The sequence below is a fragment of the Barbus barbus genome, assembly GCF_936440315.1.
Source record: "Barbus barbus genome assembly, chromosome: 37".
Lineage (NCBI taxonomy): Eukaryota > Metazoa > Chordata > Actinopteri > Cypriniformes > Cyprinidae > Barbus > Barbus barbus.
This window is the reverse complement of record NC_136715.1, coordinates 1389466-1461554: the sequence shown is the minus strand read 5'-3', so window position 1 is coordinate 1461554 and position 72089 is coordinate 1389466. Positions and strand designations below refer to the sequence as shown.

General features: G+C 35.0%; 1 protein-coding gene across 2 annotated transcripts; it reads left to right on the top strand.

The window, feature by feature from the left end:
- Positions 1-40557: 40557 nt before the first annotated feature.
- On the top strand, positions 40558-46463 carry LOC306856693 (interferon regulatory factor 2-binding protein 2-B). Of its 2 annotated transcripts, XR_013783036.1 has the most exons (3): positions 40568-41536; positions 44699-45744; positions 45964-46455. XR_013783036.1 is itself a non-coding variant. In XM_079396093.1 (2 exons), the coding sequence occupies exons 1-2, from the start codon at positions 40774-40776 to the stop codon at positions 45424-45426; spliced, it is 1491 nt and encodes a 496-aa protein (XP_079252219.1). In that variant the 5' UTR covers positions 40558-40773; the 3' UTR covers positions 45427-46463. The 2 variants fall into 2 exon arrangements, 1 of the variants encoding a protein (XP_079252219.1); XM_079396093.1 differs by having other exon boundaries at positions 40558-41536; positions 44699-46463.
- The last annotated feature ends 25626 nt before the right edge of the window (positions 46464-72089 follow it).

Below are 72089 nucleotides of genomic sequence, written 5' to 3'. Positions count from 1 at the left end.
GTTTTAAACTGTAGTTTTGCTTCGTTCACAAAGGGTTTCATGCATCTGTGCGCAGCGGCTTTTATCATCTTCTATTAAAATAAGCCGAGGCCTGTTTAGTTTATCACTCACACAGATGGTGAACTGATTTAATTACACTTCAGTCCTGTCTCATACAGACACGAGAGCCCTGCCGGACCTAAAAATAACCTTGAATCTGAGAGCAGGGGGCCATTTTGATGGACCGCGTGAGTTTCTGTGTTTGTCCGCTCCAGCTGTCCTCCTACAGCAACTAGGCTTTTTGTTTGTTTTTTTTATAGCTAACCTGAAATGTGAACTCTGGGGCCTAAAAATACAAGTCGTCCATCTTAAAATACTGTCCAGGGCCCCGGTTTCACCCCTCCATGGCCTCAGGGTGGGTGAAAGGACAATTGAGACGAGTTACAGTGAGCCATGCGTCCTCCACGCGGTCATTCGACACGACGCACAGATGCATGGAAACACGGTCCGACACACTCGCACTGGAAAAACACCATGGGTTCATAGCCAAGCAACAGTTTAGAAACTTTACATCATCTCATTTAATAACTAGTCTTGTTGTGAAAGACCGTTCATTTCATGCAAATATGCAAACTCAGCACGCTTTGCCAATGTCTGTTGTACATACTTAAAGAAATAGTTCACCCAAAAAATGAAAATTCACCCTCAGGCCATCCCAGATGTGGATGAGTTTGTTTCTTCATCAGATTTGGAGAAATGTAGCATTGCATCAGTGTCTCAGTAATGGATGTGAATGGGTGCCGTCAGAATGAGAGTCCAAACAGCTGATAAAAACATCACAATAATCCACACCACTCCAGTCCATCAGTTAACATCTGGAGAAGACAAAACTGAGACAAATCCAGCATTAAGACCTTTTTAGCTAAAATACGAGTCCATAATCCATAATAACTCTTCCTGCAGTGAAAAAGTCCATCTCCTGTTGTCTCTTGCATCAAAATCCAGCCACTAATTGTTTAGAGCTGTTTTTGACTCTTTTGATCTGTGCAGATTTCTCTCCTGATTCAGACCCGGACACTTTTTCACCGGAGGAAGCGTTATTATGGATTATGGACTTGGATTTTAGACAGAAGCAATGGTTTGGAGTCAAAAACATCCTTACAACTGAAATTTTATTTTGAATTATGCATTGCATTGTTGTGTTTTAAGGTAAAGGAAATGTTTATAGACTTCACAGAGAAAATTACCAGTACATTTTCCATATGTTTTTCTTACTATGTAGACACTTTTGCACTTTGCAGCCTTTTCTGGTAAAGAACGGCCTGCTTTTCCATTGTTTTGTAAACGTGCTAAATGGACATCTTTGACCATTTTCTCATGTCTTACATCTTTTGTAGTGCCATTTCTAGAATAACGTCAAGTTTTCCACAGAGTTCGAGTAGGACTATTAGTAAAATCAGTCGTATTAAATGCCAATTGTGAGGGCATGCAAACCTTGGAATAAATAACACAAAACGTGTGTTTTCCCATTTTTGAACTGTCACTATTGGTATATTATGCAACAAGCATTGTTAAAGTCAACAGATTTTACTAATATAGCTATCAATCTCTGTGTGGAAATAATATAATGATGCTCCCATCTTTCTGAAGTCATTTTATCCTCCTGTAATGTGGCTCCAAATCTCATTTTGACCCTCTTCCACAAAATAGTGGATTGCTCAGTAAATATTCATCCACTGCATTTAATATTTTGCCTTTCGTCACTATTTATGTTTGTCTATCTTGAGAAAAAAATATTAACAATATCTAAAACTTCAGGAAAGTCACTGAAATGTGGTTTGAAATGATCTGTTAGTCAACCTGAGGGTGAGAGAAAACACTTTGTCTCTCCCTTCATTCCCTCTCATCACAAAAGCCCTAAACGACCAACCCTTCACTATCCTCAGTAGAGTTGTGCTTATGAATAATTGTGACGTTGATGCTGAAACGTGTATTTTTTATTTATTTATACCAAGCGCTGCTGCAGCAATTTGCATATGAAAGAGTCTTTGATGTCTTTATCTGAAACACGCGGTGCTTTGAAGCCTCTGACTCGTACAATATGAATATACAACACTGTCGCGTTCTGATTTAAAGCGCCGGAATGAGGCAAAGCTAGTTTTCCGAAGTGAACTGAATCACACCCCCGTCCCTCTTCATCCTCTCTTCACAGGTCTGGATTAAGCTGACGCTTTGCCGATTAACAAATTAATTAACATTGCTGTCATCTGGTTTGCGCTTCTTCGCTTCTTCGCTGAATCAAATCTTGTTTATTAAGATTTTCTAATTTAATCTCCATTGTGAACAGCATTTAATGAGTTTCTGCCACGTTTAACTCGACTTACCCTCTGAAACGTGCTGTGTTTGTATAGAAATGCTTGGTTTCTGGGATGTTGTGAAGCGTGAGCTGAACATCTCCTCTCATGACAGCGAATCAAAGCATCACGCCGGAGGAGGGAATCAGGTTGCCAAGACAACAGCATCCAACCTGCCAAACATTTCAGGAAGGGATCCGAGTATCTGAAGATGGAATAAATCTTTCCTGGGGAATCCGAGTCCATGTTTCTAAAGGGCGTTTGTAGCATGAAACGAAATTTTAATGTCCAGATTTGGTCACAGCATCAGAGATTAATAAATAATGCATGGTATTACGCAACACCATGAAACTACATTTGCATTTGCTGAAGGGTTTGCAAGGCAGCAACAGGATTGTTGGCAAAGTTAATGAAACTTCCTGAAACAAGACAAAAGCTGAAGCAAATCCATCATTAAGATGTTTATAACTCAAATCCGAGTCCATAATCCATAATAACGCTTCCTCCAGTGAAAAGTGTTCTGATCTGAATCAGGAGAGAAATCTGCACAAATCAAGCAGCGTTTACAAGACAAAACAGCTCTAAACAAACGTTTCTTGAATTTGATGTGAGCGACAATAGGAGATGCACAGGAAGCGTTATTATGGACACGATTTTAGTTAAAAACGTCTTAATGCTGGATTTGTCTCAGCTTTTGTCTTCTCCAGATGTTAACTGATGGACTGGAGTGGTGTGGATTATTGTGATGTTTTTATCAGCTGTTTGGACTCTCATTCTGACGGCACCCATTCACTGCAGAGCATCCATTGAAATTGCTTTTTTACAAGCAAGTTTTCTGTTTAAGATAAATAAATATGATTTATAGTAATGGGCACTATAATAAAAATGAGTGTTTTTCCATTTGAAACAGTGTTATCAGCATGCATCATGTAGCAAAGCCCACCAGCATCAGATCAAACGCTCGATTCTGCCTTCAAACAATTAGACAAATCAACATCACTTCCAACGAGGCGTTCACAGCGGGTGCAGGGTTGCCAGGTAACAGCTGGGTGTGTGTGTGTGTGTGTGTGTGTGTGAGAGAGAGAGATTGTGTAAAGGTCAGGACGGTATTTGGGTGTGTGAGGAAAGTCAATCTGCTAAAAACACTCTCAAGGTTATGGAGAGCGAATGAAAGTGTGTTTGTTTTCCAGTATCGCTTCAGTTTTCCATTGACTGCTGATTTCTGTTCATCATGTGAAACTGTATTTGAGAAGTTGATACTATTTCTGGTTTTACTCTGACATTCATTGAAAAAACATCAGTGTTCAAAAACTTTTTTTTCTTTAAAGAAGTCTCTTCTGCTTATCAGGGCTGCATTTGTTTGATCAAGAATACAGTAAAAATTTTAAAATATTATTGTGATGTAAAAAAAAGCTGTTTTTTATGTGAATATCTGTTAAACTGTCATTTAGGTTACACTCTACTTGAAGGGGTGTGCATAAAACTGACATGGCACCTTCATAATCATGACATGACATGGTTTTTTTTATGCATGTTTATGACAACTGTCATTAAGTGTCATTCGCTCAGTTATGTAATCTTTAATGCAAAGATGACATTGTTTGAGATGTCTTTGTTATGGCTAGGGCTAAGGGTAGGGTTAGGTCAAATAATGTCATCTTTGCATTAAAAATTACATAACTGAGCGAATGACACTTGTCATAAGCATGCATAAAACCTCCATATGTCATGTCATGATTATGAAGGTGTCATGTCAGTCTTATGCACACCCCTTCAAGTAAAATGTTACCGTAATTTATTTCTGTGATGTGCAGCTGTATTTTCAGCATCATTACTCCAGTCTTCAGTGTCACATGATCTTCAGAAATCATAATAATATACTGATTTGCTGCTCAAGAAACATTTCTGATTATTATCAATGTTGAACACAGTTGTGCTGCTCAATATGTTTGTGGAAACTGATACATTTTATTTTTCAGGATTCACAAATGAATAGAAAGTTCAAAAGAACAGCATTTATTTTAAGTAGAAATCTTTTGTAACATTATAAATGTATTTACTACTGTCACATTTAATCAATTTAATGCATCCTTGCTGAATAAAAGTATTAATTTCTTTAAAAAAACAATAACACTACTTTGGATGGTAGGTAGAACACCTCGTCCTGAAAGTTGCAAAACATTTTCACTTTTTTCTACACCCGATGACACAATGTAATTTCTCTGTCACTCATAAAGATTAGATCTCATCTCAAATGTCACTCCTTCACCTCCAGCGAAACCCTTGAGAAACCAGCGCTACTCGCTAAACAGCATTTTTGGGCTGAAACACAACAGCTAATGAAGACATTCAAAAGCGTTGCAGAGAACATTTCATCATTATTTTTCTCTGGACAATGTGAACAAGTTCAAATGTCTGTGGCTGACAGACTTATGGGAGAAATCAGTGCAACTTAGATCAGGTCACTGTAATAAACCCTCGTTTAGTCCTTCCTTTATGGATATCTTACAACATCCTGTTTCAGGCCTTTGGAAGAGACGAGAATAGATACGGAGAGCTACAGAATGTTCCAGTCCCTTACAGATAACATTGAGAGCAGGAAACGTTTCTCGTGTGTCGTTCGCTGAAGGAGCTAATAGAAATGTTTTGTATCATCTGTCATGATTCAGAGGAGACGATAAACTCTCTAATATCTCAGTTGTTTCTTTTAGTTAGGAATCTCGTATCGTCTCACCAGTGCTTCAGACTTGGCCCACAGCTGCTAAGATGTCAGTATTAGCTGAATCATTTTTTTATCAATTGTTTGATTTCATTAACTTAAATCGTGATTCTGAGAATTGCGATATGTAAACTCAGAATTTCGAGACATAAACTCAGAATTGTCAGATATAAACTCAGAATTGCGATACATAAACTCAGAATTGCGAGACATAAACTCAGAATTGCGATACATAAACTCAGAATTGCGAGACATAAACTCAGAATTGCGAGACATAAACTCAGAATTGCGATACATAAACTCAGAATTGCGAGACATAAACTCAGAATTGCGATACATAAACTCAGAATTGCGAGACATAAACTCAGAATTGTCAGATATAAACTCAGAATTGCGATACATAAACTCAGAATTGCGAGACATAAACTCAGAATTGCGATACATAAACTCAGAATTGCGAGACATAAACTCAGAATTGTCAGATATAAACTCAGAATTGCGATACATAAACTCAGAATTGCGATACATAAACTCAGAATTTGTGAGACATAAACTCAGAATTTGTGAGACATAAACTCAGAATTTGTGAGATATAAACTCAGAATTGCGATACATAAACTCAGAATTGCGAGACATAAACTCAGAATTGCAAGACATAAACTCAGAATTGCGATACATAAACTCAGAATTGCGATACATAAACTCAGAATTTGTGAGACATAAACTCAGAATTGCGATACATAAACTCAGAATTTGTGAGACATAAACTCAGAATTGCGAGACATAAACTCAGAATTGCGAGACATAAACTCAGAATTGCGATACATAAACTCAGAATTGCGATACATAAACTCAGAATTGCGATACATAAACTCAGAATTGCGAGACATAAACTCAGAATTGCGATACATAAACTCAGAATTGCGATACATAAACTCAGAATTGTGATACATAAACTCAGAATTTGTGAGACATAAACTCAGAATTGTCAGACATAAACTCAGAATTGCGATACATAAACTCAGAATTGCGAGACATAAACTCAGAATTGCGATACATGAACTCAGAATTGCGATACATGAACTCAGAATTGTCAGATATAAACTCAGAATTGCGATACATAAACTCAGAATTTGTGAGACATAAACTCAGAATTGTCAGATATAAACTCAGAATTGCGATACATAAACTCAGAATTGCGAGACATAAACTCAGAATTTGTGAGACATAAACTCAGAATTGTCAGATATAAACTCAGAATTGTCAGATATAAACTCAGAATTGTCAGATATAAACTCAGAATTGTCAGATATAAACTCAGAATTGTCAGATATAAACTCAGAATTGTCAGATATAAACTCAGAATTTGTGAGACATAAACTCAGAATTGCGATACATAAACTCAGAATTGCAAGATATAAACTCAGAATTGTCAGATATAAACTCAGAATTTGTGAGACATAAACTCAGAATTGCGATACATAAACTCAGAATTGCAAGATATAAACTCAGAATTGTCAGATATAAACTCAGAATTTGTGAGACATAAACTCAGAATTGCGATACATAAACTCAGAATTGCGATACATAAACTCAGAATTGTCAGATATAAACTCACACCTTTTCTTGCAATTTTGAAAATAAAACTTGAGAATTGTGAGATTTAAACAGAATTGGTATAAACAAGAAAAAAGTTGCAAGGGGGAAAAAAAAGTCTGCATTGTGAGATTAAAAAGTCACAATTACTTTATTTTTTATTCTGTGTGGAAATGGGCTTCTAGTCTGTGACTTGATTGCAGAGTTTGGTATCTTGGCAAATCTGAGCACAGTTTGAGATGTCATGAGATCTTTTCTTTGTCTTTTCTGCTCTCCATATTCATTTTATGGCTCTAAACTCTTACTGGATGATGATTACTGACTCGTTTGTGTCTGTTTTAATTTATTTACATCTAAGACAGCTAAAACATAAATTAAACTTCTAACTCCCATAAATCTCTAGAGCTCTAAAAGCACGACCCCTGAGCAATAAATAACAGGTCGTTTGTAGATATCAGTGATGATTTTGTTCAGATATCGCTCACATGTCTGTGTGGAGCAGATAAAGCTCGTACACGTTCATAAATCAGGACGCACAGCGAGGCAGAAAGGATGGATCACTTTTGGGAAACCAGAGTATCGGTTTCCAAATTTATCAGCGTGAACTTTGACCTTAATGTGAGTTATTCCTCGCCATGAATGTATGGGTGTTTCTCATTCATGAAAAAGTGCTCTAGAGCCGAATTCCAGCGTTACACACTTAACACACACTCACTAGCTAAGTTCATTAGTGCACTATCAGTGTGCAGCAGTGAATATACACACAGATCATAGGAGAATTATCACATCTTTTATATTTTGGTACATCTGGGACTGTGTTATTTTAGTATCATTGAGATACTATTTTAGGTTAATATGTATTTTGAATTAGTTTTTATTTTTCTGTTTTCATTTCAATTTTGGTGATTTTTTATTTTAAGTTTTAGTTATTTTAGTACATCAAGTTAAATTAAATGAAAATAAAAAAATGTTATATATAATATATATAAATAAACACGGTTGTGATCATAAATTTACATGCTCCTTGCAGAATATGCAAAATGTTAATAATTTTAACAAAATAAGAGGGATCATGAAAATTGCATATTATCTTTTTTTTAGTACTCTCCTGAATAAACTATTTTGCATAAAAGATGTTTATATATTCTCCACAAGACAAAATAATAGCTGAATGACCTTGTTCAAAAGTTTGCATACCCTTGAATCTTAATATTGTGTTGTTTCCTGGTGATCCACGACTGTTTTTCTGTGTTGTGATAGTTGTTCACGAGTCTCTCGTTGGTTCTAAGCAGTTCAACTTCCTGCTGTTCTTCAGAAAAATCCCCCAGCTCCTGCACATTCTTTGGTTTTCCAGCATTTTCTGCATATTTGAACCCTTTCCAACAGTGACTGTATGATTTTGAGATTCATCTTTTCACACTGAGGACAATTGGGAGACTCATACATAACTATTATATAAGGTGAAAACATTTACTGATGCTCAAGAAGGCAACGCAATGCATTAAGAGCTGACTACTTGTCTTTCTAAGGTTTCATAGCTATTGAATGTCTCCTAAATTAAATTAAATCAAATTATCAGTCTTTGAGCATAAGCATAATGAGCATAACTTTTTGATTAGTAATTATGCACAATAAAAATATTTAGGTGATACTTACTTTGTTCTTCACACACTACTTCGAATTGACATTGTCGTCAGACATGACTAATGTCTAGTTAAACTTGTCAAGTGGCAAAATTATTTGTTGTGATGAAAATTCATTTTAATTTATGCATTTGGCAGATGCTTGCAAAACAACTTGCGTTGCATTCAAAATATACAGATTACCATGCATTCCCTAAGAATCAAACCCATGACCCTAGTTTTACCATGTTTTACCATTTGAACTCCAGGAATATAGGTTTAGGATGGATTTTTTTTTGTATATCTATTTAAAGTCTGGGTTTCAGACATTTGTAGTAAAAATAAATCAATGCATCAAGGTAAAAAGTTTCCAAGACCATTTTAATGTGACCTTCGTAGCAAACTTGTGTGTGTGTTGTATGTGTCAAGAATGTGCCAGATAACACTGGCCATGAGCCATAAAGCGTAGCATTCATGCTAATTTCTGTCATCTGTCATCTGGAACAATGCCAAACATGCCAAGAAGACGAGAAAATCTGGGCGTAGTGAAGATGCCTTTGACAACCACATGAGCTGCTTTGGTTTTATCTCCCGTCCAGTGAAAACACACCCATGTCACTTTAAGATCAGTATCACCAGCCAAAGTACATCAAAAGGTCATATTTCTAAATATGAAAAAATGACTTCACATCAGATGTTAGAATTGGCTTGGAGGCCAAAACTAGAATACAAGAAAAAATTACTTAAACCTATAAAAATAAAGGTTGCAAAAGAATTTTCTTCACAGCAATGCCATAGAAGAACCATTTTTGTTTCCCTACAGAACCTCATGAGGATTTTCTTTTTTTTTTTTACCAAAAATACTACTTAATGTCATTGCATTGGACTAAAAGTTACTGACTATACTCACACAGGATATAACCCCCACACCCCCAAAAAACAGGGTAGATTTTGTACTCTATTTTTTATTTTATTTTATTCTTAGGTTTTTTTTTCCTTTAGTGTCATTGATATACTATTATAGATTTTGTTGATATTTTAAATTAAAATTTTTATTTTTATTTTATGGTTTCATTTCATTTTTAGTTAAAGTTTTAGTAATTTTGTTGTGTGTTTTTGTAAAATAAAAATGATAGTTTTTGTAATTTTTTAAACGTCAATATAATTTTTATTAATTTTATATTGCAGTTTTAGATTGTTATTTTAGTACATCTAAATAAACTAAATGTAACTAGCTGAATTTTAAGTTTTTTATATTTTATTTCAGTTAACATTCATTTATTTAAAGTAATAATAAATTTTTTTATGCTTTTAGATCTAGTTTTATTGAACTGTATAATAACCTTGGTTCCCAGTCAAAAATGACCGGCCTTTCAAAAATTGTTTATACATTTGTTGTTATGCTATATTATCACCAAATCTAGGATTCAGTTGTTTTTTTTGTTTTTTTTCGGGGGCTAATTGATCGTAGGCCTCACTGATCTGAGCTTATGTTCCTCAGTTTTTGAGTGAATATTTACAAAATTATCCACAAATAATGCTTTATTCACTCAAAAGCATGAGCTCAGATCAGTGAGGCCTGCGATCACTCCAAAAAGAAACACAAAACCTGTGCTAACTGAAAGAAAACAAGATTGAATCCAAGATTTGGTAATAATATAACATAAAGAGTGATTGACAAGCAACTTTTTAAAGGCCTGACATTTTTAACCAGGAACACTCGAGTGCAACAAGATCCCAAAAAAGTACAAAAAAGATTCAGTTTTCTTGGAAGTTTTTATATCCTGTGTGATTTTCAGCACAAGGGTTAAAAGAACCACATTTTAATCTAAAGAACCTTTTTCTACTATAAAGAACCTTTAGTTATTCCATGGATGTTTAAGGTTCTTCATGGAACCATCGATGCCAATAAAGAACCTTTATTTTTAAGAGTGTAATTGGAGCATATTAACACACAGATAACAGCAGCGGTACCCGAGTGAAAAATAAATATACTTAAATATATTTGACATACATTTATTTCACGCTAAGTATACTACAAATACATTTTCGTATTTATGTACTTAAAACAATGCCCTGCAATTGTACTTTTATTGTACTAAAATGGTATACTTCAAGTGGAACAACTAATTTTGTGTTTAATTGTGCAGAAGTACAATTAAAGATATGCTTTGTATATTTGATTGTGCTGAAGTGGAACTATTGCAAGCATACTTCAGGTACACTTCAAATATTTTGTATTTAAAGACCGATATTATTCAAAGATCATACAATCCTCATCAAAAGTAACATTAAAACAACTTGATATTAAGAAACGGGCATAGTGCTCAAGTAGTACGCCAAATAAAGTTGAATTATAATTTTTATATCAGTAAGTCTTGAGTTATCCGTCAGTAAATATGTTAATAGATTTTAACTCTAGTTAGTATGAGGTAAAGGTGTTTTAAATATATGATGTTTTTACTAAGGTACTGAAGGGGTTAACTGAAGAAAGCACAGTGGCCTTTGAGTGAATGACGTGAGGTGTGGCCCTGAGTTCACCTACAGCATGTGCTGCCAATCTGTGAAGGACACAAAGATTAGCGCTGACCCCAGAAAGGACACGCGAGAGAATCAGACCTCTGCCAAACAATATGAGACTTCACTGAGAACTCGGTCTTATGTTAGGCAGATTTAATTACTTATTTAACTTGTGTTTCCCAACCCAAGAACAGCACTGATCTATCACACACGGTTTGTTTGTTTGTTTTATTCGCTCTCATTGTGATTATGCAACAACACAACTTGTTTTAAACAAAAAAAAACAAAAACAGGAAAGTATACTTTGTCTACTTTTTATGTACTTCTCAGAAATATACTTAAAATGACATTTAAGTATACTTGACTTATACTTAGAAAATATCTTAATTTATTTGAGGGGGCGCTATCACACATTTTCTGTCTAAAATTTCCAAAACACAAGTGAAGAAGAAACCGGAAAACAACAGATGCTTCCACACGTAATCTAACATGATCATCAGAATTAATAAATAGGGACGTAGTAGTATAAAGTATGATGTAAAGTTCACTTAAAGAAAACATACGAGTATACTTGCAGTATAAAATACTAAACGAGTAGTTTACTGAGACAGTAAACTAGTATTTAATTAGTAAACTATCAGTATACCTTTAAGTTCACTTTTAGTATAGTTGCAGTACAAACTAAAAACATAGAGGTAAACTAGTTGTGTACTCAAAGTGTTATACTTAAAGTAGACTTAAAAGTGTACTTTATATACTAGAAAGTGGGCCAATTTAGTCCCAAGGAGTATTGAAGTAGTACACTTACAAGTATACTACTAGTGCACTGATATTTCTTTACTTACTACATAAAGTATACTTAAAAATATTCTTTAACTTTACTTGAGTATAATTAATAAAATAAACTTTAAATATACTTCTATTTGGTAAGGTGTGTGTTAACTAAATGTTCATTTTTCTCAATGCATTTCCCATTTTTGACAGTAGATGGTGACGTAAATTTTCTTACTGGCATAATTAGTGATTTAATAATACTAATAATTAATAATTACAGATTCTTAAACATGAGTAATTTATAGAAGCTTGTCTCCGTCATAGAATAAAAATAATAAGGTAATAATTATGACTTTTTCCTAGTAATTCTGAGGAAAAAATGTAAATAGCAGGATATAAACTCTGAAGTGCAGGATATAGGCCAAAGTCAGGATTGCGAGATACATTTTAATTAACTTCGCAATTAAAAACAGATTTGCGAGATGTAAAGAATTTAGAGAAAAAGTTAAAATTGTGAATGTAAATTCAGAATTCTGAGAAAAAAGTTGCAATTAAAATTGTTGTATTTTTATTCCATGGCAGAATAACAGTTTTGTATTATAGATTTAGTTTTTTGCGTTACAAGCCTTGTAAAACATTAATATAGAAAAAAGTTAATATTTTGTTAATTCCGCTTAAACAATGCTGTATTTTTACTGTTAATTTATACAAATTACACAGTATTTCTACAGTGTCTAAGTTTCTATATTTCAATATGAAAATTTCAATGATGACATTCTCAATCAAATATCCCCCTCTGTTGTTGTTGTTGTTGTTGTTGTTTTTAAACAAATTACACTCTTTTTTTAACATTGCAAGTCTGATTTTTGTCAGGATCATAAAAAACACTTTTTAGGACCAAATGTGCTAATATGAAAGCTTGTTTCTGCCATGGAATAATTTTTTTGTTTGTTTTCTTAAAGGTAGTTTGTACAATTCGGAGGAGAACAAAATCTGAATTGCAAGATATAAACTCAGAATTCTTACTTTTTACTCTGACTTTTTCACATCTTGCAATTAAATTTTTTTTCTCTGAATTTTGAGTTTACATATCGCAATTCAATGTTTTTTTTTTTTTAATTTTTTTTTATATATTTAGCTTTGCTTTGTTTTGTTTCTGCCACAAAATTATAAAAAAAAGGTTGTTGTGACTTTTTATCTCACACTTCTCACTTTTTTTGTCACCATTGTGAGTTTACATCTCACTATTCAGACATTTTTCTCTGAGTTTATATCAGAATTCCAAGAAAAAAAAAATCCTAATTATGAGATTTTTTTTTATTTAATTTAAAGAAGTGGGCTTCCATAAGTATATCTGATTAAGCTGCAAAAACAAATAAACTATAGTGCTGTCAAATGATTAATTGCGATTAATCGCGTCCAAAATAAAAGTATTGTTTACATAATATATGTATGTGTACTGTGTATATTTATTATGTGTGTGTATATATATATATATATATATATATATATATATGTCCAGACTTTACAAAACAAAAGATTTTCTCTTATTAAATATCTTTAATATATTTAATTTATATTTTAACATTGTTTTATTTTGTTTGCTGTTTTCTGATCAGAACAGACCTGAAACCCATTTCTCTCCCTCATGGCCTGGTTTCTGGTGATCAAGGAACAAACTTCATCTTGTAATCTAGTTGTTAGTCGGTTGCTACAGCAGATCGAGTTGTTTGAGCAGCACATGGCTTTTCCATTAGCCTCCTCCATCAGTCCTTTCCTCTCATTTTCCTGTCTGGCACTCGGGACTGATGAACTCGGGACCCGCAGAGACTCTTCTGTCGTCTACATGAAGCTAATTTAGCCTGTGTCTAACACACAGCTGTCCGTCTGTCCCGAGGGATGCCGGGAGAATTCCAGTAATCCAGGAGCGAGACCCACCCACCGTCTCTCACTCACACACACACACACACACACACACACACACACTCTGCAGTGGTGGATCCATTAAAGGATTTATTTCCAGGCGAGGCCAGTCCTGCCGAGATGATCACTCACATCTGTTCACACGCGACGCACTGATTCACTTTGCTTTCCATTACAGTTCAAAGAGAGAGAGAGACAAAGCCAAAAACTAACATCAGAAACTCGAAGCTGAAGAAAAGGTCATAATGAGGGAGACATGATGGTTCTACACTACAAAAAAATGACTTTCTTAGTATTTTTGTCTTGTTTTCTTGTACAAATATCTAAACATTCCTAAATCAAAATACATTTACCTTTTTATTATTAGTAGTAGTAGTATCATCATCATTATTATTATTATATTATTGTGGATACACACAATTTATTGATTTATATTTATTTAATTATTTTTGAATAAAATGTTATTAATTTGAACATTCCTAAAGCCAAATACATTGACCTTATTATTATTTTAACATTATTGTGTGTGCATATATATATATATGTAATGCACACACACACACACACACATACATGCATACATACACTCACACAATTTATTTACATTTATTTAGTTATTTTTTTAATTGTATTAATTTGAACATTCTGTTACAAGTCGGTCAGGTTCACCCCCCAACCAATCACAGCGCACCTCCTCTCCCGAGTACTGATCACCTGCACCTGTTCCTCATCACCTCCCCCACCAAGCTCAGTTTATAAGCACACACATCAGCTACATCCAGTGTCCGATCTCATTAATACGAAGTGGACTCAACCGTTGGTACTATCACCTTGTACAATCGAAGTGACTTACCTGTGGTCCTTTCCTGAATTCTCTTCCTCCAGTTGTGCATTCCATCTGCAGCTCCAACCCCACGCTGAGGTGTGTCAAAATCAATATGAATGTATGAAATAAATGTATTTCGCATAAGGAATGTGTTACGTTTACTGAACAGGACACAGAGGTAAGTATAAAAAAAAAAAACAGGGCAGCAGGATCCATTGCTGAGCAAGTGATGCAATGCTATATTTCTCCAAACCTGATGAAGAAACAAACTCTCAGATCAGTCACATGACTCAGTCTACTAAGTGGATGCTTATGGAATCTCATCAGTTCACAGGCCTGAAAATAGGATGCATTGAAAATAAACGGTTTAATTTGTAGAAGAAAATCTCTGCAATGAATCACTGAGAATCATGGGAAGCAGCCGCAGTGGGAACGCACAGAGAACAGTCTTGATCTGGTTTCCAGGGCTGGAGATGGGTCGGTTCGGTGAGGTCAGAGGGGCTGATGGGTGTGACGCCTGGATATCCATTTCCAAAAATACACGCGTGGAGGGAGTGAACGCTGATGCATGTCAAAGCTCAAACCCAATCAGATGTTAGAAATTGACTTTTTCTTACTTTTTAAGTTCCAGAATTGTAGGTGAGCCTTTATATGTTTGTATTTTAGTAACAGTTTAAAGGGTTAGTTCACCCAAAAATGAAAATTCTGTCATTAATTACTCACCCTCATGTCGTTCCAAACCTGTAAGACCTTCGTTCATCTTCAGAACGCAAATTATGATATTTCTGATGAAATCCGAGAGCTCTCTGACCCTCCATAGACAGCAAGGATACTATCAAGGCTCAGAAACGTAGCAAGGAGATTGTTAAAATAATCCATGTGACATCAGGGGTTGAAGATTCTATAAAAAATTATTTGCATTCCAATTCTGACATCCAAAGGCACAACGATACATTTTATCTCTTATTCTGTGGATTTTTCCCGTTTCACTCCACTTGCTACCGTGTGTTTCTGCCACCACAATGCGCACGCAGCTGCAAGTGACGTAACTCTGACGTCTACATGAAATTGGTCTATAGTTAGGATGAGGAAAAGGACTGGTCGGAACAGGGAGAGGAGTAGTTGGGCCAGGACTGTCTGGTTTGGTTCAGCTAATCAGACATCAAGAGACTACAGGAGACAGTCAGGACTGCTGAGAGGAATATTTGTGCCCCTATGCCCAACCTCCAAGATTTTTACATCTCCAGAGTGAGGAAAAGGGCGAAGATTACACTTTGGACCCCACACACCCTGCCCACTCTCTCTTTGAACTGTTGCCTTCTGGTCAGCGAGAACCAACCACCAGAACAGCCAGACACAAGAACAGTTTCAGCATGAACAATTGTAAAACATTCATAACAATATCACTCTAAAAAAAAAATGGTGCTATATATGTCACAAGGAAGCAGAGACAGGATTCAATAGCGGGTGCTAAACAAACAGTTTATTAGAGAATCTCTGAAGAACAACAATTGCGCGTCCACATCAGTCTAGCCGAGGGCTGAAAAGGCACTGTAGCGCAGGGATGCAATGGGCAGCTCACGGAGGAAGAATCCCAGGAAGCAGACCAAGGAGCCAGAAACACAGAGAGACCAGGAACGCGAGGACAAACATCAAGGACCTGACAAAACAAGGCGAGATTAGCACAGCTAATATAGTGCCGCAAACGAGCCACACCTGGAAATGATTAGCTCATTGCTGTAATCAGACACACCCACTCACACACACACAACAGTACCAAAGCCCAGATGAGACCGTGATCCCATGAACCGTGACAATATAGCACTAAAAGTGGTTCTCAGCTCATAATCATGGGGGAACCACTTTTGGTGCTATATAGCACCATATCTTTGTCAAATGGTGCTATGTAGAACCATAAGAGGTGCCATATTGCATTGTATTTCTTCAACAAAAATGGTGCTAAACAGCACCAACAGTAGTTCTTTGGCTCGTAAAGAACCTTTAAAGGAGCCTAACAGGTTCTTTGTACGGCAGTGGTGCTATATAGCACCTTAATCACCCCAAAGAACCGCTGAAGAACCATACAGGAGCTTAACAGGTTCTGGTAGCGGTGCTATATAGCCCCTCAGTCATGACAAAGAACCGCTGAAGGACCACTGAAGCACCCAGATTTGGTGGTTCCCAAGATTATGAGCCAAGAACCACTTTTAGTGCTATATAGCACCATTTTTTTTTAGAGTGATTGTCTATCATAACTAACACATTTATACAGAGAAAACAGAAAATTGTTCATTTGTGAACTGCACACTTTTAAATAACATATCTGTACATTAATTTAAAATTATAATTTTTTTTAATCACTGACAGCAATTTCATTTTGCCAGTAAAGCCTTTTCTGCTGCAATTCTGTGACGTTTCTTTTACATTCCAAGTACGGATGATCCTTCACTATGCTGTACACATACTATCTCAAATGAATCCACTCACACACACAAACGTTCAAAAATGAATCTCATATTATACGTTCTATACAGGTCGAACTGAGACATGATAAGAAATGCAGTTTTTTTTAATGCCATTAATTGTTAGTATTTTGTCAGTCTATGGTCTATAATTGACTACATGTTCCTGTTGGATAGAAAACCAGTGCTAATGTTATGAATGAATGACTCGATTTTGAATCAGGCTTGCTGTGATTTGATAGAGTTAGTATATGAAGAAAAAGTATATTCAGCATCTTGAAATGTAGAGTTTGTATTTATTTAATAAAATGTGGTTTTGGCCTGAAAATAAGTATTTGGCTGACTGTGTGATGTAGTTGTGTTAAGAGTTTAGAAAAAGTACTTTAAGTATTGGTAAACGCTTGTTAGCGATTGAAAAAAACTGTAATAAAGCTGGACATTCCAGTGCTGTAGCATCATGTGACTGTGATTTTATTATTATTACAAACCTGCCTTCATGTTTTCTAGCCTTCAGCTCATGAGATAAATATTAGAACAGAGCCATGCAGAGGAGGAGTTTCCCAGCGCCACACAATCAGACAGAAAATAGGCCACAGTAAAGCCCTAAAGGAATGAAGCACATCACAGTGTGTGTGTGTGTGTGTGTGCACGATTGCATCAGTAGCAGGTCAGACGCAGGCAGACGGGAGTTTTCCATGAGTCGTCATTCACACAGTTTGGCCGCTGTTTGCTTGTGTCAGCATGTCTGTCGTCTCACAGCACACACATATGAGCGTTTCAAGAATTGCACACGAAATGCAAAATGCCTCACATCTCTTGCAAAATGAAGCACTGCATTCGAAATATCACACACACATCTCAAAAGCAAACACCTTTGCCATAATATTAATTCCTGTTAGATTTGTGAACTGTGTGTTGTGTTTTGCAAAATGTGTTTTATGAAATTGAAAACTGAGTCAAAGGAAGATAATTAGTGTCTGGTTTTGCAGATTTGGTGTGTGTGCTTCTGCTGTTTGAGTGTCAGCTTTCAGAAATTGTGTGACAAGTAAAGATTTTATGTGTAAGCAGTTGAAAAAAAAACTGTAAATGGAGGTCTTTGCTAAATTTAAGCATGTTTTTTCCAATAATATCTCAAAATATACTCAGATTTGCATTTATGGGTGGTATAAAAGCAAATATGTGAACAAAATATGTTTAACTTTAGCAAAAGTATCAGTTTTGATATATTTATGGTAGGAAATTTATGAAATATCTTACATACATGGAAAATGCCAGAGGCCCGACGGGACATCAGCAGATCGGAGTGTGTGTCCAACACTATGACCCGCTGGACTCGTGTGTGTGTGTGTGTGTGTTACTCTCTCTTGGCTCAGTGAGATGCTTCAGCATTGTATCTGCTCCCAAACAGACCCGAGTCTGTGCCAGCGCTGTGCTGTTCTCAGGATTCACCGCTTCGAGCCCGAGTGTGAGTTCCAGCCGGCTCTGAACATACGACACCAAACGGGCCTGAGAGCCACATCAGACGTACAGACGAGGGTCAGCGCGAGTCGAAGCTGTCTGACTGACAGCTGTGAAATTCTCCAGTGCAGACGAATGACCGAGCAGTAACCTTCCTCAAACGTCCGTCCTCAACCTGAGACACGGAAAGAAGGACGAAAAGACTGTTCACATGCTTTACAGGTTAAAGACAAATGGGACATCCAACAATTGCTATTTTTTCAATCTTTTTTTTTCCATCTATTCCACTACTACGTTTTTTTCAGCTGCTAACACAAAAAATCTTTACTTGTCACACAACTTCTGAAAGCTGAGACAGACACACACCAAATCTGCAAAACCATACACTAATGATCTGCCTTTGACTTGACACTTGTTGCAAAACACAACACACAGTTCTCTATGTAGCCCACACAAATCTAACAGGAATTAATATTATGGCAAAGGTGTTTGCTAATGTTTACTGCTGAGATGTGTTTGTGATATTTTGAATGCAGTGCTTCGTTTTGCAAGAGATGTGAGGCATTTTGCATTTTGTGTGCAATTCTTGGATTTGTGTGTAAAGTTTTGAAGAAAGGCAAAGTTTTGAAAATGGATGTAAGCAGTTGAAAAAATATATAATTTAAATATCGCTATCTATTACTATAAGCAGAGCTGTCAGTTGATTAAAAAATAAATTAATCAAATTAATAGCAGTTAATTACCATTATCAGCTGGGAAAGATAGTTAAAAACAAAAAGTGTCTTTGTAAGTCAATATATTGTTTATGTCCATTCAGTCCATTTAATTAATCTGACGTTAATTTTTTGTTGTTGTTTTTTTTTAGGTAAAAATGTCCTTTACAATAAGTCAGCATTTCATACTTATTAATTTTTGTCAGTTTCAATTTTATTTTATTTTTAGGTGATAACTGTAACTTTTGAGTTACAGTTTTTTTTACAAAATTGTGGTTTATATTTTGCTTACTATTCTAAAGTACAGCAAAAACCTTTTGACAGTTTATAAAGATGTTATCCATTTAAACAAAATAATTTAAATAGCAAAGTAATACACTGTAAAAATGATTTTTCTAAGCTGTAAATAATACAATAAAATACTATTTCAGCCTTTCTACTTCAAATTTTCACACTTAAATCAATGTAATTAATTTACTAGCCATTCAACTGTTCTGACACCAAACTGTTTTCATCTAAGAATAATTGAATTGAACAACATATTGATTTGCAACCAGTTTTATTTACACTGTTGCTGATGATTTTGTCGTGTTTAGTAACTTTTATGACTAAAATGTGCATTGTAGTCTGTTATTAATTTTCAGTGTTTTACTGAAAATTATAATAAAAAAATTATATAAATAAATTGAATATAGATAATCTTGACTTTAGCATTTTTAATTCATTATTTCTGAATCAATTCAAAAAGCAGATCATTTAAGGGACATAAGGGCAATTTCAAGCAAACTGAAAAACAAAATATAAGTGAGATTATAGCATGTATTCTCTTCATTGATAAAATGTAATATTTCTGAAGGAAATTGTTAAAAACCAATAGACCAATCACCAATAGAAATGAAATGTACCCTAAAGTGTATAATAACCCATATATCTATATTGTGCGCCAAAAGAGGCAACTTGCAGTTATGATGTACAACTTGCAAAAGAGCTATTTCAACCTGATTAAATGTATTAAAAATAGTTTTGTTGGTAGAGATGTCACAATTCTCAATATAATATCGAACCGTTCGGTACGACATCCACGGCTCAATATGCACTTGTGAACTGTGTTTTTTTTTGGTTTTGCGTTAAAATTCATCTAATATTTGCGGTTTTGAGATGAGGAAACACTTATAAAGTGCATTTTAAAAAGCACCACATGCCAAACATCTTCCCTTGTAATAACTTGCAATGATAAGCCTTTCTAAACCTGTTGTCCAAACAAAAGATAACATTATAACTGGTTTTTACTTCACAACATTAGTCGAGTGTTTGAAATAACTTCCTTTTGTGATCTGATGCGGCTTCTTATCACAGAATGAGGCAGAAAATATATTCTTTACTATAACGCCGAATAGCAACGGCTTACAAATATACCTAATCATTATGAAAATACCCAGATAAACCATATATTGTTGCAGGTGAGTGTTTATTGTCCTTACGTTTCCTCATTCAAAATATTCAACGTTATTTCTTCTTTTTATTCAGTTCACAGCGAGAGTGATGCCCATATTAGGGACTTCCTGGAATGTCATGAGTTCTATTACTTCTGTGATGCATAAATGAATTTTCTGCGCGAGAGCGCCCTCTGGCTACCAGTATGAATGAAACACACATTACATGTGTTTATAGTGCTCAATAATGGCCAATCCATCCTATTTTGGTTAAAAATCTGAAAAAATTATTTTCCCATTATTTCAGATTATTTTTGGGGTTAATTTGTTGCAAAAAACACCTCTGATGTGCCAAGCCATCCGAACCGAATCGAAAACCGTGGTTTAAAAAAACATTGTTGTATTGTTGCATAGGTGTATTCAGTGATGTTAAATAATATTATTGATAAAACCAGGTCATTTATTGTAGATGTTACCCTTTTTTTCACTCTGACTGTAGCCAGAGGTCTTAAGGACGTCTTGAGCTTTTCTTTCTGCTGCCCTTGATGTTGAGCTCAAAACGTCTGTGATAGTGCACCGGATGTTCCCGCTGTAGTGATTACAGAAGCATATCAGCAGATAGAGGACAGACCTGTGTGTGTGTGTGTGTTTGGATGTGATCTGTACTGCTTGTGCCCGTGAATATTGTGTCTGCTGTGAAACACACACACACACAGATCCATAGGTGACGTGCTGGTCATCGGTTTCACTTTGAATGAACAGAATCTGCATTGTGGTGAATGGAAACAAGTCAGGCGGATGAGAGAGGACTGAGAGAGTAAAGCGCACAGAGATCCAGTGAATGCATCACAATAGTGGAGGCTCATGGGAAGTGTCATGACCAGATGAGACGGCTTTCTGTGAGAGACCAGAGCTGTGGCCCAATTCACATACTAAACATCATAAATAGTATCTGAGATTGAGATTAGTGTGTCTGAAATCATAGGAAATTGGAAACAGATTGCTAAAGGTGCTCGGGATTATTTATGGTGGAACCCAATGGCCTTCTTTGTAGCGAAACAAAATGTAACATATAAACATACAAGTAGCTCCTGCAACTGAATAACTCCAAAACAGATTGTTTCAATCATTTATTTAAAATCCACAAATGCTTTGTTTACCAAAACATGCTGAAAACTCATTTTCATGTCAAAATATATGTAGAATATATGCTAAATGTATTATAAAAAGCATGTCTAAATATTTATTTTGTTCTTCAAATGCTAAATAAATATTAGAAAATGTGCTTCAAGGGCCAAGAAAATACTTTTCCAATCTTAAAATACATTTCGGGTGAATGCAAAATGCATTTTTTTAAAGATATTTTTGAAAATATTAATACATTGGCTTTGAATTTTTTTTTTTTTCAGAAATTTCCCAAAAATGTATTACAACTATTTTTTTTTTTATGTTGATTATCTTGGAAGAAAAAATTATATTTGTATTTTTATATTTATATATTGGTCAATATTAATGCCATTTGTTGTATATTTTGAAATGCATTTAAAAATATAATTTAAAAAAATTTATATAACATTTAAAAAGGCCTATATTTAAATAAATGTATATATTTGTATATATTTTTATTTATTTATTTTGCTGTATGGGTTTGACTGAATCCAGATTAATATTTCATTTAAAAAAAATCTGTCTTTATTTTGATATTGCCCATAATCCTTTGCGTAATGGATGAAGTTTTCTTTCAACCATTTCTGAACTGCCACAATATTTTGACTTGAAGTGAATAATACATTTTAAGATTATTTGAGCATCCTAGCTTGTGCAACACTAAAATAAGCTGTATTTCTGTCTGTAAGCGTCTCATCATGTCCCGCCGCTCCTCTACAGATCTGGGTCACTCCGAGCCGCTCTTGCTGTGATAGTTCAGAAAACAAAGCATGAATCTGCAGGGATGCAGGAGACAGCTGGATCACTTTCCACTGAGATAATCACCTCTGAAATATATCACAGAACAAGGTTATAGAGAGCTTTAAAGAAACGGTTCAAAAGCAACAGAAATTCAGTCAGTCATTATTTACTCATGTCGTTTCAAACCTGTATGGTGTGACGTTTCCTGTGTGAAACACAAAAGGAGAAAGTGAATGAATAGTTGAATAATATATTTAATATCCACAATAAAATCTGATAATGTCTCTTTCCTATAAGGCAAAAAATATATTGTTTCTAGACAAAATATATGTGGAAAATATGCTAAATATACATTATAGCTTCAGATTTAAAATAAATTTAGTTTAAACCTTCAAATGCTAAATAAATATTAGAAAACGTGCTTCAAGGGCCAAGAAAATACATCTCCAATCTTAAAATACATTTTGGGTGAAAGCAAAAAGTGTGTGTGTGTGTAATATATATATATATATATATACTAATTTTGATAGCTGTCTTCCATTGGGATTACATATTTACACTAGTATTTTGTGCATCTATATTCCAAGTCTTCATATGATGTTTAATGTGAGCAAAATATGGCCTCCGGTTTGATGCCAAATATCATGTGATATTTGATTTGAGTGTTCTGACAGGATATTCAGTGAGTAGTGATGCATGTCTGTTATATATTTTGTAATGTTGTGGTATGCTGGTTTAGTGTGGTGGACGGGGAATTCAGTGTTTATTTGTTCTGGTTTTCTCAAAGCCTGCTGATCCTCTTCAAACACTTCTGTTCTCAGCAGCTAATTCTCTATTTCTGTCACGCTAAACCTCCTGCTCTCCCGTCAGGCATATTTCAGGTCAGTAACCTATGAAGGCTGTGACGCACCTTTGGGCTGTTTACTCTGTGTGTGTGTGTGTGTGTGTGTGTGTGTGTGTGTGTGTGACGAACTAAGCCACTCCAAAACGCTGAGTCAGTCTGAACTCTCACTGCTTGTGTGGGCGTGTCTGTTTGTGGCTCTGGCTCCGCCCCTTCTGTGATCCGCCCAGTCTGCTCATTGGTTTAACTGTGTGTCACCATTAGCTGGCTCCGCCCCTCCCTGTTTTTAAAGAAACAAAGCCAGAGAGAGATTGTTGCTCTTCAGTCTGAGAGCCTGAAGTATGTCACCTTTCCACAAAAAATCTTTCCACATTTAATGACTCCTCACACAAAAATGTGCACATTGGTTTCCTCATACAAATACTACCGAATTAACTTATGAGACCAAAAAAATGTCTATTTGCATTCATATGTTTATTTATTAAACCAAACTTCTTAAACAGATGAAACACAGTAGTATTTGGACACTGAATCACACACATATATACATATATATATATATACATATACATGTGTGTTGTGTTTAATGTGAGAAAAAAATGTAAACAAAAAAAATTATTTAATGAATGAGTTTCCAAAAAGCATTTTTGTTTGACAGATAAATTATGTGACCAAAACCAAAAATGTATTTGCATATATAGGTTTATTTATTAAACCAAACTTTTTTTTAAATGGATGTAAAACAGCGGTTCCACGCTGTAAAAAATTCTCAAAGTTGTAAATAAAACAAAGATTACTGGAATACGTTTTACAAGAAAATAAAGTTTCACATTTAATTCAATGTGTAACTTGGCGTTTCTTGTAATTATTTCTAAAATTTACTAGCAATTTCTGAGTGAAAATGTTTTAAAGGAAGTTCTATACCAGATATTTTCAATAGTATTTGCACATTTGAATATATATGCCTTTTATATGCATATTATGTTTGAAATATTTTTATATAATATTTAGTTTGATGTGATCTATAGTTTGATGGAAGAATGATATGTTTATTGTTTATTTTAAACATTTGATTCATGCATGTATGCTGTATGGTTTAACAGGAGAGAAAAGCATGCACGGGTCGGCGGGTCACAGCATGTGTGTTTTGCTGAGGTCTTTATGATGGAAGAATTTCATTTGTTCAATCTCTAATTGTTCTTCACAGTGTGAAACTCCCTTGGTCAGCGTGACCCCAGAATAAAGCTGTTCAATACATGTTTTGTGCCGTTTGCAGCTGCGATAATAAATCAACAGCAGCGTCTTTTGATGTGTGGGGTTTGCGCTTCAACATAGCTTAAAATTTACGGTAAAAAAAACGGCAGCTGTGGTTGCCAGAATTTTACTGTAAAAAATACAGTAGCAATATTTCAGGTTTTATGGATTTAACTTAAATTTACATTTAAAAAACATATTTCAATAACTGATATAATATTGAAATACCAACCTGTTAAAGTACTGAAATCTGATTAGTACCTTTGTAATACATGATAACCACCAAAAGCAGATCATGATGGGAAAGTCACATGATGAACCAAAGCCCATCACAAGCAGCTTTTCTACAAGCTGAGGAGGAAAATACTTATATATATATATATATATATATATATATATATATATATATATATATGAACGTAACTATATTAACTAATGAATGTAACTGGTAAGAAAAAACTAAGAAGAAACATAGTCATTTCAACTAAAAAGCATCAAATTTGAAATCTAATGCAGGGAATTCTGGAAATGTTTCTTATACATTCTTTTTCACTTCCAAAAACTGTATATTACCGTAAAATTACATGTAATGTGCAATACAGTTTTTCACCGTATACAGTAGGGGAACTACTACTATTTGCCGTTAACCAAATAATTAGTTTTTACAGTCTTTTACCGTTAAAATCAAGGTCATTTAAAAAAAAAAAACATCACTTATTGGCCTTTCAGACCCATAAATCAGCAGCTCTCATCATGAACTGCATATATGAGACCCAGGACCACAAAACCAGTCATGAGAGTCTATTTTTTGAAACTGAGGTTTATACATTTATACATTGATGTATGGTTTGTTATGATAGGACAATATTTGTCTGAGATACAACTATTTGAAAATCTGGAATCTGAGGGAGCAAAAAAATCTAAATATTGAGAAAATCTCCTTTAAAGTTGTTCAAATGAAGTTCTTAGCAATGCATATTACTAATCAATAATGAAGTTTTGATATATTTACTAAATATCTTCATGGAACATGATCTTAATATCCTAATGATTTTTGGCATAAAAGAGAAATGTATAATTTTGATCCATACAATGTATTGTTGGCTATTGCTACAAATATACCTGTGTTACTCATGACTGCTTCTGTGCTGCAGGGTTATAGATATGGACTCCATTCAGATCGTCAGGAGCTGCGGTTTACCTGGAAACAGATAAGAGTCCATGCGGTTTAATGTTTTACTACGGTACGAGAGAAGTCAGCAAACCTCCTGCTCCGTCCCAATCATGCCTCTTTAATGTCTCAGTAGTTTCTCCAGATAGTGATGGGATTAAAGGAGAGCAGATGGAGAATAAAATCCTCTTGTTAGACATAAGAAAAAGACTTTAGGAGTCTCAAGCGTTGTCTAAAACTGTGCCAAGATACCAGAATCTGCAATCAGAAAGTCACAGATCTCAATAATAACTCAAACATTTCTCATATACTATTCCATATTAATTTATGTATGTAAAAGATTGTCTTGTTTGTGTCTAAAGCTGCTATTTTATTTAATTGATATGCTGTTATAGCTTTTGTTAATATTTTAAATTAGATTTTATTTCCCTCATATTTAATTAGTTACATTTTTTGTCATTTAGTTTTCTGCTTTTGCCACATTTAAAAAATATTTTTAAAAATTGTATTTATTAGTTTATTTATTTTAGTAAATAAATGAAAGTTAAACTAAATGAAAATGAGAAAAGTTGATTTGGCAATTAAATGAATGAAGAAATGTTTTATATATATTTTATTTCAGTTAATGTTTATTTATAAACATCTCGGTTTTAGTTAACCTTGTGTAAAGCAGTGTTGTTGTTTTTGTATCACTGACATACTATTATAGTTTTTTTACAGTTTTTTTACATTTTACAAATTTTAGTTACAATTTTTGGAATTTTGTTGTGTTTTTTTAATCTCTTTTTTTATTAATTTTCATTTATTAGTTTTTAGCTCTAGTTGTTTTATTCAAGTTAAGATAAATTAAAATGTTGCCTTGGCAATTAACTGGAAATGTGTGTCTCTTAATATGTCAAATGTATACTTTAATATTCAATTTTATATATTTTTTTAATAATAGTATATTTTATATTAATAATACGTTTGAATGTAAACATTAAAATTATTTTATTTTATTTTAAATGGTTTTAGTTTTAATTGACCTGGTCTAAAGCAGTGGTTCTCAGTTAGGAGGGCTGTAGGATGACTTAAATTATATTATATTAAAATAATCACATTTACTTAAAATGCTTAAAAAAAAAAAAAACTTCAAATCAAGGTATTGTCACAGACTGGTCAAGGAGGAAGACAGGTGGATAACGTTAACAAAGGAGATTTATTAACAATAACCAAGGTTGGGCTTCCAAGAGAGGTGAGATAACAAAGGAGGCACTGGAAGCAGAATGCACAGATATCACTGAACGTAACCTGGCGATCCCACAGGCTGGGTGAGATCCTGGAAGGATGGGCAGACAGGGAACCGTTGACCAGCATAGAGTAGCTTGCGACCTTGAGACCAGCCGACGAGTGACTGAGGTGAGTGAGCTTTTGAATAGTAGTGGTAAGTGGTTGCAGGTGTTCATGATTAGTACTCTGGTGATTGAGAACGGGTGTAGGAGACTGATTCAGCTGGTGAGGCAGGTGATTCCATGACAGGTATATAGCTGAATATTTGCTTTCGTTTTTTTGTTTTTTGTTTTTTCTCAACAACTTTCATTATTAAATACAGCACTGTTCCTGAAACTTCTTGAATCCCAGAATAATTGTGCTTAAATGATCACACTCCCAGTTTCTGTTAACAGTTAGCAGCTTTGTCAAGTCAAGTCAGCTTTATTTATATAGCGCTTTTAACGATACAGATCGTGTCAAAGCACTTAACAGTATCAAATTGGAGGATAGAGTGTCAGTAATGAATAATAATAAGATTAAACACTCAATTTTCAGTTAAAGGCATTTCATTATTGAGTTCAGAGATGTCATTGTCTAACTCAGTTTAGTTTAAATAGTATCTGTGAAATCAAATTGACGATAATCACTAGAAATGAAGTGTCCCCAACTGAGCAAGCCAGAGGCGACAGCGGCAAGGAACCCAAACTCTCTCTGTGACAGAATGGAGAAAAAACCTTGGGCCTCAGTTCTCCTCTGGCCAGGATATTATTGCTTATTTATTGTTTACTTATTGTTTTGATTAAAATTTTAAATGTCTTATATTTTTATTTTATATTGTTGCAATTTCTAACAATAATAGTATTATGCAGTTAGGTATTTTATTATATTTTTAGTTATTTTTATTGTATTTAAGTCGAGGTCTTCACTGGGGATATGTCCCCGGGGCTCATCCAGGTGTCCGGCCTCTACCGACAGACATCATCTCCCGGCGCCGATCCACCATCTGATCCGGACACGGACTGAGAAACAGAATAAGAAAGAAACAGACAAATATTAGAGTAGATGCCATTCTTCTTACGATGTAACGAGTGCATCATGTGTTATGAGGAGTGTTCCCGGTTCCAGTTGATGTAATTAATGCAGCCTAACAATCCTTTAATGGATTTGAATAATAGAAGTGTATTAGTGTGTTATGTGTAAGCCAGGTCATCAAATACTGTGTTATAATCACTGATCTAAAGCATTTACGAAATGAAGCAGATACGTATAAATCGGCTCTTTGTGCTGATATAATGTTAGGTAAGTGGAACAAGCTCTGCCGATCAACAATTAATCTACCAGCTTCCTTCTTAAAGTAGTAAAACTGCTCATTATGTAGGAATAAATGATCCTTGTTATGAAACACTGGTGAGTGTAAATACTCTAGTTTGGCTTATGTGGCATGAGCGAGTGATTTTATTTCCCCATTTGTGTTTACAGTAAATGTACTACACGTGTTGCGCAACCTGCTGTGTTTACGCACATGTGGTTTCCAGTAAATTGTGCGCGGTTCACAGTAAAGGCTCGGACAGGGCCTCACACACACACACACACACACACACTGACCTGCACAGCTGTAATTAGAGGTTGAGTCATGGGTTGCACAATGCAGGACGTGTAATCATATTACTGCAGCTTATCTGTCTGGCCAAGGGCACCTGGTGTACTCTGATCCCGCTTCAGTGAGTGTCAAACTGATCAGCAGAGAGAGAGAGAACATGTCACAGATACACTCACACAGGACACGCCTGAAAAACAGATAGAGGAAGTGCAGACAAAATCTCTTCTGCTCAGCAGGGCTGCATTTGTTTGATCTGTAAAAATACAGTAAAAATTGTGAAATATTTTTAGAATTCAAAATAGCTGTTTTCTATGCGAAAATCTGTTAAAATGTAATTTATTTCTGTATTTTCAGCATCATTACTCCAGTCTTCAGTGTCACATGATCTTCAGTGTCACATGAAACCACCTGACACACTAACAATCAACACTTTGGGGTCAGTAAGAGTAAAAAGAAATCAATTAAGTAATGCTTTAGTTCATCAAGGATGCATTAAATTGATCAAAGGCGACAGTAAAGACATTTATAATGTTACAGTAGATTTCTATTTCAAATAAATGCTGTTCTTTTGAAATCTCTAATCATCTGTGAATCCTGAAAAATATAATGCATCACAGTTTCCACAAAAATATTGTGCAGCACAACTGTTTTCAACATTGATAATAATCAGAAATGTTTCTCGAGCAGTAAATCAGTATATTAGAATGATTTCTGAAGATCATGTGACACTGAAGACTGGAGTAATGATGCTGAAAATACAGTTATTTTGAATTCTAAAAATATTTCAAATTTGTTTATAATATTTTTGATCAAATAAATGCAGTCTTGGTGAGCAGGAGAGATTCTGAGCTAATGATATCTCTTAATCGTTATGCTGTCCTCAGTGGCGGATGTGATCAGATCATTCATCTCGGGACACAGAGTTTCATAATATTCTTTTTAAATTGATAAGTTGTGGTTTAGCAAGCGGCACATTATAAACCTGACGTTGTATTTTACAAATATTGACGAAGTCACTTATACGTCTGCTAAATGCATGTAAATATAGATGGACGATCATCTCAGAGATAAGGAAGAGCGAATAAAGATAGAAGGCCATTCAAATGATCTGCTTCAGGAAATCCAACGCTTTTTGTTTCAAACAGATCTTCAAGCGTCTCGTTCACTCCAGGCCTTTTCCATCTGCAGTCAACGAGAGGAGCAGATCAAACTCTCGCTGGCATTCTGCGGTCAGGATCCTAATCTGGTCCGGATGACAGACGCAGAGGGAAACCAGTCCAGATACTGATTCATGAGAGACGTGTCCGAGAAGTGTTTCTCAACATGAGGTCTGCTGCCCAAACCGCACCGATAAAAGAGACAAGAACAGCACACAACATGATTTATCTGCATCAAAAACATCAATTAAATGAACAAGAGCAGTCGTTCTCAACCTTTTTGACTCACAACAATACACGAAAGTCCAACAATAGTTTCTGTAAATTAAATTTAAGATTACGACTCTTTAACAAATAATTTTACATACATTTTTCCAGTTGTTCATACTTTTTAATGTATTTATTTATTATTATTGTTAGTATTATTTTAATTTATTTTACGATTTTTAGTCTATTAAATTTTTTGAGTTTGGCATAACTACAGTAAGCAGAAAACTGACCAAAACAATCAGACATGGCTAGTAAATTTCACCAATAATTACAAAGAAACGTAACGAAAATAACATTTTGAAGTAGAAAGACTGAAATAGTATTTTCTTATAAAACATACTCCAATAATCCTTTATTTTGAAAAAAAATAAAGTATTTTTTACATTGTACTGTTTATATTGTTGCGAAAATGATTTTCTGTAAAGCTGCTTTGAAATTGTGTTTTTGTGAAAAGCAATATACAAATAAATGTGTTTATTCTTTATTAACATTTCAATGGAATTTTTAAATGTGTTGAATTTACATGATTTCCATTTATTTTCATATTGTATTCATTTACGTGACTTCCATTATTTTTATTGTTAATTTACATAACTTATATAATTTTTTTTTAATCTTATTAATTTGCATGACTTCCATTTAAAAAAAAAAAAAACATTTTATTAATTCACATAACTCCCATTTATTTTTCATCATATTCAAAATCATATTTTTGAAATGACCTCATATATCAAGCTGCAGAAACCCTTTGTTATCATAGTATATACATATGGATTTTTGAGCTGTTTTAGTGTATTTTAACACTTGTTTTGTCTTATCTTAAATTATTTTGATTGATCTTGAATGAATTAAACCCCTTGTTGAGAACCACTGGTCTAAAACAGCAGTAGACCAAAAAATACTACAGTAACTCACAAGTTTGCAACTTTACTGTTACTAAAACATTACTCTGGGCCTCTTTTGGTCTCGGGTTCCTCATTTAATGTGGGTTTTTCCTGGTGAAAAAAAGGTGAACATGATGCCAGTAAAGTAATCATTCACATCTGGAGCACAAATGCTGAACTTTCAGACTCTGTTCCAGAGGTTTGATCATTAACAGTAACAGTAAAAGTGATGCTTGACTTATTAAACACCACTGATTAACCTAGAAAAACCACATTTCCAAATGAATCACGAGGTGAACCATAGAGAAATTCCCAGCTTGTGGAAGGATAAATGTCAAGTTGTGTTGTCACTAAACCCAGAGAGAGAGCAGAGAAATGGCAGTCTGTCTGGACGTTACATAAGCTGTCATTATGTGCCATTCTCGCTTCAGGGCTCGGTTACATCACTCTGAACTTTGCCGTACTGTTCTCGTGTTATTTTTGGAAGCCGTGTGAAAACTGCTAATGTCGGTTACCTTTGCAGAGCTTAGAGAGGAAAACACCAGGGAAGTGGGGAAAGTAAACAAGAACAAAGACATTCGTCTTCCCATCAGACGCTCCGGGGAAAAGAGGAAAAATGAACGCCGTTCAAGTGAGGATTGTTAATGAGTTTACAGTTTTTCTCCAGGAACAAATGAGTGCATGGAGAAATCCACAGAAACAGACGGACGCTGTAATACGAGCCTGTCGCGTAAACACCGCCGGCCTCGATAATAGATCATGTCATCATGACATCAGTCTCGATCTGTTTTGTGTTTAACCTCGTTTGGCTCCAGATGTGAATCAGAAAACTGAATCATACTGTAGAACAACAGACTACAGCAGACAATAGATGTTTCAGCTCAGAAAATGTGATCTATTTGAGTGCATTCTCAATATAATTTACAGCGACAGCACTCACAAGCCATTCTGCTTTCATATTTGGCAGAAAAAAAAAATGTAAGGCCGGACTTAATTGTAACCATTAGATCAGTGGTTCTCCCAAAGCTGATTAAACAATTAAAAATATTATTAAAAATAAATATAATATTAATACAATGTTTCATAAATATTAATATTTATTAAATTATTAATTAATTGTTATTCATATAATAATTTTAAAAAAATTATTTTTGTTTTATTTTATTTATTTGTCTTGGAAAAACTAAGTATTGGAAACCCTGTATATACATACCATCAAAAGTTTAGAATAATTAAGAGTTAATGTAATATGCAAGTCGGCATATTAGAATGATTTCTGAAGGATCATTTGACACTGAAAACTGGAGAAATTATGATAAATTACAGTTTAAGAGATATTCACATAGCAGCTATTTTGAATTCTAAAATATTTCAAAATTTTTACTGTATATTTGATCAAATAAATGCAGCCTTGGTGAGCAAAAGAGACTTAAATCCTCAAAAAACAATTTTTTTTAGATATTCCAACCTTTTGACTGGTAGTGTCTAATTTTGAGACCTTGAAAGTCATCTAAATTAACAAAATTTTTATAATAACTGCCAAGCTCTAAAATATTTTATCAGGAAGAAAATGTAAGTGAAAAAATATTTTATCCCACAAAGAACTGTAAAAGTCATTGGGCTTTGGAGTCAAATAGTTTGTGAAAGCTGCTGCATTGAAAATTTGGATTGTGCATGATAAGGAACATGCATTAAGAATGTAAGATTTCACGATATTATCATATTTAAAGGATTGTATCTATCCGCCGCTGCTGCTGTTGTTGTTCTCCAGCAGATTCGCCGCAGCTGGAATCTCTGGTGACTCATTGGCTGGGGACGGTTTGGCAGCGGAGTGATGCGATGGATGCTGGCGCTGCGAGAGAAACAGGCCAAAACAGAAAGCAAAAAAACACAAGCGAGAGAGAGAAAAGAAGTGGGAGAGTCTGCGTGCTTGCGGCCATAATGCAGAGACAGAAATGAGGCTTCTGGCGGGACACCAGGTCTCAGAGAACAAAGATGTGTGTGCTTCTAACGCCGGCAACTGGGGCCCGCTTGGCAGCACGCGCGTTTTCCCATCAACCTTTGCCTTGGAAGCACGCCACTCCAGTTTCCAGGCCTGCAAAGAGGATTATGGCGAGATGAGGGAAAGAGAGACAGACTGACATAAAAACACAGAGCGATTCAATCTGCAGCTACACGTCGCGCAAAACTCTTTCCACAAAATGTGCCTCTTTAACCCTCATAATGCATTCAAAATCTGTAGAATATTTTCACATTCCGAGTCCATTTGGACCCAAACAATTGTTATTTTCAACAGTTGTATAATGCAATATTTTTATTGCATAATGCAATATTAATATTATATAATATATAATATTAATATTATATAATATTACATAATGCAAAAATAATAATGCAATATTTTTCAGCTAAAACATTGTCGCTGATCAGTAAGTTGTCATTAATATGAATTCAATGTTTTTAAAGTTATTATGTTATTGCTTTAACACGGTTAAAATGTTTTAATTACACATGAACCACAACAATAAAAAAAAAAATTGTGCAAAATATATACTTTTTTTTCAATATTACTGAGAAATCTTAAATGAATATATTATTGTATGAAATTTATAAGAACATGTAATCTGAGAATAATTAACCCCATTGGAATCAATGGAATTCAGTTAAATTCCTTTGAATTTATAACTCATGATTGCTCAAAAACGGTCCAGATTTATGCAACCTACATATTATATCTAACAAAAATACATAAATATTACTCTAAAAGTTTTCAAACCACATATTAATTTAGTTGCATAAACTTTCACTTTTAGATTTAAAAAAAAAAAAAAAAAAAAAAAAAAAAATGAACTATATTTTTAATGCCGCTCCATGCTGCTTCATCAATAGATGAACATATTTATGTTCAACAACAAAACTGAGTCTGTGAGACATGAAGAAAAGGCTAAATACAGTATATTTCACAAAAGTTTTTGACACTAATATAACTTTATAGATAATTTTATAAAATGTTTTTTGACACCAATGGCACTCCATACATACCCGGGTCAAAAATGACCCGAACACGAAACGTAACTTTTTTTTTATTGGTTATATCTCTTAAAAAAAATAGTTGTAAAAAATCTGAAAAATGTGATGTGTATTTTGAGGGTCTTAAAGCATTTGTGAAGTTCCCTTACTGAAAACTGTGCATTTTATTCTTTTTTTTTTTATGTATCACTTCCGGGTCAAAATGGACCCGAATGCATTATGCAGGTTAAGTAAGTGCATTGGTAGCGCTCCAGCATAAAACTTCCTGTTCTTTTCGAGTCCAGCACACTGATATTTATGGGTTAAACACAGTTGTGGCGTGTTTCTGCGGTGATTACTCTGAGAGAAATATTTATTTCTGTCCCGCCCTTTAACAGCGTCCCATCGAGGTGATGCTGAGATTTACTGCGTGCAACACTCGGCAGCAGGCGTGCAGAAATCTAGCGCATGCATTAAATCAGAGGCTTGTGCATTTAGACAAGAACCAAACGTGGCGACCCTGTGCGTTTTCCTGTCGTATTTCACTGAACGGGAGGTCTGCTCACATGAAAAGGGAATGCGACCAAAACATTGTAAACAGGAAGTGGTTAGTCACACAAGCTATCCAGATAAGGCAGTGGTCTCCATAGCTACGCCTTCCTGTGCAATGAGCCAACCAATCAGAGGCGAGACTCTCACTGAGCAAGAGGTAATGTTCACAACATTACCAGAACATGCAATTACATCACTGATTGGTTTCATATCCATGCACGCGCATTCAGCACACCAACTGGTTTTGAGAAAAGTCATCATGGTTAATAGAAGTGCTCGGCTGGATTAAGTTATTCACATTAAATGCTATTGGTATAATTCACTATTCAGCATGCAGCAAGCACCTTTCCTGTCTATGTGAAGATTAAATTGGGAATGCTTAATTGGAAAATGTGCTATTTAAATATTAAAAAGCTTTAGCACATCAAAGCGTGCTGTACAAAGCTTTTTGTTGAATTATTAAAGGGACGCAGTGTGTGTGAGTAACACAGGATCTGTGAGCGTTCTCTCTCTCGGATGAGATTCATCACATTGCATCACTTCACAATAATCTAACTCTTACTACACTACGCTAAACGGTGAACTAATGTTTCACTAACATTTTATAAAAGTTATAAAAATGTTCTTAAAGTGATGTTTATGGAACGTTTTTAAAACTTTATTATATTTGATATACATGGTCTTAATGTTGGGAGAAAATGTTCTTAGAACAACATTCTCAGTCATTGTTTGTACTTGTTCAACATTCAAAAAAATAAATAAATAATCACATTAGACATTTTAACGTTCTTAGAATACTAAAAATAAATGTTAAATTGTATTCTGGTTAAAAATAACATTAGTAGAATGTTGCAAGAATCTATTAAATAACGTTATAATCACGACAAGAAAACAACGTTTTAACTTTCCTATATACTGGCTGGAAATAAAGTTGAATGTAAAATGTAAGAGTTACCGGTTCGTGGTTGTAGAGAACATAAACAAAAGAGCAGGAGAACAAAGTAGCATCAACTCACATTCATCCGTTTATTTAACATTTAAACTCAGGCAAAGACAAAGGGAGAACTGAGCACTTATAAAAGGAACAAGAACAAAAGAGCAAACGAGATGATTAATACAAAACAGGTGAATGGAATAAACCATGATTAACTAAACTAGGACAGGAAAAAACAAATAAGGGAAAACAGGAACAGGGACAGTAAGAAACATTTTTGCAATCTTTTAATAGCGTTCTAATCACACCAAGACCACATAATTACACCATTCGTACAATATTAAAATAAATGTTCAAATAACATTTTTTGGCATGAAAACATTAGTAAAATGTTGGAGGAAACACTTATGTAACCTTTATATAACGTTCTAATCACGACAAGAAAACTGGGCATTTTAACTTTCCTCGAATATTAAAAATATTTTTAAATATTTTTTGGGGGGAGGGGGGTAGAAAAACAGTAAAATGTTTGAAGAAACATTTTTGTTACCTTTAAATACCGTTCTAATCTCGACAAAAAAACAGGACATTTTAACTTTCCTCGAATATTAAAAATATTTTTAAATATTTTTTGGGGGGAGGGGGGTAGAAAAACAGTAAAATGTTTGAAGAAACATTTTTGTTACCTTTAAATACCGTTCTAATCTCGACAAAAAAACAGGACATTTTAAAATGTTTTGAATATTAAAAATAATCATTCAAATAATGTTATATTATACACATTATATTTTGGGTGAAACTGTTGGAAGAAGTATTTCTGTAACGTTTAATGTTCTAATCACAACAAGAAAACTGGACATTTATATGTTTGAGAAACATTTCAAAACAATGCTCTCACAACTGTAGGTTAATCGAATCCAATATAAGTTTTTGTTTACATAATATATGTGTGTGTACTGTGTATATTCATGATGTATATATAAATACACACACATGCATATATATATTTAAGAAAAATATGTTACGTTTATATATTACATATTTTTATATACAGTATGATATAAATTATATGAATATAAATATATACATATAAATATTTTCAAAATATATGCTGTATGTGTGTGTATTTACATATACATAATAAATATGCACAACGCACACAAATATATTATTATTAACAAAAACAATTAATTGTTTGACAGCACTAGTTTTTAATGAGCTAAATTTGTTATCTGGGTAGATGCTTTGCACACTTCAAGTCAAACATGTTCTGTAATGCATTTGGATCGATCATGTGAACTAGCCGGTTTGATTTAATTAAACAGTTTCTCATTCCAGCACAGTTTTGTCTCAGTTCTCAGATGGCTGAGATCATCCAGACACCTGACCCGTCTCGTTCTCCATATCTAACCGGTCTGGATCTGTCCAATTCTTCCCATGTGACTCAGCTAAGCGAGCCGCATGCTCTCGGTCCTGCTGTCAGAGCGCGTGTGCAATGGATCCGTCTGGCCTACAATTCCAGCAAACCTCAGAAGGGGCTTATTAAATCTGTGGAACGCCGAATTGTTTTCTTGCTCTGCTTTCCTTTTGCTTAAGTAGTTCCTGAAGGGAAAAACACTGGATATTAGATTTGTGATGATTTTAAATATATAGAATTAAATTAACAATTTCAGATACCAAATTACCCAGTGCTGATCTGGACAGTGCTCATTTATATAATAGATTAATATAGAATTCAACCTATGTGTGTGTGTGTGTGTAAATGAACTATTTTACTACAACTTCAAATGTGCCTCATCAGTTCTGAGTGTTTCATAACTTGAAGATGTTTTTGTACTGATGTCATACTTATCATTAATTTGATATGAATAATTTGATCTTTTGGTGTGCATCAGGGTTATGATAGTTAACTAAAACTAAAACCATTTTAAAAACGGTACTTAAAATAAAATTTAACTAAAATGTTAACTGAAATCATCTGTTACTCTTGTATGAAGAGAGCCTTTGACCGCATGATGTGGTTCACAGCAACAGCTTCCAAATGCAAATGGCAAACTTAGAATCAACTCCATACCTGTTACCTGCTTAATTGATGTAGAAATAGTGAAGGAATAGCCCACATCTGTCCATGATACAGCTTTTGAGTCAATTATCCAATTACTAATGGTCCCTTGAAAAAGGGGGGAGGTACATATTAAAGAGCTGTAATTCTTTAACCTTTCCTCCAATTGTGATAAGAATACCCTCAAATTAAATAGTTATTTGTTGTTGTGCAAAATTTGTTTTTAGAGTGTACAAAATATATTATTGTGATGTATTTATCATGTATAACATATATTTACATTTATATTAATTTATTTAGCAGATTCTTTTATCCAAAGTGATTTACACATTAAGAAGAAAACAAGTGTGTATACATAAAATTATTATTTTAAGGTTTTATTTCACCTACATGGGCCTGTGTTCTGTGGCCACTAGTAAACTTCTGTCACTATTAACCCCCATCAAATCCCTGCACTAGTAAACCACACGTCTGCTGCCCGTCTACACGCAATATCCCTGTAAAGTAGATTGCGCAATATGGAGAGGATTCACAAGACTACAGAAATAAAATCAGCCAGCCGTCCAATCAAGGTAACTAGGGGTGAGTTCTTGAGTTTCTCAATACAAGTCCTTAGGTGAGGGATGTTCCAATTCTCCTAAACCAGCTTACCTAAGAGCCTTAGGAGGGGGAGGTTTACCAAGAAAACATGTTGGCATGATGACAAGGGAAAGCCTGCGTAAAGGTCTGACCCCAGAGAAAATGCCAGTAAGCAACATGTGCTCTAATCTCGCACTTTAGTCACTGGAGAGGATTACGTCGAGCAGAAAGTGTTTATACTGCACTTTAAAGCCATACCACTGAACAATGCATTCCATTTGAATGCAGAAACGGCTAACATTGTTCTGCGTGTCATTCACATTCCCTGCTGTTGTTGACTCGTGTGTTTAGGAGGAACTGAATGCATGTTGAAAGTCATGGTGGTGCATTGATAAGTGTAATGTTACACGTTGCATCACCTTTGGCGTAGTTCGAGAAGGAGATTTACATGACCCATGCATTTACATAGTTTTCTTGGTTTTAGACACATTATAGCAGCGCGCTCCCTTTCCTGACCACCTGCTGTAACTTCTGCTGTCAAAACAGAAATGCAAATAAGCAGCAATGATCATGTTTCTGGGCTGCGCCCAACATGCACTCGCTGTCAGCGTGTTTTTGGCTTTGCAGCGACTCGTCCAGCAGAGCATGTTCACGGATCTCTGGCCTGCTGCCAGTTTAGGCTTGGTTTGTTTTTCCACGGATGGGTGAGGTACGTGCCTAACTCTCTTACTTCCTCATGAGTGCCTGCAAAAACAAGTCCCACTCCTGAAGTGCCTCACCCGAGAAAATCAGCTTTGTGTGCTGATGGGAAAGACGCTCAGACAGACGGAGAGAGGGGAAAAACTATGTTGCTGCAATGCTGACATAATTCCCTATTTCACTGTGCAACATAATTTTAATGCTTGCTTTCATTTTGGAAGAGCTGCACCTATGACCTACATGCAGCCAAGCAAGATTATTGGCCAACTCACTTTCGGTCATGCATAAATGCACGAAGAAAACCCCCCTAAAATTTGGAAAGACAGAACCACGTGGTCTTCGCTAAGGGACTTTCCATAATTTTGTCAGCCGTCATGAATCACATGCTCTTGGCAGGCATGAATCAGGCTTTGAGTCTGAACGAAGTCCAGAACGGATGAATAATCTACCAGCGTAGATATTCCAGACACACACGGCTCCCAAGTGCACCACTGATTAAATCAGTAAAAACTCCCTAAGAACTGCTGGGAAGTCAGAAGCTCATTCCAGTGGTTGTTGTTTTGTGCGTTTGAGGTTATGGAAGAGTTAAAGGGATGCAGTGGCGCGTGACGTTGCATTGGCAGGCGCACTGGAATGTGAGGGTTTTAAGATCACATTTAGTAGTGCACTTAAAAATGGTTTTGTGCAACCAGTTACCATTGCATTGGATCTCCAGTTGGGTCATTGCTGCTCTGCAGAACCATATGAACGTATCAACATTTTATATCCAAAATATTAAGACGTATGTTGGGGACACAGGAATATAGGAAACCTGTTTGATCTTTCTGTCAGAGAATGAATTGTGTAATACAATGTGTTTACTTTAATAACTTCTTAATTACATATATTCATTGCTTTTTGATACAGGTATTTTACCGTATTTGGATTGGATTTTTGGTTACCATTGCATTGGATCTATAATTGGGTCATTACTGCTCTGCAGATCCTTATGAACTAAAGTTTTGTGTAACTTGATTAGTTACACAAACTTGGATGCCAGACAGGATAGAAATAAAGAGCTAAAGTTGCTCGCTGAGGGATTGACAGATTACATGAGGAAGGAAGATCATTGTTTTATTTCTTAACCATGTTTTGACATTTTGATCATTTCAAGCATGATATTAGACTGACAAACCAAATAATAACTCAAAATAACGTCATTGCAAATAGGTTAAATGGGACTTTTTTCCCCCCAGTCATCTCAATGGTAAAATGTGTCCCAGTTTACCTGAATTCACCTTTGGTACTGTTGTTTGTTAAGGTTGTTTCCCCACACTTGAGCGTTACTTGAGAATGATTCATTGTTTTATGGATATTATCAAAGACGGAAAGAGATACTGGCAACACAGAAAAGCTATAAAATGAGTCATATTCTGTTTGATCAAAGATTTCCATTTAAAACATGTGAGTTCAACATTTTATCCAAAATATTAACACATGTTGGAAAATTAAACCAAATAGTAGGAAACCCAATTGATCTTTCTGTCAAGAGAGTAAAATATGTGTCCCTGGAGCACAAAAGCAGTCATCAGTAGCATAGGTATATTTGTAGCAATAGACAACAATACATTATGGGTCAAAATTATTGATAGAACTTCATTAGGACAACTTTAAAGGTGATTTTCTCAATATTTCGTTTTTTTTGCACCCTCAAATTCCAAATTTTTAAATAGCAAATAGCACAACGCTTATGTATTAAGCTTTCAGGTGATGCATAAATCCCAATTTCAAAAAATGACCCTTATGGTTGTGTGGTCAAGTGTCACATATGTAATATTATTCGTTTACGTTACTAATTTAACGTTTTAATTACATTCTATTCGGATGAGCCTCTGTCGTCGTCAATACACACTTTTTGATACGTTTCCCCTCTTTTTGTCGATGTTTTGATCGCACACCATCAAACACGCTCTCGTTAATGAGGGAGCGCGGCGCGCATGCGCAAAGCGGGTCTCCGAAGAATCAAGTAAATAGAAGCGGCGCGGTGACGTCACCGCTCCCACACAGAGAGCTCGCGGACGCGTTGTGTAGTGCGCACACTGACATGAACTTCGGAGCGTAACTTCGCCGTTTTTCTTGGTGGGAAACTACGACGAGATTTATCTTTTTTTCTCACCCTCATCAGAACGCGCAACATTTGGAGAATAATCTAGTTGCATATTTTGTCCCCCCGTTTCCAGCAGCATGTCGTCTGCGGCGGTCGCTGCCTCGCGCAGGCAGTCGTGTTATTTGTGCGATCTGCCCCGCATGCCGTGGGCGATGATCTGGGATTTTACCGAGCCCGTTTGCCGCGGATGCGTCAACTACGAAGGAGCGGACCGCATCGAGTTTGTGATCGAAACTGCGCGGCATCTGAAACGCGCGCACGGATTCCAGGAGGGTAGATCACCGGGAACGGTGGGCAAACCGGGGAAGGACATGCAGAGCATGAACCACACGGAACCGGGCTCGCGTCCTCCACAGCCGCTGGATCGCTACCCGCTCGCGTCGGAAAGACCGCCCAGATTGGGTCCGGAGTACCAAGGGGGGCGACAAGCGAACGGGATCCCGGTGCCAAACGGGTTTCCAAAGCCCGACGAGCCTCCGGAGCTGAACCGCCAGAGCCCAAACCCGCGTCGGACCGGCGCCGTGCCTCCTAACCTGCTCCCGCTGGTTAACGGCAGCATCCCGCCGGTGCATGCGCTCAACGGGAGATCCGTGCAGATGGGGATCCCCCCGATTGCGTTAACGGCGGAGCATGTGGGCAAACGCGCGGAAGACATGAAGGACAAACACCGCGCCGACAGCATGAGCGACGCGAGCGACGGACACAAGGACTGGACGCAGAAGGGCAAGACGGTGCGGGAACTGATGACTCTGCAGAGCCTCGACCCCCGGTTTAAGAAGGAGCACGCATCGCTGGCGCACAGGATGGGATACGAGAGCAGCTCCAGTGCCTTAAAAACAGGTACTGAGCAATGCTTTCATCTTAAAGCATGCATGTAGTCTTTTAAATAAAGTGAAGCATCAGATAATACTTATGTGACCCTGGACCACAAAACTAGTCATAAGGTCACCTGAAAGCTGAATAAATAATCTTTCCATTGATGTATGGTTTGTTATGATCGGACAATATTTGTCTGAGATACAACTATTAGAAAATCTGGAATCTGAGGGAGCAAAAAAATCGAAATATTGAGAAAATCACCTTTAAAGTTGTTCAAATGAAGTTCTTAGCAATGCATATTACTAATCAAAAATGAAGTTTTGATATATTTACAGTAGGTAATTTACAAAATATCTTCATGATCTTTACTTAATATAAAATATGGTATTTTATACATAACTAGTCAACATTTACAGTTACTTGGTCAATAAAAATGATACATATTTTATAATATTGTACTGTTTTTAATGTAAATAGACAACGGTTTTATTTAGAGGAACTGATTTATTTAAAAATGTATCACCTGAATGTATTTTAGAATATTTGTGTATAGTTTAGATTCTGAAATCGCCATGAAAATAGCCTTGATGCTGCATGGCGTTAAAAAGTGAATAAATCAAATAAATCAACGTTTAGAGTAGTTTAAAACATCCGAGCATGCCCTTGAACTTTCGATATTGTGTCCACATTCTTATTTCTAATTGTTCAATCTTTAAAATAATGCTGTAAAACGTATTTATATGTGCATTCGGCTTTTAAAACATCAAAATATAATTTTAAACTCTAGATTTTGTGTCGGGAATTCAATCTTTAGAATAATTGTGAGATGTCAAAACATGCTCAGGCGTATTTATTCATGCATTCGCCGTTAAAACAGCAGGGCATGCTTTCAAACTCCAGTTTTTATGTGCACTCTCTTGTTTTTAACTGTGTTCCACCTATAGAACTGTCAAAATATGTTGTAAAGCTCTAGATCTTAGTCTTTTGAAACATCAGAGCATGCTTTTAATCTCCAGATTTTGTCGTATTTTTAAACTGGAATCAGCATTTTGAATAATTTGAGGTGCCAAAACATGCATTTGTGTTTAAATCTGTATAAAACATCTGAGCATGGTGCTAGATCATGCATCTTGATTCCTTTAGTTTAATATTTTGTTCCTGCTTTCTTAAAAGCATGCTTTAAACTCTCTAGGTTATGCATTGGTAATGTTTGGAAGCATAACAGATGCACTTCGCTGCCATTTCATCATCTGGTGGTCGGCGCATGGCACATTTTCTCTGGAGCCAGAAAGTAGTGCCAACAACAGGTCATGCATGAAGCGCTGAACTAGCAAAGGGCTGTTTAGTCAAGTATTGCATCTCTAAAGCCTGCAATACACTTCATTAATTTTGCCCAGATTTTCTGCAGATTTTTGACGCTAGTTGCCGAAAGTCAAAGCCACTCTGCAGATTTGAGTTGACAGATTCCACAGAAAATCTCGTAGTGTATGATGGTCACAGACTCTAATTTTTCAACTTCAAACTTTGATTCCATCCAGTCGGAGGATATCAAACATGTTTCATATTTTCAGCCGATTTTAAAACCGAGTCACGCGTCTCCTAGCAACAAGGCGCACGTTTCTGCGTGATTTTGTTGTGATCGGAACGACTTCACAGTGTGCTCTTGTATCCTAGTTCATGTAGCGTATGATGGCTAGTTTTCCTCTGTCACTATTTACAAAGTCGGTAAGTGTAACATGCCTAGTGTTTTAATAATCTGTTCAGATGTTAAAAGTCATGTAGTGTATTCCAGCACTGAAAGATAAGTCCACTTCCACAATAAAACCATCCAAGATGTTCATGTCTATCTTTCTTCAGTCACAAAGAAATTAAGTTTTTTGAGGAAAACATTCCAGGATTTTCCTCCATATAGTGGACTATAATGGTGGCCAACGATTTCAAGGTCCAAAATGCAGCTTCAAAGGGCTCTACACGATCCCAGCCGAGGAATAAGGGTCTTATCTAGCAAAACGATTGTTTATTTTCTGAAAAATTTCATATTTATCCACCTTTTAACCACAAATGCTCGGCTTGCTCTAGCTCTGCGATGCACATCTTCACACATTACGTAATCCTGTTGGAAAGGTCATGTGCGGTTAGTTCTTCGTTTTTGTTTCCATCTTGCTAGATAAGGCCCTTATTCCTTTGCTGGGATCGTGTAGACCCGTTGACGTTTAGACCCTTAAGAAATTACATTACATTTTGTCATACATTAGTCATGACAAAAAATGTCTGATGTATATTTCTATGAGCGATTATAAGGTTACCTAGCTTAGCTTGTTTAGTAGATTGTTGGAAAGTAAGTCACTACAACTAACACAGCTTTCCTGTAGCTCAAATAGTAGAGCATGGCGCTGGCAACGCCAAGATCATGGGTTCGTTTCCCAGGGAAAGCAAGAGCTGATAAAAATGTAAAAACTGTAACTTGAATGCAATGCATTTTGCTTTGGATAAAAGCATCTGCTAAATGCATAAATGTAACACGGAGATAAGCCTGTGTGTGAACTGATATCAGGCTAATATTGTAGATCTACCGGTGTGTTTGGTTTTGCTCAATATGATGTTAAGTGCAGTGGGTTCTAATTGCTGCGGTTCTAATCCCCTTTATTTATATATCGCTTTTAACAATACAGATTGTGTCAAAGCACTTAACAGTATCAAATTGGAGGATAGAGTGTCAGTAATGAATAATAATAAGATTAAACACTCAATTTTCAGTTAAAGGCATTTCATTATAATTCAGTGATGTCATTGTCTAGCTTAAATAGTATCTGTGAAATCAAGTTGACGATAATCACTAGAAATTAAGTGTCCCCACCTGAGCAAGCCAGAGGGCTAATACGTGTCTAAATACGTGACGTCTTCAGTCCCAGACGAACATAAAATATTATGTGGAGGATGCAAAATAATTATAATATGACCGCGTCTCCATGCCGTGTACACACATCTATCCTTACAAGTACAATTTTAGCTGTATTATTTGTATCCCCTTCAAAAAAATTGCTCTTGAGAAACTTTGTTTATTGTCCACTCCTACTGTTAGATGAAATGTACACCCTTGGATGGGTGTGGGCAAATTATCAGGAAATTTTAACTCTGTGAACTTATCTTTTAAGTCAAGTGTTTATCTCTCTCTCCCTGCAGATCGCGGTAAGCACTCTCGGGGCATTAAAAGGAAACCCTCTCCCGAGCCGGACGGGGAAAGCAGCGCCGCCAAGATGAACGGCGAGAGTCAGCCGTGGTTGCCGTCTCCATCCGAGGTGCTCAAGATGTCCTCGGGATTCGCCGCCGCTCCTCCCTCCACGATCTCCCCGCATTCGCGCACTACACCGCCAGAGGCATCCACCGCCGTGCAGAACGGCCAGTCACCGATTGCCGCGCTCATTTTGGCCGCGGACAACGCCGGTACCGGCTCGCCTAAAGACGCCGGAAACCAGGTGCACTCCACGACCACGTCGGCCGCGGGACGGCGGAACAGCGGAAGCCCACAGTCGCCCTCGGCTGGACAAAGGCGGCTCGCGTTGGGAACGGCAACCGCGCACATCCCAGGCATGGACCCGCAGGCCGGGCATCCACAGAGCATTCCCGATTCCTCGGTGCCGCCCGGAAGCGTGCCGTTGTGCTGCACCCTGTGCCACGAGCGCCTCGAGGACACACATTTCGTCCAGTGCCCGTCGGTGCCGTCACACAAGTTCTGTTTCCCGTGTTCTCGCGAGAGCATCAAACAGCAGGGGGCGACGGGAGAGGTTTACTGCCCGAGTGGTGAGAAATGCCCGCTTGTTGGATCCAACGTACCCTGGGCGTTCATGCAGGGCGAAATAGCCACCATTTTGGCTGGGGACGTAAAGGTTAAAAAGGAGCGGGACCCTTGATTTTTTTTCTTCTTTTTTTGCGCAAAATATCCCCCAGGTTTAAAAAAAAAAGTACTCTTCCATAATGTACTTGTCAAATGATTAATCGTGATTAATCGCATCCAAAATGAAGGTTTTTGTTTACATAATAAATGTGTGTGTACTGTGTATATTTATGTATATATAAATACACACACATACAATGTAAACAAAACGTTTATTTTGGATGCGATTAATCGTGATTAATCATTTGTGACAGCACTATAGTGCTCTATTTTCGCGCACTAATTTTGTACTTAATATACTAAAAATGATTCTTTAGTACTTAAGATCAACTAAGTGTACTCAACTGTGCTATTTTGGGATACACCATGAATAAGAAGTAAAATGTGCTTTTAACATACTATCTCTGTATTTAAAAAATGCATTTACCACTTGAACCCATCTTTCCTACACTAGTGTACTCAAGTGGTGACTAAATACACTTTTTAAATACAGAGATAGTATGTTAAAAGCACATTTTACTTCTTATTCATGGTGTATCCAAAAATAGCACAGTTGAGTACACTTAGTTGATCTTAAGTACTAAAGAATCATTTTTAGTATATTAAGTACAAAATTAGTACATGAAAATAGCGCACTTTAAGTACATTATAGAAGTGTACTTTTTTTTTTTAACCTGGGCCACCAATCGTATTGCATACCATCCAAACGTGAACTAACTGGACATGTACATATTGAACTTAAGGGAACTGTACACTTGGTAAACATGGCTGTATAATTTTTTTGATTTTCCCTTTTTTGAATACATTGTGTTTCTATATTTTTTCCGAAGATAAAACGGTATGTACGCGCTATAACAAACCCCTTTGCCCCATTCAGTGGTTGTTCAGAGCAAACGCTCGGTGTACTAGTAGACCTGGTGGCAGTCCATGTTTAAACACAGAATGTGACTAATACTCTTTAAGCACTTGGCAAGAATTGAAACGCTTTTAGCTGTATTGTATGCACTTGTTTAAAAATTGCCAAATACAATTTCTGACCTTGTAATAACAATCTGACGTGTCTGTGGTTGGCTTATTGTCTGCCCTCGCTGAATCATGCGATGTGGATGATGCAATGACCTCAATGAGTGCGAAAAGGGAACTAAAAAAACACAAGCGGCAGCTCGGGAGATTTTGTCCTGGTGCATGCTGGGAGTTCATCGCCTCGATAACGGTAACTGATATCATGACTGTTTGCACAGCTAAAGTAACCCAAGAATGCATGAATTTGGAAGAGTATCTGTGTTTTTTTCTCCTGTAACATGCAGGCTGTGACTTGTATCACACATTGTTTTCGGCCTCCATGTGGAGTAACCTAACGCTGCGTGCAAGACGACACTCCGCGTCTATTTTTACTCACATGCTGTGCGTTGAGGAGCTCGTAAATCTTTCCTTTGGCCTTTTTTGGTGGATAAAGACCTGCGATGTTAAACATTAGAGCTGCGTTAGGATGACATGCTCTCCAGGCGCAGATGGGGCATTTTAGCATCTGACAAGGCTAGTTCATGCTTCAAAAATACATTTATTGGTAACTTAGTTAACATAAACCAACAACAAAATACATCTAAAGCAATTATTAATCGTGGTTTAATTTAAATTCCGACATTTACTAAGACATTCAACACATTAAGTTGAATTTGTAAATATTATTTGCATGTTATTTAAGAACTACTAAATGCATTTTTATTAACTAACATAATAGCTCATTTTTAGTTAATGCATTAATGGAAACTGGAGCATGACTTGTGCATAATTTCAATGGTAACACTTTACAAAATGCTCTAGTGAGTTAAAATGAGCTTACATTTGTTACAGTATTTGTAAGTTTTTAGTCCTTTCAATAGTATTAACAGAAAACATTCATTTAATAATGTATTAGTAATTGAAATGTGCATGAACTATGATTAATACATGCTTTAGATGTATACTAATACAGTTAACGAATAGAAACACTTGAGCTGGTTATTTCTTAGTCTTGCACTAATCAGCTTTTTTCTGATTTAATGAGAAGAGTCAAACTGAACTGTTCAATTTAATTAATTATTGTAAATTTCAACATTTAACAATACGTTCAACAGATTAAGTTCATATAATTTACATGTTTTTATGAACTAACAATGAACAGGTTGAATGAACATTTAAAAACATGCATAAATATTTTATTGCCCATTATGAGTTAATGCATTAACTAATGGAAACACTCGAGCTTGTTGTTTTCCAGTCTTGCACTAATCGGCTTTTGTTAGATTTAATCAAATTGAACTGTTCAGATGCATTAATTATGGTGCAGGCTTAAGCCGTCGAGCTGTATTATCTGAGGCGCGCTGTAGCATATGCTTAATAAAATGTGGCGGATCACGTGGTCGCTGTGCTGGAATTCCTGAGTCACGCTCGGACGCCCGCCTCCCTCTTCACTGTTCTCACACAGCACTCAAATGAATGGAGATCTGTTCTTGCACAGGTCACATGCATTCCAGTTAACCCTTTCACCACCGCCATGACCTGGAAAACCGATTTGGCTTCTAACTGGAATATTTTCATTGCTTTTTCATTTTTAGCCATTGAATATCTTCAAATTTAAAGTTTTTGTTTCGTGCATGTTTGTTTTTAGCCAATTAAAATGCATTGACAAGCATGCATTGCAAAATACGTCATCTTAACACGCTGACAATAAGCAGGCATTTGTATCCAAATCAAAAGCAAATATTGATCGGATGATTCAGACGGCATTAGCTGCGGTCGCCTGGAGAATTCCAGCCATGCCAGCACATCTTTTCAGCATTTGTCGAAACTCAACACCCCGAGGGGGAAAAGACTCTCGTCAGAGATGAATCGCTCTACTCCCGTTATGCTGTAGCTCTTTCTGTCTTTTGTTTGCGCAGCTGTCCCTCCCTCCCTCAATGGTTAGCGTCAGATGGATGTTTTCAGCCCAGATTTTTGTTATCGTCTTATATAAGATCATTTTGTTATATGCACTCTGTTTTACTTAAAATCCTACATGCATTCAAAAATCTATGCAATGCAAATATGGCGAAATCGCTGGCCTACTGTATGTTGTTTAAGCTCGTCTGACACAAATTGAACCAATGAGCATTATGATGTGTTTTGCAATGTGTGAAATCGAGTTTGCATTGACATAAAAGTTAACAACATAAACACTAAGCCATTTGAAATTCAGGTCGGGATGGTGCATGGGTGCATTTTCAAAACAAAAGCACTTTGGATTTAGTTGTATCGTGAAGTGATTAGAACATCAAACTTAGAAGGTCAATGCAATATCATTTTTTATCTTGCGTATAATTGATTTGATGAATATTTAATCATTTCCAAGCTGCATAGGTTCAGAGCTACTCAAACCTAATAAGAGACTTTTTTTTAGTTTGGAGTGTGTTCAGTTCGCAGTACTTGTGTAGGGTTGGGTTGGTTTGTTTAGACTAAGATGCTTGGTTCCAGATTAACAAGGAACAGTATCTCACAGGAATATAGTGAAGAGTCAGTCTTTGAAGGTAAAAACCCATTTGAGAAATAGACTTTTAACAATATACTCTTTATTGAGTGATGCCATTAAAGAACCATTTTGGTTCCCCAAAGAACCTTTCATGCAACAGTTCATAAAAGAGCCAGTAAATAACTTTTTTATTAATCTGAAGAGCTTTTTTCAACTTTTTGTGCAACGGAAAGGTTTAAGGTTCTTAATAGAACCATTGATGCTAATAAAGAAGCTTTATTTTTTTACAAGCGTAACATATAAACCTTTTAAGAAAGACCTTTTGTTATATAACTACAACTGAAATATTTAGTTTGTATACTTAAAACCATTGACAAAGTTATGAATTTATAAAAAAACAATATTCTCAGAACATCCAGTTTTCAAAATGTTTTTAAAAAGTTTTACTTGGAATGTTTTTGCTGAAGCTCACAAACATTTGTTTCCTTTTACAAACGTTAGTTTTGAATGTTCTCTTAACATTTTGAAACAAGTTGTAAGGTTTAAAAAACATTATAAACATCGGTAACACGGTTATACGGTGCCCTTGTTATTGTTGTTATTATAATAACAATAAATTATGCATAACTACATGCAAGTAATCCTAAAACAAACCCTAATCCTAACCATATAGTAAGGACATGTAGTTAATTAATATCACTCAATACTTAAATGTATAATTACACTGTAACAAGGACACCTTAAAATAAAGTGTAAGCAAAACATCTAACTAAAATGTTTCAGGAAAAAGCTTCCAAGAACAATGTATAAATAACATTTTTAGAATTTTACTAAAAAGTTTTCTTGTTTATATGAACGTTACTAAAACATTAAGGGAACATACATTTTGAAACACGTAGAAACGTAAACCCCCCCCCCAAAAAACATTGGATGTCCAACTAAAAACGTTTCAGAAAAACGTTCCATGAGCAATGTATAAATGTTTTGAGCATGATATTTAAAACATTTCTTGTTTATGCGAACGTTCTATCACAAACATTATGGAAACATTACTTTTGAATGTTTTCGGAACATTTTCAAAGAAGTAGTAACGTTTAAAAAATATTAGATAAACAACGTATGAATAACATTAAATTGCATTCTTTTAACTTTAAAGAAAGAACATTGTCAGAAAGTTCTGAGAGAATTTCTTGCTGGGTTGTGCCATCATTTCTCATTCGATTACATAATTTTCAGTGCTTCATGGAATGAATAGTTCATCCCTTCATAGAAGATGATTTCCAGTCCTCATTTGCATAGAATGTTGTGATTCAACACTAAACTGGTTGGTCTAGTTCATGGCTTAGAACTATTTACTAAAGAATTGTATGTAATCCTTCAGCAAGAGAAAGACTTCCGGAATGAAGCCGGCGCTCACACAATGTCTGCAGAGAGAAGTAGACTGTTGCCACGTCAGCAGTTTTGGCCATTTGGTCTGAGGGTTCCTGATGTGTTACACGAACACGCACACATGCACAGGAGAGCCAAACACCCCAGATCACATTCCTGGGCCCCTGCGCAGGGGGAGCGAACGAGGCGGATATTTCCAGCAGTTGCTCTCACTATAATTAGACCGAATACAGGCGAACCTTCACGGCCATCAATCACACGCACTGCAACACCAAGAAAGGAACTCGTGTCCTGGTGACTGCAGGCCATAAAGGAAAAGCTTTTTATGTCGCACCAAATATAGCGATCACACACGCTCTGAACCTGGGACGTGTCATGAAAGGGCGCATTCGTTGCCTGGTTACCTGCAGGGAGAGCAAACAGCCACGTCACATGCTCATGTTCACTGGCCCAAAACTGCTGCGGAGGATAAATGGAGGGGATGGACCTGCGACAAACAGAAATCGAGTCACTAAATCAGTGCGGACAATAGAAGCAGAATAAATCTGCCTTAAAATCCATAAAATTAGTATTTTTAGTTTGGAGTGCATTCACCTCGTAGTACTTGTGTAGGGTTGGGTTGGCTTGTTTAGACTAAGATGCTTGATTCCAGATTAACAAGGAACAGTATCTCACAGGAATATAGTGAAGAGTCAGTCTTTGAAAGTAAAAACCCATTTGAGAAATAGATTTTTAACAATATACTCTTATTGGGTGATGCCATTAAAGAATCATTTTGGTTCACCAAAATACCAACTGCATAAATTTCACCCTCATTTCCTTTAATAAATCTATTGTACAGTAGGTACAGAAAAGGACCTTAAGGACAAAAATGTCATAATATCAGGGCTATTTAACTATAAAATGATACAGTCTTTGTTAATAGGCTTTCATTCTGTTGGCAAGGCTTCAAAATTACGATAATTCTAAAAAGAATTACCAGATGGTGCCATTATCTCAGGTTCGGCCTATAAAGCATATACTCACATTTTTCCTGTTTTCTGCTTTTGCTGTATTATAGAGCCAGTTGGATAAATAATGCAGCTATAATTGTGTTGGTATGGATGTCAGTGTGGTTTGTATGTGTGTCAACACAAATGTGTGTGTGTGCACCTGTAATGTTTGAGAGACAGAAATTATACTGTACTGCGAATTACAAATCCCACTGCTGTGTTTGCCAGCGGAGCTTTGCTGGAATCTAATGGGAAAAGTGCGGTACTGCACCCAAACAAAATCTTACTAAAAGCTCATTTTTTGAGATATCAACCTCAAATTCGGAACACAACTTGTTTAGATTTATGGCTTAGATTTTCTAGTATTTTTTGTGTTCAACATGTTTTATAAAATATATATTTTATATGAAAAAATTCTCATAAATCATTTTCAAAAACTTAAACCTCTATAACTTTTTTTGGTTTAAATTTTTTACTACTTTTTTAACTTCAACAATAATCTGTCAAAGGGTCTTCTTTAAAATGATACCAAGTCTGTCTCCCAAGCTTCAGATTTTCATGACAGTTTTTGGACATGGATATTTTTGTCCTATGTGTAACTTTTTTTAATTGATGCACAAGGTTTCATGTCTACACTTACGGTTGACTTTCTGTTATTTATATTCCCAGCTAACAAAAATACATTCTAATAAGGTTTTGATTATGTTCCTGATAATGTTATTTTTGAATGTTCTTAAAGTGTTCTAAAAATGTTTTTCTTTCTTCAAAAACATTGAGGGAATGCTCCATATTCTCCATTTTACGAACATTATGGGAACGTTACTTTAAAATGTTTTCTCAATGTTTTGAAGCAAGTAGAAACGTTTAGAAAACATCAGACAACATCCAACTAAAATGTTTCATTAACGATGTATAAATAAAATTTTGAGAACATTACTGAAGGCCAGATAATATTAGTATTTTAAATTAGTTTGTTATATGCTTAAAATATTTACTTTATGTACTTAAAACAGTAGACTTACCATTATTTATATTCCCAGCTAACAAAAATACATTCTAATAGCGTTTTGACAACGCTTCTGATAATTTATGGAAACATTATTTCTGAGTGTTCTAAAAAAAAAATCTTTCTTCAAAGTGAATGTTACTTTATGGGAATGTTACTTTTAAACGTTTTCTCAATGTTTTGTAACGTTTAGGAAACGTTAAAGAATGTTGAACTAAAATGTCTCAGAAAAACGTCTCATGAATGTTGTATAAATAACGTTTTGAGAATATCATTGAAGACCAGATAATATTAGTATTTTAAATCTGTTTAATGTTATGTGCTTAAAATATTTAGATTTTGTACTTAAAACTGTCAACTTGCTGTTATTTATGTTCACAGCTAACAAAAAATGTTTTAATAACATTCCTATTAAGTTATGGAAACAATATTTCTGAATGTTCTTTAGTACAATGTTTTTTATTTAGTTTTTATGCTAACGCCAACAAAAACATTAAAGGAATGTTCCATTTTTTAATTTTTCAAATGTTATGGTAATGTTACTTTTGAATGTTCTCTGAACGTTTTCAAACAAGTAGTAACATTTAGAAAACATTAGACGATGTCCAACTGAAATAAACGTTACTTTTAAACGTTTTGAATGCTCTATGAATGTTTTGAAATGCTAACGTTCACATTAAACGCTTGTTTATGTGAATGTAAGCAGTAACATTAAGAGCAAATTTTTTCATTGTATTAACATTATGGGAACGTTATTTTTGAACGTTCTCTTAACGTTCCGAAACAAGTAACGTTTAAAATAACATCCAACTAAAATGTTTCAGAAAAAAAACATCATGAAATGTTTTGGTATGTTTTGCAATGCAAAAATCTAAATCGAGTTTTTGGTTTATAATTATTCTTCCTTAGTTTAGAAAATGTTAGATTTAAAAAAAAATTGGTGAAATAGCTAACTATCTTGTTTTTTTGTGCAAGCCAGTCTGAAACCCTTAGAGATGGACTGAACTAATGAACGTTATGGAAGTTTTTGGGTTACTGAGAGTTTTTGGATGGTGATATTTTAGGCTTGAATTGAGAATAACCAATCAAACGCCCAGACTGAGCTGAAACATGAAATGGGCCTCCAATAATTCTAGTAGCATAATTAATCAAAGACTTCAGCTCATAAGATATGCTTTATGTAGTTTCGTCTGTACATGTGGCTGACTCGCCTTTTACAAACCCAAACTTTTTTTGTACACCAAGTTCAGAGAGATCGTGTGAAATCTTACCCATGTGATTTTAGCCTGGCGTCTTTTATAACGAAACCCTCCCTTAATTATTCGGCAGTGAAATGACAGTTTTCCTCTGAGTGCTGTGTCTAAAGAGGCCAGTTTTGGGAGGGGGACTGAAATATTATTCCAGAGCGTTTTCAACTCCGGCCTCATTCTCCTGAGCCGTGTGGCAACTTTGAACATGGTGTCCCATTACAGGAAGCCAGATCTCAGAGATTGGCTCTTTGAAGTGGATCTCTCATATCCTTTTTGTTAAGATGCCTTTCAAGGAGACGGCTGTGTTTTGGTGCAGATGGCATTGGACGTCCTGACACCATTTAGAGGGGTTGTTTTCTCTCTCAGATGTGTTAAATGAAAACTTTGCAGTGAAATATTCCAGGGGACAAATTTAGGTTATAGAAACGTTGTGGGAACGCTGTTTTTAAGTGTTACTAAAAAGTTTAAATGTCCAGTTTTTTATTGTGATTATAATGTTATTTAAAAGTTACAAAAACTCTAACTTTGAACTTTTTCACTCCAAATATGGTATTTGAACATTTGTTTAATATTCTAAAAATGTAAAAATTTAGAATGTTAGAATGTTATTTTAAAACTTTCCTTACAACATATACTGACTTTATTTTCACCCAAAATATGACATTATTTGAACTCTTATTTTTAATATTCTAATAGCATTAAATTGTTCAGTTTTATCATAATTGGAACGTTACTAACGTTATAAAAAATAAATCTCAATACTCTAAAAATTTTAAAATGTTTTCCTATCATAATAGAAGTTACAAAACATTCCTTGCAACATTCTACAAACTTTTTCACCCAAAATAAAATCTTATTTGAAATTTTTTTAATATTTGAAGAACTTTTAAAATGTCCAGTTATAACATTATTTAAAGATTATGCTAACATTTCTTACAATGTTGTACTAACGTTATTTGCACCAAAAATATTATTATTTTTTTAAATCTAAGAATGTTTTCTGTCAATATTATGAGAATGTTTATCAAATATTAACGCCGTAAGAACATTCCAGAAACATTACTTTAAGAACGTTTTGTCCTAACATTTATATAACTCTTTATAAATGTTAGTGACAGCTGTGAGAATGTTCCCTGTTAGCTGGGATCCACCCAGCATGGGCCAAAGTCATGAAAGAAGAAGGAGCGGAAAGAAAAGAGGGAGTAAGAGTTTGCTCTGACCTCATTTGTTAATGTGTAGCAGGCCTTTCCGTAGGCTCTGTTTGACAAGAGTTGCACAACACAGAGCTTTGCACTTTGGCTGGCCTGCGGGCCGCTCCGGAGGCGGGTGTGTGGGTGTGGTAAAGCACGGGTAATGTTCGGCCTTGGCAAGAAACTCCCATTGGTCAGCCGTCATCGTCTGTGTGTGTTTCAGTGCTTTGTGCAACAGTTGCTAAGTGCACCGGTGGCCAAAGCGCTCCACTGTTTTTGTACTTAATAGTAATTGTTTCAAGTACAATAGTTTTGGGAGTTTCAGGCTGGAACTGAGAGAGCGAAAATCGAATAAGAAACACCATTGAGAATAATGAGAATTACTCAACCATCTGAACACAAAATAATAATCATATGTCAAAGTGTTAATGTTAAAATCCTCCTAAATTATGATTAATTATGTGTATATAAATACACACATTCATGTATATATTTAAGAAAAATTTTGTTTATATATTAAATATATTTTATATATTATAAATTATATGAATATAAATATATACATGTATATATTTTCTAAAATATACTGTATACTGTATGTGTGTGTCTTAATATATACATAATAAATATACACAGTTCACACACATATATTACATAAACAAAAACTTTTATTTTGGATGCGATTAATTGTTGCCCAGCACTAAAATAAATATATAAATGCTTTTTATTTTTTAAAACAAGAAAAAAATTTAATTATATTTTTTCATAAAATATAAATATATTTTTAATGACATCGGAAAAAACAGGAAATTATATTATGTGTCATAAAATAAATATATTACAAAAACATAAAAACAGGAAATTGTTTTTCACAATATATAAAAAAAGTATATAAATACATAAAACAGAAAAGAAGCAAAACAATAAATTGTTTTTCATAAAATCTAAATATATATATTTTTTAAAACATCAGAACAAAACATTTTATTAAAAACGAGAAATTATATTTTTCATAAAATATAAATATGTAAATATAAAAAAATATATAAATGTATTTTTTTATTTTATATAATACTATAAAAACATTTAAAAAAAACAATACATTTGAAAATATATATATAAATTATATTTTCCATAAAAAAAAAAGCATTTTGGCTAATATAGGCCTGGAAATGTTTTCATGATGTCCAAATATTTCTTCATATCATCACCATCTCAAAATGTTATGAATTAACCAGGATGATTAAGCACATGGTAGTCATAACCAGTGAGGCATGGCTGGCCCCGCCCCTCTCCCCTCATTGGGCAGGGCTTATCTCGCAGTCACTTGACCTTTGGCCCCACAGATCTGTGGGTAAGAAAATAAACACAAGCACACCCGTCACATCTGGAGAGCAGTGCTGATGAACATTGACCACTGGTTAACAAAGATGCCTTCAGGCCATGTGAGTATAGACTGTCAGGAACACAAAGTCCACTGTGTGTGTGTGTTTTGAGGGTCAGAGTAAAGAAAACACTGGATACGTATCGGGATTTGCCAGAAACTACGTTATGAATGGTTAGTGTATTAACTCTGTGCTTGTCATTCAGTCACCATTGAGAAACACATCGGAGCAGTGACAATTACAGAGGGTTTGAGCCCCAGTTAAGTGTAAACAAAGTTGAATTCACTCTGTGTTGAAATATTCTGTTATATAATACATAAGGCATATTTTTCAGTGTCATGAAACAATGTTTCAATGACCACAACATGTGGGCTACAAATGTAACATTCACTATCAAAGGTACAGAAGCTTGTTTCTGCTGTGGCATACAAAAATAATTATATATTAAAAGTAATTGCAACTTTTTTTCTCACAAATATAACTTTTTTCTTGCAAGACTGAATGTATAGCTCACAATTCACACTTTTCTATCGTAATTCGGTGAAGAAAAGTCATAATTGTGAGACAAAGTCTGAATTGCGAGATATAAACTCAGAATTACATTATATATAATGTCTGAATTGTGAAAAATAAATTAAAGTTTATATCTGCAAGATATAACCTCAGAATTGTGATGTACACATAATTGCGAGAATTAAAGTCAGAATTTTGAGATAAACTCAGAATGGCAACATATCAAATCAGAATTGCGAGATATAAAACCAGAATTATGAGATATAAAATCAGAATTGCGAGATATAAAATCAGAATTATGAGATATAAAATCAGAATTGCGAGATATAAAATCAGAATTATGAGATATAAAATCAGAATTATGAGATATAAAATCAGAATTATGAGATATAAAATCAGAATTGCGAGATATAAAATCAGAATTATGAGATATAAAATCAGAATTATGAGATATAAAATCAGAATTATGAGATATAAAATCAGAATTGCGAGATATAAAATCAGAATTATGAGATATAAAATCAGAATTATGAGATATAAAATCAGAATTATGAGATATAAAATCAGAATTGCGAGATATAAAATCAGAATTATGAGATATAAAATCAGAATTATGAGATATAAATTCAGAATCACAAGATATAAAATCAGAATGATGAGATATAATAATAATAATAATAATTATATTTTTATTATATTTATATAATTATTGAATTATAATTATTAATTATTATTATTATTATAATTGAGCTATAACCTCAGAATTGAGAGAATTAAAGTCAGAATTTTGAGATAAACTAATTTTTACATTATATATAATGTCTGAATTGTGAAATATAAATTCTGAATTGAGATATAAACTCAAAATTGCCAGATATAAACTCAGAATTACAATATTTATAATGTCTGAATTGCAAAAAAAAATAACTCAGAATTGTGGGATACTAACTAAAAATGTTGAGATATATAAACTCAGAACTGACTGTTACCATGATTGATATCCAATTTTACAAGTAATTTTATAATATGCATGTTTTGATGGGCTGAAACTGGTGTCTATTATTGCCAAAAAATACAAAGTGCATGAGAAAAAACAGCTGCACGTCTCATTTCAAAGTAACGAGACGAGTCGACCTTAAAGAGCACGGCAGAGCCTCTGTTAGCGAGTAGATGAGTCTGAATAATGAGCAAGCCGTGTTTTAGCTGTGTCCCATTAACCTTCCCATCCATATGAGATCAGAGATGGCGGCGGGAGCGAACACAGATCAGCTGTTGCACGGTTGTTGCACCATCACTTGAGCCGACATGAGATGTTAAAATATGTATAAAGATGATTTCACAGAGCTGCCGGGCAAATCGAACGCTGAGACTCAAAGGGAGGATACACATCACAGCCGAGTGAAGAAATTTCACTAAAAAATCAATGCAGAAAGGCTCTATGAGGCAAAAGAGTGAAATAAACGAAGGCCTTTTGAGTGGAAAACGCTCAGAGATAATAAAATCGCCTTTTTAAAGACATTTTTTCAGCCTCTCAGAAGGAACATCTGATGTGAAGACTGTCTCGGAAACCTTGTGATCTAACCAAAATTGACTGTCTTTGGCTTTTTTTCCAGAGCAGACTCCTTCGTCCTTGTTCCCGGCCTGTTATGACCTGGTTTTCCTCACAACCTTCTGTAATCTTTCTGTCCGCTGTGTGCTGCGTGAGAGAGAGACAGAAAGAAGATGTCAATAAGGTATCATGAAAGCAGCAGACATGAAGAGAAACTACAAAGAGCAAACAAAATACAAATACAAAAAAGGTCTTAAGTCTTAAATTTCACTTGTTCATATCTGTAGAAACTGTTATATCTCGCAATTCTGACTTTTTTCTCAGAATTGCAAGTTTATATATCACAATTCAGACTTTTTTATAAAACAGAATATGGGTGATGTTCTTTCTCTTTTTTACTTCTGATCTGCTTATCAAATTTTAACCAAATCAATGACACACATGTGAAGCTGTTTTTGCACTGATCCCACACTTATTTAATACCAGACATGCTTTTATGTCTTTTGGTTCACACATTCATCAGTTTTCAAATACATGAGAAACAAACTAAGATAAAGTAAGACATTTCATTTCCGTAAACAGCAAAACTAATGTTATGAAACACCTGAGATGCACAGCAATTCTATTCTATGTTCTTACAGTATACAGTAAGTTTTTCTGCAACATGAACAACTTAACCTGTGTTTTGCATTGTGCCTAATGACCCAGCTTAATTATAAGTTCTGTTTTGCCTTTGATAAGTCTGTTTTGTACTTGTGCATTACTCTATTTTTCTTCAATGCTCACATTTGGATTTCCAGGGACTTTTCTGCATCTTCTCTAAAAATCGATGGCAGTATTTGCAGCGTTTCTTTGTTGTTTTGTAGTGCAAACCCATCATGATGCACTTATGCAATTAGTACTTATCTGGCATTTTATATATATATATATGAAGAGCTTATTTGCAAAAACGGATAGCTTTTTTTCAAGAATCATGTTTTTTATTATGCTATCATGTTTTTATTGTGTTAGTTAGCTAGTAGTTTTTAGTAATTTTGTACCTAATTAAAATAACCCAACTGCAGTTTCATTGAAATTAATTGGAATGCACAATGAAAAAACTTGATTTTTGAAAATCGTTAAAAACTGAGTTATCTGTTTTTGCAAATGAACTCTTCATATATATATATACATTATTTTATTGGATATGATATCCAATAAAATAATGTACTTGAAGCATAAACTTAAATCTAATCTACTTTTTTTTCTTCATAGAAATAGCTGAAATAAGACAAAAATTAAAGCTGCCTCAAATAATGCAGTTTGCTTGATTTTGTGTTCTACAGTATGCAGACACATTTCTAGCGTTGAACTGCACTTTTCTCCTGCCCTAGGTAGAGATTAGTATGTTACCAGACACACATTTTCTTCTTCTTCTTCCTTTGCATGATGAATGCCCTCTCGCCCTGCCACCAAGACGCTCTATTTTTAGCCCTGATGTCAAAAAGAGGCCTGCAGGAATCTCTGTGGGCCACGATTCACATGACAGATGAAATCATCACAAAGTACAGTCTCTCTTTCTCACTCCCGTGCTGCGAATAGAGTCTGTGAAATGGAAATGAGTGTTGCTTTTTTTGTCCTCGTGACACGAGAAACTAGGCGCTCATGTGAACGATGGCTCTCAGATGCTGGAACGCCGTCAAATCCACCAAAAAACTGGAGCGCCGATGGAGGGAGGGAGCGAGGAGAGAACAAAAACAACTCAGAGGACCAAAAGATTTCGACAAAGGAGAGGGGGAAAGAGAAGCAGACAGGCCAGTTTTTGTGTGCTAGACAGACATTGTTTAGGGCGAGGAGGATTCGATCAGCTGATAACGTGAGGTGATGATAAAAAGCTCTTCTGGGTTTTTGTACCTGAACAAAGGCACTGGCAAGGGTTCTTCAGTTTGGCACGCTTCAGGAGTCACACACCGGTTGTTTAGTCAGATACAGGATCAGGAGGGGGTTCACCAGAACTACAGACAGGTCTTAACATGGCCGTCCTGCTCTATAACACCAAAAACTGCAAAAGAATCCAATCCACCCTAGTGAAAAGCTGAATTTTCAGCATCATTACTCCTGTGGCCAGTGTCACATGATCCTTCAGAAATCACTCTAATATGCTGATTATCAGTGTTGTAAAGCTATGCTACTTTTCTTTTCTAACAGTGTTTAAGTCTTTACTATCACGTTTTGTCCATTTAACATATCCTTGCTGAATAAAAGTATTAATTTCTTTAAAAAAAAGAAAGAAAAATACTCTTTTAATGGTATGTTAGAAAGGATTTCAATTTAAATTAATGCTGCTCTTTTTAACTTTTTATTCATCAAAGATTCCTGAAAAAAAAGAATCGCAGCACAACTGTTTCCAACATTGATCCCAAACGGCAGTGTAAATTCTGACATTTACTCATTAAATGCAATTTGGATAATAAGTTATTATAGTTAATATCAACAAAATCCATCTTTGCACTGCAGAAGTGGCACAGAAGCTGCATCTGAAGTGGCATTTAGATGTATTTATGAAGAGTTTAATGCAGCTCGGAGATGCCATGAATGCATTTACACTGCAGTTGCAATTGTATAAAAATGTTATGAGATTGATGTTTTACATATAAAATAGATTGTATATAGAACTATGAAATTATACTTTAAATATGAAACTAAAACTGCCAGTAGGTGACAGCAAATCACTCTTAATAAGTGAATCATTGATTTATCAGTTCAACTGATTCACTTAAAATGACTGATTCATTCAGGAATTAAGCAAGTGACTCAATGATTTTGCGTACTAGCATAATACTCGTACTATTTGTGCTATAAAAAATATGCAAAAAATAGTAAGAGTAGTATACAAATATGCAGTTTCAAGTGTAGCAGCTGTCTTTATGAATGGCTTATTGAATCGTTCACTCAGTCGATTTGTGCAACTGAATCATTCAGGAACAAAACACCACTGTGTTGATCAGAGCTGCAATGATTGGCGAAATAGAGCAAAACAGTCCATCTTGGGAATATTGCATCTAAAATATCACTTAATATTAACTTGAACATAGCAATAACTTCTTTTATTTATCGTATACCATTGTATAAAATATAAAATAGTGATTTTAAAGGGATAGGTCACCCAAAAATGAAAATTGTTATAATCTTTTATGAAAAAAAATTGAAATTTTTTATGGAAAAGAAAAAAACTATGGAAGTCAGTGGCTACTGGCAACTGTTTGTTTCCCAACATTCTTCAAAATATCTTCTTTTGTGTTCAACAGAAGAAAGAAAGGAACAAAGGAACGCTCTGGTATTTCAAAACCGGACTGTCTGACCTAAAACCTTGCTCAAAACCAACTTACTTAGCAGTTAACTTACTTTGTAGACAGTAGACAGTGAGGCTATTCGCTTGGAACAGAGTCTGAGATAAACCTGTTAGCTGGTTGGAAGAGGAAAGAGTTTTAGAGCTGAAGATGAGAGAAAAGATGGATAAACTCATAGCTCACTCTCAGCTCCTGTTACATAATCTCTTGAGTGAGAGTAATAGAGCTCTCTATCTGTCTCTCTCCATCACCAGGGTCTCATTAGTGTGCCAATCTGAAATATTAGTTCATTCCTCCTCATTCCTCCTGCTCTCGACACACACTATCCTGACAGCTTGATTATTCAAGAGAGCCGGAGCGTCTTCTTCAACAGACAGACAGAGGTTTAGTTTAGAGACATTGCAAGAGTTGGGAAAAATTCAGAAATGAAGAACAGGAAGGAGAGCAAGTGCAATTTACTGAATTGCAATTCAAAGAAGCACATCTAATGCAATGATAAAATATATAAACTAGATCTTTTCTATCTATTTATCTATATCCATCGTTCCATCTTTGTATCTGTCCTTCCATTAATCTGTCCATCCATCTATTGTTCTGTTTTTGTATCTGTCCATCCACCCATCCATCTGTCATGCTATCCATTCATCCATTCAAACTTCCATCTGTCATTCTGTCTTTGTACAGTATCTGTCCATCCAACCATCCATTGTTCTGTCTTTGTATTTTTCTGTCCATCCATCCATCCATCCATCATTCTGTCTTTGTATCTGTCCATCCATTTATTGTTCTATCTTTGTATCTCTCCATCCAACATCCATCAATAGTTCTGTCTTTGTATCTGTCCATCCACCCATCCATCCATCTGCCATTATCCATTCATCCATCTATCTCTCCATCCATCTGTCCGTCCATCGTTCTGCCTTTGTATCTGTCCATCCACCCATCCATCCATACATCTGCCATTGTATCCATTCATCCATCTATCTCTCCATCCATCTGTCCGTCCATCGTTCTGCCTTTGTATCTGTCCATCCACCCATCCATCCATACATCTGCCATTGTATCCATTCATCCATCTATCTCTCCATCCATCTGTCCGTCCATCGTTCTGTCTTTGTATCTGTCCATCCATCCATCCATCCATCCATCCTTCCATCCTTCATTCTATCGTTGTATCTGTCCATCCAACCATCCATCCATCCATCCATCCTTCCATCCATTATTCTATCTTTGTATCTCTCCATCCAACATCCATCAATAGTTCTGTCTTTGTATCTGTCCATCCACCCATCCATCCATCTGCCATTATCCATTCATCCATCTATCTCTCCATCCATCTGTCCGTCCATCGTTCTGCCTTTGTATCTGTCCATCCACCCATCCATCCATACATCTGCCATTGTATCCATTCATCCATCTATCTCTCCATCCATCTGTCCGTCCATCGTTCTGTCTTTGTATCTGTCCATCCATCCATCCATCCATCCATCCTTCCATCCTTCATTCTATCGTTGTATCTGTCCATCCAACCATCCATCCATCCATCCATCCTTCCATCCATTATTCTATCTTTGTATCTGTCCATCCATCCATCCATCCATCCATCAATAGTTCTGTTTTTGTATCTGTCCATCCATCCATCCTTCCATCATTCTATATTTGTATCTGTCCTCCAACCATCCATTCATCCATCCATTGTTCTATCTGCCATTCATCTGTCTGTCCATCCATCCATCTTTGTATTCATTCATCCATCCATTGATCATTTTGTTTTTGTATCTGTCCATCCATCCATCCATCCGTCCATTGATCATTCTGTCTGTCCATCAGTCATTCTGCTGTTCTGTCTGTGTATCTGTTCATCCATCCATCTAATCTACAGTACTTGTTTCAAGTTAAACTTTCTTTTAGCATAGAGAATAAAAATGTCTGTCCAGCGTCAGCGTCCTGTGGCTCATTGTATCCACATCCTGCTCTATATAATTCCAGATGATTTCTCCGAGGCATGCGCTGGACTGCAGCCCAGAGCGAAAGATATGCACGTCCTCTCCCATTCCTAAACAAAGAAAAGTGTTAATAACAGGCTTCACTTGGACACTTAAGAACGCGAGTATGAACTTTCTTTCATTGTTGTTTGTGCACATCTGGATTTCAGTAGGAAAGGCCGTGTGGCGTCTCGTCCTCTGTTGGCAGTCGGGCTCAAGTTTGTGGGAAGAAAATAATCCAATGTCATCCAGTGCATCCCGTGGCCGAGTCAGAGAGGATACGCCACTGGATGCTTGAGTTCAGCAGGAGCTTTGCCAGGAGAGCGTATGTGTGGATGAAGCTGTGGTTGCGCTCTTGTGGTTGTGTAGATGTGTGCTGGCGCTTGCTGAAAGCATTCTGTATTTATGCATGCATGTTTGAGTAGGCAGCCATGTACGACTGGAAATGTTTTTTTGTGCGTCCAAAAATGTAACGTTGTGATTTTAAATGCATGTATGTTAAGGTACAACAAACTTTTAGCATGCATTAAATTGGCACAAGTTTTAAATAAACTTTTACGTAAACATTTTAAAGGGGCGGTTCAACCAAAAATGAACATTCTTTCAGCAAAGAAGATATTTTGAGTGTTTTTTGTCCAAAGTCAGTGGTTCCCAGTGTTCTTTAAAATATCTTCTTTTTTGTTCCAATGAATAAAATAATTCAGCTTTGGAATGGCATAAATGATTATAATATTTTTTTTATATATATTTTAAAATATAAATTTTTGGCTCCACTATATCTTTACAATTTTTTCCCGTCTTTGAGAAAATGGACAAGAACTGTTAATGACATAAACTTGTATGCAGTTATTATCATTAAATAAATCTAAATCAATAGGAAAACATTTTCATTACTTGAAATACATAAACATTAACTAAAATAAAATTAAATATAAAAACACAAATTTATTTTATTTAATTTTCGTTTAATTTAAAGGTGCCATAGAATGGAAAATTAGCTTTACCATAGCATAGTTGAATAATAAGAGTCCTGTACATGGAAATGACATACCGTGAGCCTCAAACACCATCATTTCCTCCTTCTTATGTAAATCTTGTGAATAAAAAAGATCACTGAAAAACAGGCGAATCAGAACATATGCTAATAGTTCACTAATAGTTACGCCCCCAACATTTGCATAAACACGCCCATGTTCTATACCAGCCGCCAGCTGAAGCATCAGAAGTTCTGCAGGTATTGTGAAGAAATACGAGCGAGGACAACAGCGAAAATGACGGATCATGGAAATAAATGTTATGTTCCAGGCTGTGCAGGGGATGTGAAGAGCAGGGATGGGTTGGTGGAACAACATGTTCTAATAATACAATATAACTGTAGCCTGTTACAGTACATAAGATTTTGTACGATCGCGAATCTCGAAACTGAAAGTAAAACGCGATCATGCATTCCAAAGCAGTTTCAATGCCCAGCATATTAATAGCGGCTCCCTGATGCCCGCATTTTATTTACAGTATAACTACCCAACGATATAACTGCGCAAGAAAGTATCGACATATATATTTTCCCTGTGTTTCCTTCCTGTGAGCTACTGAAATGAGCTGCACTGTGACAGCCAATCAGAGCAGAGCTCAACATTATTATTCATGACCCTTCCAGATAAGCCAATAACAGACCGTTTCAGTCTGGGGAGAAATATTAAGGTTATAAATGGACATATAAAACTGTGTCTGGAGAATTTTTGCCCTTACCTAAGCCACATACCTTCTATGTAGATATCCGAGAACTATTTAAAATATTGTATCAATGCATTCTATGGCACAGTTAAGTACTAAAATAACTAAAGCCAAATAAACTAAAATTAATAACTAGAACTTACTTTTAAAAACTATATAAAAGCTAATAAAAATGAAACAACAAAACACTTTAAAATTAAAATTAAAACAGAAAATACTCAAATAAAATATAATTCAAAATATTAACAAAATGTCTAATAGTATAAGATATATTTTCAAAAATAAACTTATTTTATGACAAGTATTTGTCAATTTTTAATTTTCAGTTGAAGTACTAAAACAACTAAAACTAAAAACTATACTATATTTTAAAAATAGTAATAATAATGACGATTAAATTACCAAAACTTTAGCTAAAATTAAAACAGAAAATATGAAAATAAAATCTATTTCAAAATATTAACAAAAACCAAAATAGTACCATCTGACTCTAAATAGCTTTCATTAGAAATATGTCAACTTAAGAAAGAAAATACATCATTGATAGTTTCATAGTCAGTTTATGGCAATTAAAAAAGATTATTATCAATTCCTGAGGAGTTTTTGAAGTATCCAAACATGACTGTGAGAACTTACAACCTGATAACTAAAACCTTTACCACCCAGTATCAAGTTTTCTCTCATGAGAACGTCCCTCACAAGCTCAATCTCTGACCTTTCTTCTGAAGTTTTGTTGGCCGTAACCCCATACGGGGCATCCAGCATGGCAGAGCTGGCTAGAGTTTCCTCTAGAGAGCAAAAAATCTCGATCCCAGGTGCCCGGACTCAACATTAGAGTGAGATTAGCGTGTGTATTAGTCGCTGGGAAGAGTATGAACTTGTTTACGTGTTTGTATGTAGGTGGAGATGGGAAACTAATGCTTTCAAATGGACTCCTGACATTAGTAACACTCCACCTCGCTTCTCTCTCCACGTGTGTCCTGTTATGGTGGGCGACGCATTAAAAGCCAGCTCTTAAACTGAGATGTTTGCGTCTGTGACTGGGCTCCCACAGTTTGTAGATGCTATTTTAACCGCACATGTCCAGTAAACGTCTCCAGGCCCATGTGTATAAATATCACATTGATTTGTGGCTGTTTAACGGAGACGTGTCACTGAAAATGCTTCTCAGACTTTCATTAAGTGGTGCCTATTTATGGAAGTTAAACTAGACTAGTGCGTGAAGTTATAGTGGGAAACACACCTTCAGATCGTCTCTTTCTGAGCGGAGAGGCCTGCAAAGTTTTGTTTGCAAATAGCAGCACTGGCTGATGACTGCCAGAGGATCATTGTAGAAAACTCTTATCATCATACACTACCGCTCTGAAGTCAGTAGGGATGCATTAAACTGATCAAAAGTGACTTCATCCAGAACATTAAAACATCTTGAAGACTCCACAACTTTTACATTGCAGTAAATTCAAATTGCATGTTTTATTTGAATGTATCGAAGTAGAATTAAAATGATTTGAAATTCATCTACAGCTACATTAATTGTAATTTTTAACTAGAAAAGCAAAATTGGTCAAGGATAGATGGATAGTTAGTGTGCTTCAGCAGCGCAGCGTCGCATTTCACCACGAGTTCAAACGTCCGGATCGTTTGATTTCCCCAGAAGGAGGTGATTTATAGGAGCGATCGGGTGTCTAGCTGTCTGCTGAACCAGTCAAGGACGCTCCTCTGACACTAGCAGCCTAAATAGAGCAGGAGGACACTAGATCCGCTGCTGGAGAAGCGCCAGGCCGTTCAGGAACCAGAACCACAAAAATCCACCTCTGCATACTGAGCATCTTTCTCCTGTGAATGATCCTCCAGCTGTGTTACAGTCTTTCAGGAGCATTGAGATACTTTCAATCTGTTTTTTTATTTTTTTTATTTGTTATATTTTCTGTACATTTATAAAATTGAAAAAAAACGTTATACTGCCTATATATGCAGTGCGTATACAATATATATATATACGTGTGTGTGTGTGTGTGTGTGTGTGTGTGTATGTGTGTGATCTCAGCAGGGCCGCTGATCTGGCAAGCAGACAGTTTTTCCTGTTAGAACACGGCGGGATGTTTCCAGGAAGCCGGACACCATGGATCCGCTCCAAAACCTACGTAGGCAGCATTTTTAAGGGTATCACAGGCAGACTCCTGTGCCAGATTAATTATGCCTGTATCACATGTATCTACTGGAGAATACAATCCCAGAATGCACTGTGATGAACAAGAGAGAGAAAAATAATGATTTATCTAATTAAATATAGACAATTGTACCCAATATTTGTGCAGTTCAGTGTTATTTTAGTATTATTTATATACATACTGTTATAATTTTATTTTATGCTTTGTTTTCATTTTCATTTTAGATAGAAAGTTTTATTCATTTGTTTTGTGCTTTTGCCATTTTTATTTTTTTATTTATTTTTTTAATACAACTAGGTTGAATTTATTTATTTTAGTTTTAATCTTAGTTCACTTTTATTTTTTATTTATTTTATTTCCATTGATTTGAGTGCTTGAACTTAAATTAAATTAAAATTAGAAGCGAATTGAAGATTATCTAATTTTTGTATTTTACTGCCACTTTTTTTTTATTATAATTTTTATTAATATTTTTAATACTTTCAGTTTTCATTGTAGTTTTAGTAATTAATTTGTTAGGTGCTTTTGTCATTTTTACTATTTAGGTTTCAGTTATTTTTAGTTAAATTTTAATGTTTATTTAATTTCCATTGACTAATGTTAGTGCTTCAACTTAAAATACTGAAAATTAGTAATGAGTTTAAGTTTGTCATATTTGTTTTTTTTTTTACTAAACAATAATAACTCTTGTGTTAACCTCATTAGTGTCAGGCTTATCATCATCGTTAACTAAAACTAAAATTAAAACCTTTTATTTTTGTTTTACCTGAAATAAAATAATTATTATAATATAATAAGCATTAACTGAAATAAAATAAAATATAAAAACCTTATACTTTTATATTTTTTCTAAAAGTATATATATACAGTGGGTATGGAAAGTATTCAGACCCCCTTAAATTTTTCACTCTTTGTTATATTGCAGCCATTTGTTAAAATCATTTAAGTTCATTTTTTTCCCTCATTAATGTACACACAGCACCCCATATTGACAGAAAAACACAGAATTGTTGACATTTTTGCAGATTTATTAAAAAACAAAAACTGAAATATCACATGGTCCTATCACCCCCCCCCCCCCCCCACACACACACACACACACACACACTCTCTCACACACACACACACACATGTTGGTTTTTGTGGTTTATGGGGACTCTCCATAGGTGTAATGGTTTTTATTCTGAACAAACTGTGTGTGCTATTGCCCTACACCAACCCTACACCTAAACTTAGCCCTCACAGGAGACTTTGTGCATTTTTAGATTTTCAAAAAAACACCATTTAGTATGTTTTTGAAGCCTTTTGAATTACGGGGACATAGTGTCCTCATAAACCACCTTCATATTGTAATACCTCTGTCATACCCATGTCATTATACACATTTGTGTCCTCATAAACCACATAAACATGCACACACACACACACACACACACACACTCACACGATCTAAAGAGCAGCTTGTTATTTTAGTATGTATTTATATAATCATGATAGTATTTATTGACATTTACATTTAGCATTATATATATATATATATATATATATATATATATATATATATATATATATATATATATATATATAAATTATTTTATTATATTTATATTTAGCTTAATTTTTTTTTATTTCAGTTTTTTGTATTTTATCATTCTAATAATTTTTTATATTGTAAAATTAATTTTAATTAAATTTATTACTGAGGCAACATCTCAATTTTTTTATTTAAAAACAAAAAAACAAAGATAAAGCTGAAATAAAATAAAATAAAATAAAAACTTAAACTCATGTCCATTTTTCATTTAGTTTAAGTTGAAGCACTAAAATTACTAACTGGAAATAAAATAAAGAAAAACTAAAACCAAAAACTGAAATAAAAATAAACATATATAATCAAATTTAGGGGGAAAATCCTAATAAAGATGACAAAAGCACATAACAAATTAATTAATAAAACTAAAATCAAATTAAATATATATATATATTTCATGAATATAAAAATAAATGCTGAATCAAAATGAAAGAGTAATTTTTTTATTAGATTTTTTTAAAATCATTTTGTATATCATAATTTAGTAATTTTAGTACATCAACTCAACATCAAATCATTTACTTCCACAGCAACATTTCGAATTTTTTTATTAATTTAATTTTAATTATTAAAAAAAAAAATCTAATTCTATTTTACAAATGTGAGTTTTTCATATAATATTTACATTTTATTTTTCTTCAGCTTTATTTTAATTACTTAAAATTATTTATAAAAGTTTTAGTTTTTATTTACAACAATAATAGTAGTATAATGACGCTCATTTACTTGAATTTGATTGGTCAAATAGAAACAACGTTGAATACTAAATATTTTACACCATATTTAACACCATAAATTTTTACCCTTTATTTTTTTACATTTTTATTTTTATTTTTTACTTCCAGGTGTAATTCCAATATAAGTAGGAATATAAACATCCAATATAAACCATCCATCAGTGTGAAATAGTGTTTTTCTATGTCATTTTTCACTGTTCTTCTGTTGCAGTTGTGGTGTTTTCTGAACTCTATAACTTGAGATTGATTTTCTGTGACAAAACGTGGAAAAGTCTAGTCACGATTACTTCAGCTCGACATTCCCCATCGATTTCAGAAGGGAAGTGTAACGTCACAGAAAACTCCCTGCAAACGTGTGTCTGTGTGTGTGTGTGTGTGTGTGTGTCTGTGTGTGTGTGTCTGTGTGTGTCTGTGTGTGTGTGTGTGTGTGTGTGTGTGTGTGTGTGTGTGTGTCTGTGTGTGTGTGTGTGTGTGTCTGTGTGTGTGTGTGTGTGTGTGTGTGTGTGTGTGTGTGTGTGTGTCTGTCTGTGTGTGTGTCTGTGTGTGTGTGTGTGTGTGTGTCTGTGTGTGTGTCTGTGTGTGTGTCTGTGTGTGTGTGTGTCTGTGTGTGTGTGTGTGTGTGTGTGTGTGTGTGTGTGTGTGTGTGTGTGTGTGTGTGTGTGTGTGTGTCTGTGTGTGTGTCTGTGTGTGTGTGTGTGTGTGTGTGTGTGTGTGTGTGTCTGTGTGTGTGTCTGTGTGTGTGTGTGTGTGTGTGTGTGTGTGTGTGTGTGTGTGTGTCTGTGTGTGTGTGTCTGTGTGTGTGTGTGTGTCTGTGTGTGTGTGTGTCTGTGTGTGTGTGTGTCTGTGTGTGTGTGTCTGTGTGTGTGTGTGTGTGTCTGTGTGTGTGTGTGTCTGTGTGTGTGTGTCTGTGTGTGTGTGTCTGTGTGTGTGTGTCTGTGTGTGTGTGTGTGTCTGTGTGTGTGTGTGTCTGTGTGTGTGTGTGTGTGTGTGTGTGTGTGTCAGAGCAGGCTGTGTCTGATTAGCAGATATAACGAGCTGTCTGGAAACGCTGTTAGCAGTCGCACAATGGAAAAGTCTGCTGATATTTTCCGGAGCTCCACCGGTGTCTGAGCCGCCGTCTTTAACCCAATCTTGGTTATCTTTGTAGGTTATCTTGTGTTTGAAGGACACAAAATAAGGAAGTAGTTTATTAGGTCATTAGGTTGATTGATGTTTTAGGTTGGTTGAAATTTTTTAAAGAAAATTGCCAGCTATAAACTCACAATTCTGAATTTTAATGTTTTATTTTTATATTTTCAGTTTTTAAATTTTGTCTTTTTGTTAAGTTTGAGTAATTCTCTTATGTGCTTGTCATTTTAATTACTTTTCTAATGTTTTCATATTTCTTTTTACTTAAGTTTTTGCTTTTTAATTTTAATAATTTTATATTATAATTGAGTTATTTTGGTGCGCCAACTTGAATTTATTGTATTTCATTTAGTTGGTGAGACAACATTTTAAAATTTTATTAAATTTTTATTTAGATTTTGATGTAGAATTATCTATTATAATTATTTAGATTATGATTTAGCTTTTGTTTTTATATTTTCAGGTTTTTTTATTCGTCTTTTTGTTCAGTTTTAGTAATTATGTTCTCATTTTAATTAATTTTCTAATGTTTTCAGCTTTAATTTATTTCTACTTAAGTTTTAGCCTTTTAAATTTTTATTTTTAGATTATAATTGAGTCATTTTAGTACACCAACCTAAATTTATTGTTTTTCAGTTAGTTGCCCAGACAACATTGTTTTTAATTCTAAATTATCTATTAGAATTATTTTGAATAAATAACATTTAGATTTAGCTTTTGTTTTTATATTTTAAAAATTGTAATATTGTCTTTTTGTTATGTTTTAGTAATTTAATAATAATAATAATTAATAATACTGTGCTTTTGTCATTTTTGTAAGTTTTTTTATATTTCTATTTAGCGTTAATTTATTTTTTAAGTTTATCTTTTATTATTTTAATATTTTTGAAATGATAATTTGGTTGTTTTAGTACAGCAGCGTAAACTTATTTTATTTCAGTTAATTGCCAAGGCATCATTTCTTTCTTTCTTTCTTTTAAGTTTTTCATCTGTCATAATTACCTTTTTTTTATTCTTTATTTTGTGGTATAAGCAAGAAAACAGAATTGTGAGATGGAAATTCAGAATTCAGAGAAAATTGTGAAATTGTGGAAAACAAAGTCATAATAATTTTTTTTTAATTATTATTATTCTATGACAGTAACACACTTCCATAACTAATAGATTTGCTGCTTCAGAAATCCGTGCCATTTCAAATGAATTTCCTAATATATGTTTGAAATTGTTGTGGAGAATCAGTTTA

Coding starts and splice junctions, on each gene's coding strand:
- LOC306856693 (XM_079396093.1), top strand. CDS start 40,774: ATGTCGTCTGCGGCGGTCGCTGCCTCGCGCAGGCAGTCGTGTTATTTG. Junction 41,537..44,698: donor CTCCAGTGCCTTAAAAACAG/GTACTGAGCAAT, acceptor CTCTCCCTGCAG/ATCGCGGTAAGCACTCTCGG.